At 38.4% G+C, this 72,089-nt stretch overlaps 1 protein-coding gene across 5 annotated transcripts; it reads left to right on the top strand.

Annotated features, from left to right (window-relative positions):
* Positions 1-31,304: 31,304 nt before the first annotated feature.
* Positions 31,305-64,334, top strand: SLC35B3 (solute carrier family 35 member B3). 5 transcript variants are annotated; one of them, XM_075142665.1, is made up of 10 exons: positions 31,305-33,079; positions 44,293-44,571; positions 45,869-45,990; positions 47,909-48,063; positions 49,642-49,749; positions 54,511-54,608; positions 57,423-57,515; positions 57,922-58,033; positions 62,430-62,499; positions 63,598-64,334. In XM_075142665.1, the coding sequence occupies exons 2-10, from the start codon at positions 44,371-44,373 to the stop codon at positions 63,746-63,748; spliced, it is 1,110 nt and encodes a 369-aa protein (XP_074998766.1). In that variant the 5' UTR covers positions 31,305-33,079; positions 44,293-44,370; the 3' UTR covers positions 63,749-64,334. The 5 variants fall into 5 exon arrangements, with proteins under 5 accessions (XP_074998766.1, XP_074998765.1, XP_074998764.1 ...); XM_075142664.1 differs by having other exon boundaries at positions 31,305-33,187; XM_075142663.1 differs by lacking the exon at positions 31,305-33,079 and adding an exon at positions 33,270-34,167.
* The last annotated feature ends 7,755 nt before the right edge of the window (positions 64,335-72,089 follow it).

Raw genomic sequence — 72,089 nt, 5'->3', positions numbered from 1 at the left:
TTGTACAGATATATTAAACTATATGTAATTTTATACTAACTTAATGCTGTAGGCCTATACTGCAAGCAGTAAAAGATTACTGCCACAGTATTTGCAATAATAAAATGATCTGGCTATTCAACATAAGGTATCAGAGGAGTGAAAAAAAATTCTTTACGATTTCAAACTTTTTACTCCTCTCTTTTGATTTAATTTAAACATTTAACTGCTATCTTTGCATTTCACAGCTCACTGTCATCAACTCTCATCTGATTTATCAAAATTGCTTTTAGTTCATCCTCCAAGGGCGAGATTCTGTCTTTCTCTCTGACACTAAATAACAACATATTCAATAATTTTTGCATTGAAATAAAATGGACTTTATGTGGGACATGGTGCCTCTTTCAGGAACAGACTTCTGCTGCAGTAGAAACTACCACTATGACCTTGTAGTGAGTAATAGCTTCCATCAGGTATTCCTGGCAAAGCATGCAAAGGTAGCAGGATCTAGCCCTTAAGTAGACAAGCAGCATGCAATATTGCATAGGGACTCACAATATTGATTGATATTAGCTGACTACTTGTAAAAGACAATGTGAAAAACAGAGACTTAGTATCACATATTTAAGAATTTGTATTATTAATTCAATGACAGGTATCCTCTCACATAATCACATGCTGGAGCAGCACTCACGGACCCTACATAGAATATCCTTCTATGTTCGCATTTCTTTTTCTCAGAAGAGTTCGTAGTTTGTTTGTCTGTTTGTTTTTTAATTTCATACTAAACAAAAGGCTTTTAAATAAAAAGCCCTTTTACGCAACTTTCACAGTATAAGGGTACTTTCCCAGAAATTTTGAATAGGACTCTATCTTTGAAAAGAAACTCACATTAGAATCCAACGACAAACAATTCTTCCGATGGTTTTCTTTTTCTTTTTTTTTTTTCTTCTCCTTGGTTCAGTCTTAGCCCTGCTTATAAATTGTTCTTGACTAGATTCTTTTTTTCAAGAATCTGTATACTATTCAAAGATGTTGGGCTCATATTTTCAGAATTTCAGTGTGTGGATTTCTCATGAACCATTCACAAAAGTAATAAGAACTCAGGCCAGGTCATAGAGACCTTACTCCTGCTGCTGAGTTTTTAGTTATTCAAGTGTGTGGATTTGCTTAAGTCAATCAATGAAAAAAAGATTAAATGGAGTGCAAGCACACTTGATGGACAATTTTATTTAGTAGACACAAAAATGACTGCATTTTTCTTAGTGTATACCTTGCCAAGATTACCACAGACTGAATCCTGCTCCTGTTTGATACTCTTAGGCCATGAGAGAGCTCAGAGCCCACACTGAAAGTGTTCAAGTGACTCTAGGTTTTGATATGCAACTACTGGCTTATAAACATGAAGGAAAAGCAAACTGGTCCAAATCCAGTACAAGATATAAGCAGCTAGCACAAAACCCAGAAAGAACAAAGGCGCTCCAGTATAAAATTAAGTTGAAATACCTTCCCTCTCAAGCAGTGAATTAGCTAAACCCAGTAAAGTCATCCTGTTTGGCTTTGAAGTTCTCCAGGCAACTGTAGTTCTCCTTCTGCAGATGGACAGGTCAGTCTGAGCAAGCCAACATTCATGCTATACCTGAGCCCAGCTGAGATGCACGAATTAGGCAGTTATGAACTTCAGGTATTTCCACAAAGAAAGGATAGGATGCATCTTTTCTAATCTTAAACATTCACAATGCAGATGTCTGCTCATGAACAGGCCAATGGCAGTTCTAGGTTCGATCTATCTCATAGTTAAGATAAAGGTCAAGATGAATCATATCCTACAGATGCCCATTTCTTTACATTGACTAAGAGCAGAAACTACAGGGTCAGGTTCAGAGTTCTACACTATAGCCTAAAGACGAGATGAATTCCACCCTGAGCTCTTATACAATGGGTTTAGACTTTGGTCAATACTTTCTTTCATTCAATCTTCATGTGAATTAATAAAGAATATAGAAGCTATATGATGAGTTTGTTATACAGTTTGTTATACAGAATAATGGGAGATAATGGTGTCTCAAGGTCTCTGTTTCTCCAAGGAAGGAGGGAAGCAAACCAGAACTCATTGCAGAGATTTCCTCTGACTCAGTGGCTAACTACACTGGGCATCCGAATTGAGGCACACTATTACACACTCCTATCCTCCTCTGAGCCTGCAAGACTGCTACCTCCTACATGAAAGAGGAAGAGAGCCTCTCTATTCTCTGGCGCCAGCAAGCAGGACACAATTGATTCTGGCTTATATTAAATTGTTCTTTGATGATGTTCTACATTTTCAAAGTATCCTAGAGACTTCCAACTAAACCTTTTAACACCCTAATGAGGCAGGGGAATTGCTGTTCTGCCTCCTTGTAAATGAAGGAACTGAAAGACAGATATCACAGTCTATGCATTTAAAACCATTTGCTAAATTTGAGTAATTCAGTATCTGGATTCTCATTTTGGGACTCCCAAAGCATAACTTTGAAAGGTAATCAGTACCCACTGCTCTGAGCTCAGTAAGAGCTGAGATCATTCACCTCCTGTGAAAATCACACTGAAGACCTTTCAATGCAGGTACGCAAAAAGTAGAGCACACAAAATAGTGGGCCCTTTTGCAACATGTTTTCCTGAATTACTGGCTTATAAAAAAAAATCTGCTAGCCAGTCTAACGTTAATTAACAGCACAGAAAGAGAAGCAAATACTATGTTTGAGCATGTAAATCATATCTGCATGTTGCATAACATACTTATGCATGTTAGTTTCTGATTCCATTATTAATCACAGTTTCTTATTTTAAATAGCAAAGCAAAACTCACACAACCGTAAATACTCTGGTTTACTTGATTTTTTTTTTTCTTCTGTATTTATTCCATTCTCAGCAGTGGTTAGCATATAACAAACATTCTATGAGGAAAAAAGTTTGTTTTGTGCTTGTGACACTTTTAATAGCCATTTAAACCCAGATGAAGTAGAGTGTAGACAGTTTTATATACACCTAGGTGTTGAAACTTCTTTCTAACCAGCAAAACTGCTTTTGCAAAGTTTAGAAAGAAATTAAGTCCAAACTATATAATATTTTATTTCCACAAATGTTAGCCGCAGCTGAAGAATGTTTCCTCCACTTTCAGAACCTGGGCAAGTATTATTTTAATCTAGTGTGGTACCGAGTATTTATGGCTAAATGTGCTGCAAAGGCACAAACAATATGGTGAAGGGAGGTGATGGTTACAGAGGCTTCATGAATCATGGAGTCTCATTGGGTCAAAATTTATTCTACAGCTCCCCACTTGGGAAAAAAGCAACTTGAAAAAGAGAGGAAAAATAACCCCCACTGTGAACATAGCTACTCTCTCCATCCTTTAATCCCTATGCAAATCCAGCCACTTTTAACTTCTCCAATAAATACTGACAACTTTGACCCTAAATCCTCCATTACCTAAATTTGCAAAAATGTCAGGTAAAAGAGTTGCAACTAGAGTTCTACAACCAACAAGGAGAAATACAAAATTAACTATATATTAACATGTGTATTTAACAACTACAATTACAGGCATTTAGAGCAAAATTCTCTCTTCCATTAACTAGAGATTTGCCACCAAGATTTGATGCAGGATACACAATGAAACTTGCCTTAGGTAATCACAGGAGGACCAAAAAAATCCAGTAGCTTTATCCAAGGTCATTTTTAACTAAGTTGTAGCAAAATTACTGTGAAAACTTCCACAGTAGATAATAAAAATTATTCCATATGGGCATACTCTCTGAGGAAAAGAAGAATTATATAATACCAAATAATAAAGTCCGATATAATACAGCATAAATAGAGGGACTTCTACATCCTATCACGCTCTCTACTTTCATAATATCCAGCTAATAAAATAAAAGATTAGTTCACCATTAAAAGTACACAACTTGTCTGCAAGTCTACTGTGGATGCTCTTCAATGAACAACCAAAAACATTGTAAAATACTATAAATGTAATAGAAGAGTAAAAATGTGAATTAAATATAGCATTAGAAGATGAGAAACATTTCATTTAGATGCTAAAAATATCCTGCAAAATCCAAATATAACATGCAAACAAGTACACCTCAACTCAATCAGTTTTCTCACAATCACTTACACAATCTTAACACTTTTTAGGAGAAGACTGCATAATTCTGTCAGAAATAAATGCTAGAAAGGAATATTTGTTAAATATGTACATCTCCAGGAAAAGAAAATAACTACAAAATAAGATTAATCATGAAATAACTGCAACTCTAATTCCAATGTGATATGAACCGAAAATGGAACGTACGTCAGTGAAGGGACTGAGACCATACCACAACGCAAGGTCACCATTCTGGGTATTCTCATAAACAAATACCATCATATGAACAGTCCAACAAGCTACCTATTGCACACAAGGTGTGCTGTTCTAGCCAGTACCTTTATTCAAGCAAAACTTCCCAAGACTTTCTTAAAGAAAGGAACATTGAATGAGCACTACATGTCGATACTGCTAATACACAAATATTCTAAATATTTTAAGTTGTTCTAGGAGACACTGAGTACATATTTCAGCATACAGTTGAACATATGCCATATTAACACTGTGAGAAGTCACTGTAGCTATGAACTAAATGTTACGCTATATATTATGTATTTACTTAGACAAATATATTTATTCTTGGTTAATCTTTTTCCCCCAAATTGTATTCCTGCATCAGAACACATCACACATCAAATTCTAAAAAAAAAAAATCCAAAACCCAAAAAGCATCCAAACCCAAAAAACTAATTGTGATCTCTACTAGACTCATGTAAATCCGAAGTTTTTATTGTTAGTTTGAGCCATTTTTAGTTAAGTCCCCCCAAACTGTTTTTATCCCCCTATGTATAACTAAAAAAAAATTAGCTGATCTTTCTAAGAAAATGCTCCATTAGGCTATGACTAAGCACGTAAAGTTTCAGAGCCCAGGAGGGAATTTTCTGCAAAATTACAAGCAGTTGAACATTTCCACTACAATTAATCGTGTGCCCTAGGAAATGTACATCTCAGACAATTAAATTTTCTCCTGCTTATGCTCAGTACAGCATTTTCAATTGGTCATAACCTTTCCTTGACTCCATTTTCTTAAAGTGGATGGTCCTCTTAAGAGTGTTTCTATGTCACTTCATAATGTTATGTCTATAAGTATGTTTAACATTTTTACAACTAGGTGCTTAAAGCTATACTTCTACAGTCATATTTAAGAACCTAAGAGTAATTTTATTCCCCTGAATGCCAGGCATTACAGCTCGAGTTGACTCCAGTAAACACACATAGGAGATCTAGTCAGTACAACTAAAAAATTAAATTTCTCTTAAAATAAGTTTGATAATTTTGGTATACTATGAATAATATCTAATGTTGAATGACAAAACCTCAGTCCAAATAGTACTTATTCATGGAATTTGGAATGTTTAGATGCAATGAATGCAATGGCAGAATTTCATCAGCCATCAATCTACTCTATCTGTTTTCAGTTCAGAGCCATTGATCCTACAAAACAGTAGATCAGTCAAATTATACATTTCAGTGTTGATCACCTCTTATCATTACCAGCAGTTTTAAATTAGCTGAGGTAAACTAATAAACAGAAGCCCGAAAACAAAATCAAAAACAAAAGACACCAAAAACCAAAAGATCACATAACACACTAATACATTCCAGTGTCATCCAAAACGTAAAGTCTTGCTGTCCTGAGGGCGCAATGTACAAGGGCTTCTGCAACTCATCTCAGACCAAACTCATCTCAGACCAAAGTGGCACTCTGACAGGTGAATAATCTCAGGAACACAATGAAACTTAACAAGTAAAGACCAGTTCAAAGCTGATTTTTTTTTTTTTAACAGTTACCTTGGTATTTAGGCATTAACATTACTTAAGCCGCGGATTAAAGCTAGAAAGCTTGCAAAATACTCCACCATCGCATGTTTCACTTCCCAGGTGCCAGAATCACTTTGCAGAGAGACTTGGAGTATTGGTGAAAAAGAGTAAGGGAACAATACTGTATCCCTCTGCCTATCTGCATGTCACATCCTCCCCCAACATGAGAAAAACTGACCTGTGAATCCATTCTCCCTCCACCCATCTACTTGCACAGAAGGGACTGTTAACAACCTCAGGCAGTTGATGGAAGCCCGAGAATCATACCTGGTGTTCTGTCTGCCAATCTCATAACAACTGCAGGAACGGGACGGAGGTTACCTGTGCCAAAACCCAGGCAAAGTAAACGAGATTCCAATATCTTAAAAATAATGTTTGTGAGCTGAGGGAAAATATAATCCTTGTCCCTTTCCAATTAATGAAACCCAGTATCTGCAATTATCTACAAGGAGGCTTCTATGCAGTGAAGAGGAATTACTTGTTTCTGGCAGCAAGATTTCCATGCTTAAAGCCCCTAACTGTATCAGTCATTCCTAAGTACTTCCCATTCTCCGCAATCTGGAAATCCTCTGGATGTGCGGACTAGTTGTGTAACAAAAACTGCATTAATGCACACTCTGGATGACTCAACCTGTCATATTCACTTTTTTTTTTCATTCACTGCACTTCTCAAAGACACTACTATTGAAAATGATATTATCTTAGCAGTGCATAAACAATGTAGATGTAAGGTCTTAACATGCAAAGCAATCAAGTTAACAAGCCAATATTAAGCGACTTTTTTTGCTTTTTTTCTTTTTTTTTTTCTGGTAGTAAATGCAGAACACAATAAGCTCAATGTAATTTACAAGGTGTTAATAAACCCTAAGGTAAATAAATATTTTTATGATTCTGAAGGAGTCCTGTGGTGGCTAAGCAGTCTTAGAATCGTAGCTAGTTGCAATGCAGGAATAAAAACAAAAGCAAAAAAGTTTTTTAAGTGCAGTCACAGAAGTGGCTGATACAGTGAAATGGTTCCCTCTTCTGGCCAAAGCTGGAGGAGACTAAACTGTGATTTTATTTTTTTTTAATTGAAATCGGATAATCTGTAGAATTAAAAATAAAAACATTAGTCAAATTTTACTTTACAACAAATTCATCTCAACATTTTTACAATATATTTTCAGAAATTAGTCCAGAGATGAGCTAATTTTCAGAAAACTCTTTAGTGAAGGTCATATATCTGATCTGTGGAACCAGATTACCTTACTTAGATTACCTTACTGATAAGCAAATATTAGCATAGGTCTCAGAAACATGCGTCCAACTCGCTGTTCTCATAATGAATATGCATTCTTCAAAAGAAGCTGTAAAAAACAGCTAAAGCTAAACTGAAAGATTATTTAATAGCATATTTAAAAAAAAAAAAAGTCATTCCCTTGTTGAACCTGACTAACCTTGTAATTGCCACTAATGCTCCAATCCAAACACCTGCTGGTATCTATGGCAATGCAAGCTCAATAATGATAAATTTCAAAAAAAAAAAAAAAAAAAGAAAAAAAGGGCCCCAAACCAGAATATCTCCTTTCTACATATTGCACCTGAGAACCTAACTACACCACTAACAGTGCCAATGCTCATTCAAGAGCATATATTATCTTTTTACCACAAGGTAAATACAAAAATAATTTAATATATGAATTTGTATCGAGAAGTCAGGAAATACCAAGCTGAACTGAAAGAGCGACTCCTCGGGCAATCAGTAAAAAATATTTAAATTAATAATATAATTTTAGAGTTGAATACATAATTGTCTGGTTTTTCGTCTGAGGCTATTTTGGACCTCATCCAAGGAAATAAGATCAGCAAAATAAACAATGTGGAAACCAGAGAAGATGCAAGAACTATTGATAGTAGTTTGTTATAAAATACCAAAGAAAGAAACTAACTCATCTTAAGAATCACCACGATATCTTACAACAGTGTTAAAGCTGCTTAAGAGATCATTACCAGTAACAGTAAACCACAGGAATACAATGCACAACAACATTTACACACATCTAGCAAAAGAGTGGACAAAGAAACAACAAAACCAGCTGAAAAGCTGCAACAAATCCTTCCTAGTTAACTCCCATCAAATGATGGGAAAATAGAAATAACAGGACTTCCACAGGACCCGAAGTTTTATACTGATTCTAACACTCTGATAGATAATGAAGAATTTCATTGATGATGCTAACAGTCAGGTTCTTCTGTTGAAATGCATGCAGAAGTAAGGACAGACATAAAACAGTGTATTTGATGCTTCACATTAGTTTGTTATAAGCAGATTAAATTCAGCCATTTGCCTAGTTTGAACACCATCTACTTGTCTCTGGGCACCGTTTCTCCCATGTTCATCCCTCTTTTTGAATTGCACCCTGGAGAAATTCCCGGAATCCAATTTTTTTTGCAATCCCAATTACTGTAATACATTCCTGACAAAAGCCAACATTAAGTTTTGGAGCTGAGACAATGTGCTTTCCAAACTGATACTTTTCTGGACATTATATTGCCTCTCTTAGGAGACTTGCAGCTGCTCATTCGCTGAAAATCCTATCAGCCCTAACTGCTACTATAAAAAACAATAGAGATATTTCACTGTGCAGCACACATCACTCAAGCCAAAGAGTTACCTGGTTAATGATGACAAATTGGGCAAGGACATGATAAAATATTTATTCTGTTCTCTTGTGCTTTTGACTTATACTCTGTTAGATTTTGGTATGAACTCACAGCACTGAAGTTCTTCATAACAGGATCCTTTCCCCCTCTCCCAAGTTGATGTGGCCTAATAATTCTGAATTCCTTTAATACCTCTCCTTTTTCCTTCATTTGCCTCACTTCATTTATTATTCAGACACTGAGTCTACTACCTCTGGTTCAAATCCTGCTTTTTTTTGTTCAGAGAAAATCAGAGCAAGTCAATCAAAGCTTAGTGTTAAAACAGTAACAACAACAGAGTTAAAAGCAAACAGAGCATACCATTTTGGCTCTGCAGCAGCCCACAGAGAATTTGGAACCAAGAACATGGATGGAGAAAAGGAAGATTTTGAACAAGGTGCAATCTTGTGAGCACACAGCTGGAAAAAATTAAGTTGCCACTGAAATACTTCCATAAAGAACTATGGCAAAAAAGAGCCAGTCCTGCTTAGAATGAAGACTTACATCTATAGTAGCAAATAGAGTATGGCCAAGGCACAGGATTGAGTACTAACATATGATCATCCATAATATCTAGCTGCTGCATGTTATCCACTATGGCTTCATGCCATGCCAAGTAGCACTCTCCCAGACAAAGCCCAGGCTTGGTCTGAGGGCCAACACAGGACGGGGGTTGTTACCAATACACAGTGTGGGTAAGGGCAGCCTATTCTGTGAGAAGGCAGGCAAGGAAGGGATAAGAATGAGTTTAGCTTTACGGACACAAGTTATTAATTTGCTTTTGTAACTCTCCCTTCTCTGCATCACTTTGCATGGTCACCTTTTACATGCAACTCGGAAGTGTAAAACACATATTTATTGGCTAACACACGCAAAAGACAGCTAGGACAGATGAGCTACTACACTAAGCACTAAAATGGTCACCATCCTTAACAATATACCTCAATAATAATGAGTATTTTCCAGCTAAGCAAGCATCGGCCAGGTGGGAAAAGGCTGGTCTCTGTTGCTCCTTGGAATGACTGCTCCTGGATGATTTGTTGAGTTCCCATCTGCCAACTCCATTTTTTTCTTTCTATTTTTCCATGTTAGTGGTTCTCCTCTCGAATCCCTGAGAACTTTTAACCAATCCCCGTTCAGCCATCTTACCTCTCTCTGCAGTTTTACCTTTCCTGTCTTGTGCAGCTCTAGTTTAGGCACTTTCTCACAACTCAATTTTTCTCTAGAGTCTGAGCCGAAGTTACACTGCCTTATCAATGCTGCACCTTGGAGGAAGGTAACCCCTAAGAAGAGGGTTACGCCTTCAGGTCAAGAGAGTGGGCCTTTTTCCAATTTATTGGCAAAAACAAACATAGCCAATGAGCTCTGAGCATTGTTATTTGAAATACGGGACCAGTACACCTTAGTATAGAGTGGAGGCCACAGGCATCACCTCTTACAACATCATAGAGGGACAAGTCCAAACTCATTTGTATAAGAACAAACTTCCTTGCCTTGAATTTCTCCCCTCTAGTGCATGCTGTGTCTCTCTATACAATAAATAAAAAAAAATTAATAAATAAAATAAATTTTTTAAAAAAAAGTTTCCTACCACAGCAGGATGTTGCCACTATCCAAGTATCTTGTTTTTCAAAGTAAGTTTTCAGGAAAAGAAACAATTTCATGCGCAGACTGATCTTAAAAGAGCTGCATTTTCTGACATAAAAGTGTTTAGTTGCAGTTTTCTAACCAGTTCTGCCACAGCACTCACACGGGTGCTGTGAATGCTAATTTATTAAATAATTTGCTCATATAAACATTAAAAGATCCTTAGTTAGAACTGTTTCTGGAATATTAAACTACTGTCACTCTTAATATGAACAGTACCTTATACATCACTTTTTTTTACCTGGAAAAAGAATCAAATCAGGAGGGGAAAAAAAAAGCACACTCCACTTGGCTTCCCATAACAATTTTGTCCTGGAAGTTCAAGGCAATCAGTAATTTGATAAAAATAAAATCATTTTTCACTGAAAAAGTTATGAAATATTCAGAAACATTAGAAAGAAAACATATTTTGCAGGTGAAATTTATGTTATGGGCCAAAATGGGACTTAAATGATACTTAGTTTTATGTATCTCTTGCATTGAATTCACTGTATTTCAATGCATGATCTAACATTAAAAAGTTTTCCTTAAACATATGCTATTTATACAGCAGCAAGATTTTCGTATAATGGCAAGCTTTTCAAAATACGACTTTTTGTAATAAATCTATAAATAAAACTGCTTTACTTTTTGTGTAAGCTTGACTTCATCACTTGTTATTGTTATATAAAAGAATGACAGAGATAAAGTTTTTAAGAGCAGAGAATCAGAATGTTTTGAATATGAAAACAAGTTTCTGTAAATCTCCTTTGTCTCAGATTATTTGCTTACTGAATCTTAACTTCCCCAACAATTCTCACATTAGTAATGCTAATGTTACTAGATAACATACAATCTTTCCCCACACACCAAGTCCATCTGAATAAAGAGGAATTAAGAGAACATTTCTGCCAACTTCAATGATGATAAGCAGTACTTCAAAGTAAGGCACTTACTTGACAAAAATAAAGGCAAGAAATTGATAATTAGCAAAAGTATGAGCAAACAGAATCCTAAATTTCTAAATGTATGAAGAACATTATATAAATTACTATCAGGGCTTTTATACCCTTCTGTACCTAGTTTCTAGGATTTTATTAGTGCAGAAAAAATAGTCAACTAGAATGTATTAATGTTGATATTGCCATTTTCCCAAATAAACACAGAATTTTATTACCATAACTCATATAAGAACAACAAATCCAAAAGATAAAATTTCACACTTGAGCAATCTCAAATTTTCACATGCTACCCTCAAGCAATATTTCAAGGTTTTTTGTTTTTTTTTTAAAAAACAAGTAACAATTTTTAGCATGTAAGGATTTTAGCATTGTTTTTGAGGCAGATCTCATAAGCAGGAGGCTCAAAACTCGTGTCACATGAGTAGCAAATTTCTGGGAAAGACAAAAACTTTGTATTTAGATCCTCCTCTAAAAACTAAAAAAGCAGCTTCTTAAGAAAAGGCTCTATCAATCAATATTTACTTTGAAATAAGTTACTAATAATTCTGTTAAACAGCCATGACACTACTTGTCCCTTCTATGTTCCATACGCCAGTTTCTCATGGTTTTCAAGAAAAAATTAAACCATACCTTAAAAAAAAAAAAAAAAGAAAAAAAAAAAGACCTACAGATAACATTAAGAGGTTTGCCTCTGACTTTTAAACGACAGGAGTTCACCTTTCTGTGAAGTTCATGGATGTTATAGTTTTGTATAATTCAACTCCTAATTCCTGATGATATCAACGTAAACTATAATTTGATTCCACTAGTTTAATTTCTTTAGACACACATGTAAATTAAATATTATGCATATTATCATATTGCCTTTCAGTTTTGCTTTCTAAACATGCAATATAAAGTATTCTTAATTAGTAGCAACCATGGAAAAACATAACAAAAACAAAAAACCTCGGGGTTGGGTAAGATACAGAGATCAACTACCACACAGCTTATGTTTTTTTATAAGCACCAACTTATAAGGTTGTGTCTTGAACAAAGACCAGAAAAAGCAGTTCAGATGCACACATTAAAATTTACAAAAATTAAAAGAGGTAAACATAAGCAAAGTGAAGGTCTGTTGAGATGTCAGCTATAGGCTCACAGATGATTCATTACAATTTGCCCAGCTTTAATTCTATGCTTTTAGATGGTGGCTTAATAAAAGCCAACAGCAAATGACAGACTCACCTTGAGTGTCATTCAGTTTTGCGGTCAACTGGCATTCATGCCAGATGCACCATTACATGGAAGGAAGGTGCAATGTTTAAGCTGCAACAGCGTCGCATGCTGTTCCCTCATGCACAATACTCTGCAATCACTGACAGATGTATTTTTACAGACAGCTTCTCAGACAGGCCTGCATTTACAAGGGATGATGCCAAGCACTTTTCTTTTGTATTTCTGAGGGTCTTTATGCTGAGAGGTAACTCTTGACATTTTGGCATATTGTTGTGAAAAGCATGGATATATTTTCCCACAGTTTTATATAAGACATATGGAAACCAGAACGCACCTGTCACAAGTTGCCAACTGTAATATGTAGCTTGTAAGAAAACATAACCTCTGGGAATATCCAAATGATATTAATATAGTATGGCTAAACAGACAGAGGCCATAGTCAGGCCTGGCATATAAGGGCACAGCTGCCATTGACTTTGGATGGTGTAACGTTCCCTTACACTATAGCTGTACATGGTCCAAAATGACTATCAATTTAAAAAAACCTTCATGTTTGAGTTAATCACAGGCATAACAGTAAAGACATATATATAAAAACATATATAATATATAAAAAATATATATATAAATATAAAACCTTCATTTCTTTCAGGGTTATTATGAAAGCATTTGAAGTAGAGTGAAGCAGAAATCACCTTTAAGCCATTGAATAGCTTTCTCCTGAATACCTTCACTCAGAACATATATGCTATTTCAGAGCCTAAATGATGGGTTCAATCACCCACAACAGTTCTTACTATGCTGTAATTTCTCTAAAAGTAAATAAAAATAAAAATGTCATATATAGAGACACATCTGGAAATAGAAATAGTAAATTTTCTGCAAATATAATTGGTTAGAAAATGCTTCTTCAGCCACAAGTTGAATAGTAGATAGCAACTGCCGAAAATACTAGAAGATATACAAACTTCTGAAGTTATAATGGATAATATTTTTAATCTGAGTAGGGATGACAATGGAAAAAGTTCCGCATAAAACTGGAGAAATATTTCCAGAAATAAAATCATCTATGAAATTTAAATAATTGGTCTTCTAGAAATCACCACGAAACAGTAGTATATCGATCAGTACTTTCTCAACGTACCCACAGGTACGTTGTTACACTTGCATTCTTATTCAACTTATGAGCACCTGCAACATACAGAGAGCTCAACTAAATGACTTTTCTAACATACCTGATAAAAGAGGCTTAAATTTTGTTCAGACCATCAGTTTGTTCATAGTAATGGCTTGCCTGCAATGAACTAATAATGTTGAAAGAACTTACTTTTCAGTCATTCTAACAGCTATGATTCTGACCCAACAGCAAATCAAACACAAAGAGAGGCTAGAAGCATACGTAATCCCTCATCTACACTAACAGCCTCAAAATCACCAAATCTAAAACCTGTATAAATTCGACAATTTGAATTAGCAATATGCTAATGGAAGACAATCTGCAGCTGCACGATTCTCACACCTACCCCTGAAACACTCCTCTGTTCTGACTCCTCTCCTCTAGTCAAATCCTAGCACATTCTTAACAGCCAACTCACATAACTTCTTGCACAGGCAATACTTTACTATAGTTCGTTTCCATTCATTTTATCATTTGCACTGAAACAGTGCTGCAGTCAGGCAGCGTGTTTTAACTCCTGAACAAACTCGCAGTAAAAACCAAGTTCATACCCCTGAAAAGCTTGCAAACCCCAGTCTCACAATATTTAACATAATTACAAATATGTGGTATCAGACCTGATCTTGCATTCCAAAAAGTGCTGCAATGAACCAAAATTCCCACTAGACTGAGTGGAAGCAGCAACATATCTCATAACACCCAAAGTCTATCATATCCAATCAGTACACTCAAGTGATATTCAACTTAATTTGTGACTGAAGAAGCACAGTTACTGAGTGATGTGCATCTTGCAATGCTGCATGCTGCAGTCATTTTTATATCAAACCCGTGTAATCACTAGACAGCCCTGGGGAATGCTATTGACTAAAGAAACAACTAACTCAATACTCAAAATGAGAGGTCTCACTAGATACCCTAGGACCATGCTGGCATTTTTGTTATCACAAGAATCTCTGTCACTGAACACCCTGTTCCTGACAAAATGGATCAAATAATTTAAAAAAAAAAAAAAAAAAAAAAAGAAGCATTGTGGGTTAACAGCCAGATCATGCTGCAAAGCGGCTTAATTCTGTGATCTTCCTACAATAGTTGACTTCAGATGATTCAAAGCAATGTGGTATAAAAAAAATCATATTAAGTAGTTTATATTTTAAACCCCTGTGTTTGATCTTAACATAATGAATTATGGAACAGAATACACATTCCTGAAAATTGATATCCAATTTACAATAGGTGAAATTTCATTAAAGAAAAAAAAAGGGCAACCAACAGGTTTAGACTTCCTTGGGATATTGTGCTACAGACAGAAATACAGAAAAGAATGGCACTGGTTTTGTTTAGTTTTTAAAGGTTAGCTTTCTGTAGGTTTTGAGTCTTTTTGAATTTATGTACAAAGAAATTGTCCATGTCCAAAGAAGGGCAACGAAGCTGGTAAAGGGTCTAGAGCACAAGTCTTATGAGGAGCGGCTGAGGGAACTGGGGTTGTTTAGCCTGGAGAAAAGGAGGCTGAGGGGAGACCTCATCGCTCTCTACAACTACCTGAAAGGAGGCTGGAGCAAGGTGGGGGTCGGTCTCTTCTCCCAAGTAACAAGCGACAGAACAAGAGGAAACGGCCTCAAGTTGCGCCAGGAGAGGTTTAGATTGGGTATTAGGAAAAATTTCTTCACTGAAAGGGTTGTCAAGCATTGGAACAAGCTGCCCAGGGAAGTGGTCACCATAAATATCACCATTCCTGGAGATATTTAAAAGCCGTGTAAATGTGGTTTAGTGGTTGAACTTGGCAGTGCTAGGTTAACGGCTGGATTTGATGATCTTAAAGGTCTTTTCCAACCTAAGTTATTCTATGATGCTAAAACTAACAAAATTCATCATCCTCCCCCATTTTTGTCCTTTTTTTTTTTTGTGATGATTTATGGTACTGCCTACATTATTATACTTCACCATCTGGTTAACCTTATCAGCAAGACACTAGAAAACAAATCCTGTGCAGTACAATTTTATCTATACTTCAGCTATTCTGATTACTAGTTACCCAAAACTATGAAAAATTGTTATGGAGACTTGAAATGTGCTGCATAAACCACTTGTGACTGAATTCAACTAAGGGCTCCTGCACTTTTCAAGGAAAAAAATTATCCCCCCAAACGCCACTCATGATCATGGTTTTCATGAGTGAGAATATGCTACGTTAGATACTAGACAAATAGATAATACTGGTTGGTACCAAGGTATCGGAAGAGCAGAGCTCAGAGCACCCAGAAGCAGGTTAAAGTTTTTCATAAGCAAAAACCCCCAAATATTCCAGTCTTGGTAAATTATTTGGGATCTAAGAAAAACAAGCAGCAATGACATTTTGCATTTGAATCTTCAGGGCAAAATAGACATGTTTTTCCTGCAGAATAACAGTTACATTGAAAGTCTCACACAGTGGTTATCCATATATATATGAGAGAGAAAAACCTTGTACTTACAGTGTAAGAAATAAGCAAAAATAAATATCTCATACACTACACAACAGAGTCATGCTGATAACCATAAGTAATCTCTTAATAATTATTAGAGGGATGTATTTCTGTGTTAATTCTATGAAAATTGACCCTTCTTAGTTTTTGAGACATTAGAGTCTCCTAAATGGGCCACTTAAACTTTGAAACAAATATAGGCCATGCTAGAAAGTGAAGTGCAAGCCATCAGCCATACTGACTGTTCTTTTAATTCCTTAGGGAAAAAGATTTGTCAGAGCAGATTTTTTTCTTGCAGGCTTTCTCAAAGAAAGGACAGTGATCTGTTTTTTTCCAAAACAGCAGCCAGGAAATCATCTTATCTAATTATTCCTCCATTGTCTGCAAAGGCAGAAGCCTTTATGAAGTAAGGGCAAAAATCCTAATTGGAGTTAGTAAAAGAATACCTCTCCAAGAGTGATTCAAAAAACCTGCCCAGCATTTCTCTTCCAACTTTCTCTGGCAGAAATACCACAGGCTGCTTCTAGCTCTCATCATCAGAAAGAAATGAAGAAAATTAGAAGAGAAAGCATAAAGAGGTAAATTGTGACTACCTCACAAGGGTCATTCCATATTCAGCACGTAATATTCCAAGTAGATTGTCCATTCTTAACTTTTTGATGCAGCAGTTTTTGAAAACAGAATTCAGATTGATCACAGTTTTAGTCCCACGTACAATACAAGGTCATAAACAATAAAGAGGTCTGCTCCGTAAATGAATGCAAACTGTTCTACTTGTACATGACATTTCAATAGTTATGCAGAGCTGCTTTGGGTTGCTGTCACGGCCTTTATCCACCACTAACGTGATAAACAAGACAAATGAGCAAACCACAAGGAGGTAGGGAGAAATTACCACAGGAAGGAAGCATAGAATCAACAAAAACTGCCTTACACTCCATGCCAGGCCCTAGTACAGAGCATGGTTAGGTGTGTGGAAACCTTGGATTTCAGTGCTATTGAAAATATATGGTATACTGGATCCCACTGGCTAAAGAAAGGCTGCTATGAATTATAGCAGTCCCCAGAAATTCTCTAATTTATGCCAGAAGCTGTTGTAATCCCTCTCTTGACAGAGCCTTCTGTATTTCACCTCTCCGGAGAGTAGCATCAAATAATCTGCCTTACTGGGTCATGTACATTATAGGAATACACAACAGGACTTCAATGTAGTGGGCAGCCCACACTTATTTTTGAAAAGAACAAAGCCAGCATCTTCTGATAAACACCTCACTTGAAAAGAATTGAAACATTTTTGTTCAAAACAAAACAGTCAAACACCCCTGTATTTATTGTTACTCAAATGAGAGGCCAGTAACACAACATAGGCTTATCCTTAATATATAGATTTTAGAGAACAACTACAACTCTGTTACAGTTTATACTTCACCAATCTCAAAAATTACCTTAAACAACCACCACATCCTGCTAACACTGAACTTTGTGTTATGCATTCCGAAGGAATTCCATCACTCTTAACCACCATTACAATCTCTCTCTTCCTCATACCTACAGAATGCCAAGAGCTTTGAAATGCATTACTATGCAAATATCTTGGGTGCCTTTACTACACATTTATATTGCAGAGTAATCAATAAATTATTATTTCAATATTTATTGGAATCTCAGAATAAGAAAGAAGACAGATTACACAAATCCATTTTAGTTGATTAATGGGTACTCCAGCAAAAGGCATACACTGATGGAGTGGGTCAGTATGCAGACTATATTACTGAATATTTCAGCTCGGTTGTAAATATAGTATCTGTTTCTCTTAGGGACTGTCACACTGAGTGCAGTATAAAAGGCAATAAATTTCAACAGATTAATTAACTCTTTGGTTACTGGGGCTGTGTGTCACCTATCCTGGCACCTAATAAAAAATCCTTTAATGCCAAGACATAAAGAAGGGCCTCTTTGGAAATGAGTTATTAACAGCATTTTGTGAATAGATGGAGAAATTGTAGCCCAGCCATTTAAGTGTCATAAAGTGCAGCAAAGGCTGCTGGAGGCCTCTGAGGGACGCCAGGCAATACCATAACAATCAAATCTGAGATGGAAGAGGGATTGAGCTGTCCACTCAGAATTTTTATATTGTCAAAGAGCAGCGAGGAAATAATGTGATCAAGAAGTGAATTAACCTTGTGTGTGAAAGAAAGGGGATGATCTGATGGAAAAGGCAGTAAAGTAAAAATCACTCCATAATGCCTACATTGCAGGCTGGTCATGAGGGGCCCCTAATGTCTGCAGGCTGCCAGGGAACAGATCCAGCCCTCTAAGTACCATAAACCCATTACCTGCATTAGTCTGTAATTGGAATACATTTATTCATACTTTTTAAGTTCTTAGGGTCCTGGTGCTGGCTAACCACACAGCATTAATTTCTATAACTGTTCTCTGTTTCCATCCTTGTGATAGAACATGGACAGTCTTCTGGGGCAATTAATACTCAAAAAGGGATGGAAGACTTATATACCACGTTACATTTATACATGTGTCTATATCACACCATAGTATTTAATCTGGTTTCCTTGGTGTCAATTCCCTACGAAGCTATGCTGGCATTTCTAGTAAATAACAAGCTGCAGAAATTTACACTGTTGGAACTGACACAACCATATGGGAGGACTATCCCAAGGAGGAAATAATCCATACCAAGTCTAACAAGGTTGCTTTGACATAAATGTCTTTAGTAACATGCTAGCCAAGCAAGAGGCAGTGAAAGTCATACAGTATACTTCTGTCACATAGGAGTATGCAATTTTTTTTTTTCCTCCTTACACAAACCAAAAATTTTCCTTGGACCACTCTTTATGGAAGTGATGGGCACAGTCTAGGAGTAGCTTATGTCTACTGGACACAAGCCTCTTACATATACATCATTCACAATCAGATGTGACACCAGTGAAGCCTAGTACAAAAAAAATCATGCATGGACACGCACACTTAAAGTGAGCCCAGATAAATTACAAGCAGAGTGGGCTCACACTTGATGTTTTGAATGTTTAAAATTATTTTCTGTTATTAACTAAGGCTGCCTTCCTCATAAAAAATTTGTTCACTATTACCTCAAAGCAGAACATACAACAGTGCAATGAGAGCTAAAGACCATCTAAGCAATTGGTTGCAGCATCACTATATGAACTGAGCACAAGAAAAGCATCCTTTAAAGAAGGTCTAACAATATCCTGACTATTAGAAATAACTATTCTTATAAAACCAATATGCAAGTTTAACAAAGATTTTTAAAATGTACTATGGCTGTCCAAGTATTCTTACTTTAGTGAGGAAAATTTAGTTATCATCCATTCCAGCATACTTTAGTCCAATCAAAATCAGGTGTCCTTCTTGTTGCCAACAGAATTTGCCAAAAGCAGTATACTTCCTAGCCAGCCATTGCCCTGAGAGGAAGGGCACAGGACTTCTGGTATAAGTCATCGCTTTTAATAGTCATGTTCAGCCACCATCCTGAAGATACCACTTGCTCTTGGCTTACAATTCTCCCCAATCCAGCCCCTAGCACTTCTGACACTCAGAATCTGAACACAGTTTTAGTTTAACCAAGAAGGTTTATCAAGAACTACTATTGTATCTAATTTTCAGAGGGCCTAGAGTAAGTACTATTGCAGCTCTTGCAGTCCACCCTTTCCTCTAACAAACTGACACTAAGGAAAAAAAAAAAATCACAACTGACATTTCTGTAAATACCACTTCTTAGACAAGCTTTTGTGAAACAGTGTGTTTATATTTATGCAGAGGATTTACTAACAGTAGAAAGGGCTAGAAAATTAAACAATTAATTTCATAAACAGAAAGTATTTATTACTCATGGTGAATGTATTCTCTTCCTCAAATTCTACTCAACAGGTCAACAACAGCAGGAGTTGAACGAGTTTGGAAAGCTTTCGACATACTTATAGCAAAGAGATCACATTACGAATATAACTGTTGAGTTACCCTTCTCTGCTCCTTCAAGATTGTCCACACTCTCTTATATGTTCATGACAAACATACAGTAAAATACCTTGTGTCAGTCAGTATTATATCCACTTTTAGGTATCACCAGAAAATATACAGAAGCTGCCTCTAGGAGCATCTCTCCAGGGCACAGAAAAATGCATCCCTAATCTTTCTGTCCCTTTTGTTCAACCAGCCAAATATCCGAACCACCTAAGTGAACAAGCAATACTGGAGAATACATTCAAAGCTGAAATTAGGTTAGTCACTTCCCGACTCTGAAGAACAACAAATAATGTATCCAAATCCATTACCCAAGAAAACATGGAATCAAACTGTGCAGCACTGAGCAGATTTAAAAAGCACTTTGACCTACAAAAAAAAAAAAAAAGTATTTGCAGCAAAACAGCTGAATGAAAAAGTCTTTCTCCAGGTCTGCAGAGCAGCAGTGAATGTCACGCAAGGCTCAAGTACAGAAAAATTAAATCTAGCAGAAGTCCAGGCACAGACTGCCAAGCACTGTGTGCAGCAGGGATACAGAAACCATTTGTCCTGCTCCCAAACTTCCAGTTCAGTATCAGGTGAAAACACCTCATCATTACCTCATGGTAATAATCCAATTGCTTGAAATGAAAAATAGTTTTGCCAAAGAATATTAAATTCAGGCACTATTTGCTAAGCCTAATGGCGTTTGAACACATGGCCACAAAAAGATCAAGACCAAAGATCAATTTTTCAGACTCTCTTTCAGTTTGGTGGGAAACAGACACTTTGCTCCTCAACAAACATTACAAAAATTGACACCTATATGAAAAGGTCGTCTAGTAGTTCGGTTGCGTTTTTGTTCCTTAAAACTTATGACTTAATCCACTGGCTTCATCTTCCGTTTATGAAACAGGCACTTCAATCCACAAACTACTAGGAGGAAAATTTACTTAACCCATAGTACTGTTCACATTCACATTCATGATCAGAGAAGCCTTTCTAATCCTGATTAACTCTTGAATCTCATCCAACTAAAATCAAGTTGGATGAAACTTTTTCCATGACTATCCTACATGCCTAATGATTTCTGAAAAAATTTTCACAGAACAGAAACATACATATATGAGTAAATAAGTGACAAATGCACTGAGGCAGCAAAATTTTGAGAACAAAGACAAATCTGCCTGTCTTAAAAAAACATTTTAAATTGCAAAATGAAGTCAAACTTTTCTCAAAGCTGAAGCATTCTGGGACAATGGTGACTGGGCTGTGAAAGGAATTAATAAGCTCTAATAGTACAAGCACTACTGCCCACTGTGTTATAAATGCTTCATTCACTTCTTCAGTTTTCTCACCTATAAACAGGAGCTAGAATAAAAACAGTACGGTGTTGAAAGACCACTTGTGAGAGCTTACATCATCTTCAGAAATTATCAAACACTGTACTAGTTCAAAGTATTATAGATAAACGGCTGGACTAAAAGGCCACATTTCTATGCAGATGACTTTTCACTTCAGGAAACAAGCAAACAGAACTGTTTTCATCTTTCATAATGGAAAATGTTATCAATGGACAGTATAAGTCATGAAACATCACTGTTCATTGCTTAAGGTCATGTCTACCACCACACTCAATCACTTTAAACTGAACTCCTACTCAGTTCAGTTTTGTAGTCATGGAATTAAACATCTACACGGGCACTTCAGCATGTAAAACACTAAACATCATGAGACTGAAGAATCCCAGGGAAAATTAAACAAAGGAACTTTGTTTCAATCTAAAAAAAAAAAAAAACCCAAAATATCTGTTGGTTTTGGAAAAGTCACTGAAATATGTTCAGAAACCTCAGCCAAAAGCAATGATTCTGGTTAGTGAGCCCTGGAACAATTGCACTGGTGAGTGAACTATCAAAGAGTTCCTAATAGGGAAGTTCAAAACTAGCAGAGCTCTAGCTACTTCCCATAAGGAATGGCCTTTAGCAGAGCTGAAGCATGATATCTTACAAGCAAAGGACCATGAAATTAATATTTTCATATTACCAGGTGCTCTTCTAACACAACTGTAGTGTAGCATGTTTTCAGAATGGCCAGTTGCGATTAATGCTCACACAAACAAATAGAATAATACTGACCATGCTTACCAGTCAAGGCATTTGCCACAGCCAATACCATAAGAAGAACAGTTAGTCATTGTAGTAAATCTACAAAATATATTTTTCCCTTTAATTTCTTTTTCTCTCCTGCAGTAAATATGAAAAAAAGAATTGATTAATCTTCAAAATTAAATGCATTGGGTATATGAGAACTAAAGGCCACTAGTTTCTAACTAAACAAAAATTGCTCAACACTACCTTGAATCCTTTACAGTGAACCCTGCTGGTTCTTGCTCGTGGAAGGATTTTCTGCCACCAGCTTTTGTGCCCCAAGTAACTTTCATCTTTCTCACACACCATCAATAATGCTACTGTTCCAGGTATCACTGGAGCAATATAACTATCACTGGAACCATATAACTAAGGGAGCCCAACTACACTGCAACATAGCCATGTTGCAATGTCATTTGGGTCTATAAAGAACATGCTGAAGGCCTTGGCAGAATTGGCTGGATTACCCCAAATAATAATGTTGTGTAGGTTCAGAAAAAGAGAAAACAAACAAACAAAAACCACCACAAAAAACACACCACCTGCAATATAACCAAGCAATTGGAATACAACTGTAATAAACTGAGAATAATGAGCATGTTATAATGCTACTTAACTTATTTGTAAATATCAGTTTAAACTGCTTAGCACAGGAAAAAAGCTTGCAAGATGGACCATGGGGAAATAAAAGACTTCAGATTATTGGCCTAAGTTCAGCAGCAGAGTTAGCAATTTATGGACTTGATTATACCTTCAAAATGAACAATAACCCAGTAACTACTGCAGTAGAAAGGTACTAAATTTTTATGATATGGGGTAATCAGGTTGGCTACCAAAGACATAGTAGACATGCTGCAAAGAAGAAACAATTCACATTAAAATAGCCGAGTAACAAATTCCCTTCCTGAAAAGGATATTTTTCTTTATATGATGTCTTTAGCAGACTGTAGGCTGTTTCTTTAAATGAATGCATATGACACACTTAATTTTCAGGCACACTTGGTTACAGAAACAGGCACTGCACTGTACATCATGTTTAGAAATAAATAGAGCTGTCATACCTAGATTCATATCGACATTTACATCAGACTCTTAATCTGTATAGATTTGACATATAGGAAAAAGTCAGTCACCCCACATATAAATGATGCTTACATATTCATAATCAAAATGTTCTTAGTTGTTTACTCGGCAAAGCAAAACTAGTTTCTTTGCATCTCTACTATGGCAGTAAATAGTCTGATATTTCAGCATATTTGGAGACAGTATGCTAGTTTATTCCAATTACTATTTCCAGCAAAAAATTAAGGGGCAAAAATTGTGATGATTTTTCAAAAAAAAATAATGTATTCATTTTTGTAGAAGGTTGAAAAGAATTGTATTCTTTGCTTCATGGTGTAATGGGTACTCACAGACTATGGAATTAGCAATTTCATGCAAAATCAGTAAACTTTTCCCTTCTATTTAGTGCATGAGTTGTTAATAAAAATGAAATAAAAAATGAAGTACCTATGATGACTCAATAAGCACTCAAAGGAATGTAATGCTTTTTTAATTACTTAATGCCTACAGGAGTAACTCAGTTGCTATAAAAATGATGCAAATGAAATGATAAAATAGAACATTTAGAATTTAATATAAATAATATCCAAATGATTTTATGACTCTGCTATGGTTTTTCCAATTTCTTGCTATCTTCTAGAACGTAAAACAGTTTTTATACTGTCTTCTCCTGAATGTTTATGTAATAAGTTGAGCCCAAAGTTGGGCACCATCCCTGTGTAGGGATGTTGGATGCATCCATAGGGATTTCCAATGAAGGCTATGAAGTCACATGACATTTTTTAGGACATTGAAGATAACTTTCTAGATATCAATTTATCTTTGTCAGCTTTATTAATTATACCACAAAATATTTTTCTGTTCAAGCATTTTAGATAGACTCTGGATACATTGTATTTTACCCTATTTCAAAAAGCCAATACACAATGTTTTAGGAGGAGAAAAGAAAGTTTACCAATACATTTAATCCTAATAAAAAGAAATCAACCTAACACCAATAATGCTGATAAAGCTCAACCTTCAAAGAGACAACTGTGCTCTTTGCCTGAAGGTATACATACAAATTTTATCCTTCCAGTTATTTACCAAAATGTGTGGAAAGATTGATTTCTCTTTGGTTGGTTTTTAAAATCACATATTTACAAGCTAAGAGCTGTAATGTTTGTCAGCACACTGAAGGATCTAACCACACTTCTTAACTGGGTATTTCTTGAAGCAATAAAATTCCCAGCATAACCCAAAGCCCAGGGGCTCAGATAACTGTGAGTCAAGGCCAGGTTTTAAGAAGCAGACTGTGTAAAGTCTATACAGGTTTACTAAGTTGTGAAACACTATGTAAACTAAAGCTACACAGGAAAGGAAAACGGAAAACACAAACTAAGTGAAACTGCTGAAGTGGTAATGGTAACTCAAGAGCTCAAGTGAAAAATACCAACATGACACAGTACAAAACCCTAACAAAAAAACTGAAGAGTTAGAAGAGTCGCTTGACAGACTAAGGATCATCCTGTTCCAAGGAACAATGGAGACGAACACTTCCATACCTTCTGGAAAGCATTAAATGTGGTGAGATATTAATGCTTCACCTCATGGCATGTTAGCCCTAGCTATCCACCACGCGTATTAGCAGTTGATAATTGCTGTATACTGGAAAGTTATATATGATATGCTTGCACTCTCTCCACGCATAGTAAAAGATGCTCAAATAAGAAGTGACCCCACAGAAGGTGTATTATACCAAATGGACTGTACATCATACCAATCAGTATTTATTTCTATTTTTCCCTAAGTTATTCCACATTATAAATTCTCCTGGTTAGAGAGGTTTATTTATTGCAAGCCCTGTCTTGCTTGAAGAATCTAAATGCAATAGTAGTAATAATAAGAAAGATCCAAGCATGATTAGGAGACTTTCTTACTAATGGGAAAAAGAAGATACTTATTATGCAAACGTGCACAATTTAAAAAAAAATTGCTATAAAAGGACAATACTATGTAAACAAAACACTTAAGAGGTCTTTTCTGACATACATTTTCAATACATTGAAATATCTACATAATAAACATTTTATACTTCTAAAGGTGCTACAATTAAGCTTGTAAAATGGGGGGAGGGGCAGGATTTTTTTTTTTTTTTAATCAAAACCTGTCTCTCCAGTCCCAACTTTCTTAAGGCAGTAATCTCCAATAGTATTGCTGATTATTTGTTCTAATGCACAGGGTTTCACCTAGTCAGAAAACACAAGCAGCTGTTTGCTATTAGATGGGAAAGAGATGGTTCTTCAGGAGTCTATAGCAGTCAGTAGCTGCACAATGATCATGTGCATATCTGAAAGCGTGCAGCACCCTGCTGCCTTACAAGAGTATAGCCAACTGGCTTGACCAGACCATTAGCACAAGAAATCAGAGGTCCTGTTCACTGTAGTGGAAAGTAGGCCATGCCAGTAAGTGTGCACTGAATGTAACACTGAAAAGCATCAGCTAACTCTGCTTACTGTCTCTGTACATCATAGTTAACATCAAAATCACACAGACAAAATCAAAAGCCGATACAGCATACATCAAGAAAGTACAACTTTCTTGAGGGAAATAATGATATTTTTCTTAGGGGGAAGGGGGAGAGGACAAATGTCTGCTCTGCAGTTGCCCCTACTCCTCTTCTGTACAGCTCTGAAACTTGAACAAATCACATTTCTAAAGGTGTTTTAGTAGCTTTCATTGTCTCCATGCCATTTTAGTATAAGAGCAGGTAAGATCTTGAATATTAGGGCCTCAGAGTAAGACAAATAGAAGCAAAGCAATGTTCTTGCTGGCCCAGCACCACTAGTCCAGACCTCCGATTACACAATAATCATCAGCCTATACAAATTTTTCCTATGGCCTGTTAACATTTGGCAAACGATGGCGAGATTGTGTAGAAGGAAGGATATGCTCAATACACCACTCTTACCTCATCAGTTCCACACTGTAGGAAACCAGAGATGAGACACCTCCTATAACAGAAAACAGTACTGATGACACCACATGCTACAAACCAAACCAGAATGCAACTTTATAGCAAAGAAGATGCCAGAGGGTGAAGCTGGCAGTTACAGAAGTCTCTGGCTTTGACAGCTTTGATCACCTGCCTGTTGCAGAAGTTGAACAACATTTCTCAGCAACAGGACCAGAAGAAGCTGAACCTGGCACATGTCAGTTCAAAAGAGACGCCATCCAATGACAGGTAGAGGATAACTTTGACAATGACTCTGTGGCTACTCTAGTAAGTTTTCTGTAGTCTCCAAAATATGTTTTCATGTATGGAAGATATAACTCTATGTTGATTTGAGGCAGGGAGAAATAGGCTTAATCATAAACATTTTCAGTGGAAACTCTTTGCCATAGTGTCCCATATGGATCCATTCGCAGATAACTGCAGGGTAGAAATTAGGATAGCTTAATAGAACTTTTCGTAAAAATGGTTTGGCACACGGATGACAAGTTCTCAACCCTTGTGAAACAAGAGAAAGAGTTAACACAAAAGGGAGATCTGCATTTCCTTGTTACCTCAGTCCCCGAAGTCCATATAAGCCTGGACACATCATTGTATCTTGTAGCATACCAGTTCTGACGCCCATAAAGCACTGACAAAACCACTTCACAGGAGTGCTGTTTTATAATTCATGTTTGCAAGATACTCATAAGACACTACAAAATATCATAAACACACCCATGAGTACAAAACAAGTGATGCGAGACTTCATTTCAAAATCTTCCCATGCGTAACATGTTAGTTTCTTCAGATTACATTATGTTACGGAGTTTTTCACAATCTTTCTTGCCTTCAGAAAATTTGAGAATACATATAAAATCCATTATTTATCGTACCAGGTCTTTAATAATAAATACAGTACATTGCTTTTAACTGCAATTGTGGTTAATTCCCAGCTGACTTTATTTTTCTAGCACATCAGCCAAGTATATAGTATTCTTTGACTCAAGTTATTAATTAATATTATTAACTATCTCAACAGAAGAAACCACTGAAATATAAAAATTACTTCAACCCTCTTTTAAGAGGAATTAAGATGTAATGATGAATGAACTTCAGAAACTCAGGAATTTTTATTCAAATTTATTTCAAGACAATATAAAATATTTTGATGCTTATCTAAAACTATCATTCTCCAGCCAAGCCTGTTCAAACCTATTCTCTCCCTAAAGCACCAATCAGAAGCATAAAATAGACCTCATATTCTATTTTCCTTCTTCTGAGAGATATCAATTCTTCCTTTCCAGTACCCACTTGACACCAACAAAACCATTTGTTTAGTTTTCCAAGAAGATACGTTGCTTGTCAAACACCTACCTTCCAAGTTCATGTATCTCAAAATACTGTATAATGTACCACTTACCCATTCCATGACCTTTACAGTACTCTTCAGTCCCAGATATATCCAAGTTGAGAATCTGTTAAAGCTCCCTACAGCAGCTCCTTAGCTGAACATTACAGAGGCCAAGAATTTAAATGGCTTCAAAGCAAGATAGACAAAGTGATCGAGGAGATGTTTATTAGTGGCCATGAAACAATCTAGACAATCTCCACACAACTTACTAGCACAAGCCAGGGGGCTATGCTAAGAGGATAACTGCTTAAAGTATCCCCACTTCTACGCTCCTCCTGAGATTCCATCAGAGAAAGTGATGGACCTTTGATCTGACCCAGTATTTGTTCTTTGGTTAGCTCTCAAGCCCAGATATCCCTCAACATTTCATCAAAGCACACATCACATATCTTCGGGACATATAAAAAGCCACACCCTTACTCAGCAAACCTTCCAAATCTTACACTTCAAGAAAGAACATCGATCACATTTTCACTTCTTGAATTCAGGAAGCAGGGCCTGAATTCAAACTTTGCACAGCCATGATACACCCTATTTACATTCTAGAAGGCCCTAAACAATTACAAAAATCATGTGATAGGACAGTGAGAAATTTTTATATAGAAAACACTCTATCAATCAATTTGCCTCACCAGTACTTACTCTGTCATTGTCTCCAGTGTAACAAAAGACCTGCAGGCACAAGTGAGACAGCTTTCACTCGCATGCTCTGGAGCGTCATCAGTGTAACACTGTCAATTTTGGGTCATAACACCTGTTCAGAACTGCTTATGAATAAAAAGAAGTTATTCTAAAGAAGGCTGCTTGTGACCTAAACCGACTGGTAAAGTTACTTTAACCCCCTCAGATCACAAAGTACAAAATAGTTTGAATAAATCCTGGCTTAAGCACAATTTTTCCGATATCAACCAGTTACGACTGCAAAATTCCCTGTGATATTATTCCAAACAAGTGGTAGAATATAGATCTGCACACCTACTCTCTCTGAAAAAATTACTTACTGTTTGCATTTCCAAGTACTAGCATGTATATGCACCAGTGACAAGACAGAAATAATGAAGTTGTGTCTAGACAGTTATCAACACTTGACAGATCATCTGTCTGATCATATGTTCCATGGTTTAAGTACAATTTAAAAATTTAAAAATCAGTATAACAGTACTTTGTAATGTCAGAGGCAGAACCTTAATTTAACTTTACAATTCTAGATACAATAGCTTTCCCTTGAATATGAAGTGATGTATCACACATTTCAAAGTGGGTATTCTATAATCATAGAGCTTTTTGTTACTGTTAAAACTGCAATTTAGATTCTGAGGCAGTAAAATGCAGTAGTACAAGGAATACATTAGAAAAGGTTTTAAAAATTAGGCTAAGAAAAATCATTGCAGCTGGAATTTAAGTACAGAAAATTAAAGGAAAGGATTCAGAAAACATTTATTAGAGAAGCCTAAATAACATATATATTTTAAGGTAAAATATGAGCTTTTTTAATTGCATTGATATTGTGATACTTAACTAGCCATCCCCAGTTTGGGTGGGCACTTATTCCTAATTTAAAAAATATTCCTAGCAAAAAGCCAATCAAGTCTTTCTTCTACATGTGCCTTATTTATTTTGCTCTCATTCCACAGCATCTCACAAGTAACAGCTATAAAAACCTGTACAGAGCCGGCAGGAAAATCTTACTGTGAAACATACAGTATTAAATTATCAGTAACACCATTATATTTGTCAACAGGAGAAGAGAACTATTGCTCTTCCCCATGCTACAGAGATGAAAAGCCTCTCTTCTTTTTGTCAATCAAGTTTCTAGGTTCACCTAACTCCCACAAACTCAGCGGATGACAAGTTATGACAGCCAAAATACACTTCCATCTAATCAAAATACTTACTTTTGCATAATACTTGGTCGTCTTGAACGCAAATCCTAAAGCACAATTCATAGAAAAATAGGTGGCTTTGCATGTAATTCCCCACCACTTTCAGTAAAGACAGTAAACCAGTAAAGTATGTTGGTTTTAGCTGTATCAAGACTCACAAACTGCATCCTCATTTGCATATATCATGTTTTAGTCAACACAGCAGATTCTAAAATTCTTTATACAAAGCTAAAAACCACACAGCTCTGAGGTGGGTTCAAGCTTTTGAAAGTGGTATTAATTTGCCTTTCATGCTGAAATATAACAAAAAAACCCTCATTGTTTTGCTTCATTAACTCCATTTTATTTATCAGCCAGGTGGAAATGTTTGTGGATACTTGTGTCACTAATGGTATAGCTATTTACATGTTTCATGGGGAAACATACCTGTATTGGATAATTTTTGCACACATAGGAAATATTTTTTACTCCTTTAAATTCTTAATAGGAACACATGCGATGCCACAATTACCGTCCATAATCCAGTAGCAAAAAGCAAGATGTGCATCTGTTAAAAATATTCCATATTTGTGTTCCCTTCCACAAACAAGAAACACATAACACCTTTGTTTTGGTTAATTCCCAACCTACTACATAGGGCATGGGTACAGGCGTACCATTTTACAGTTGAAAAATTAGAAATGCTCATATTCAAAGAGCTGAAAAATAACCTAGGCTAGACAACAATAATATGAAACAGGCATTTCTAAATTAGATTGTAGTGAACAAAAGCTATTGTCAATAAAACAGATACACAGATATTGTGTATCTGCACTTATGTATTCCAGAAGAAAGACATTGGATGAAGTTGGTGCACAGAGTAAGCTTCCCTCTTGGTACCTTGAGTGGTCAAGAAGGAGAAGTAGAGACAGGCAGCACGAGAACTTTGAGATCTTTAATACTTCCACTGCCTCTGCTTGTGATGTACAATATCTATTTCCTGAATAAACAGAGAAGTTAAGTCCCTAGAGTCTGAATCCAGTACCTTTCATAAGCCCTAACTTCATTTTTAAACACGATAAAAGAAAATGCAATTTGCTTTCCAGCTTTACCAGTAATCCATACGTGTTCATATTGCAGACTGCAAAAACATCTGTGAGATCAATAATAAGCATCCTACTCGTGGTTCGTTCTTCTGCTTTATTTAAAAAGAACATTCCCCAGCATACACCCCGCTCTACACTTTCTCCAGTTTGAATGATGGAATATGGATAATAGAAATACGCATTGCAAATGGCAAAATGCACGTTCTTTACAAATAGGCAGGAGACCAACTGAGTCAAAATCAAGCAGTCTTAATTTCTACATTTCTGAATTAAAAAAAAATGTTACAGTAAGACAGCAACAAGACTGCAAAGTCTCAAACATTAGGGAATATCAGAATCACATTTGCCAGTGTGTCTCTCCTCAACGCTCTTCGTAGTCAAGAGCCCAATGCCCCCAGGTTCCTTGCTCCAGTTACAGGTTACTTAGTCAATCCCATTTAGCGGTACAGTTCGATTTTCCCTCCTATCTGCCTGCTTCCACTGAATCTTTCAGGCACACTCTAGTCCAAATCTTGCCTCCTATGTATTTTAACTTGCCTTCAAACTTCACAAAGTTGGAAGCTTTGCACTCCTCTTGATACCTATTTCCCACCTAGCAGTAGCTGGAAAAAAATAATACTGTGGACAAGTAATCACTCCACTTATATCCATAATAGTAAAGTTCATTACAGATGACATATCTAGAGAATTTACTTATAGGAAGCTAGAAAATCCCAGCTGACCATGTGCAAGCTTGAATTTATTTACTTGAGTTATTGGGGTAGTTACTTCTATCATGGAGACAGCGAAAAGGACCACCCCTATTGTTGCAAAAAAGCACAATTGTTTGCTAAATGTGACATCCCTCAACCCAGACAGAGGAAACCCTAACCAAGAAGCACTGGAACCTCTCAAGAAGATGGCTGCAGTATTTTTCTCAACAATCACCAATCCCCTTTTTCAGAAACAGCTATTTTGCTGAAAGATTGGGGGGAAGGGGGGGGGGTGTCAAATTTTTTTTTTTTTTTTTTAAAAAGTCAACCTCAAGCACATACTTTCTTTTTGGCATTTGTCACTTAATAAATATCCTTTAAAATATGATTTTAAATGCTGGTGCATTTGTTGCTGCTATTCATAATACATACTGATTCACTACACTAGCATTGGAAAAGATAAAGGAAAACTTTTAAAACACTGCAAACATAAAAGCTTGAATTTCCCAAACACTCCAGGACAACAGATATACACTTATGTATAGTCTTAAACACTTCTGCACATTGTTACTAGAAACACAGCACTTCAATTTTATAGCCTGATATGATTAATAACTAGATTTTATGTATTCTCCAGTCACATCTAATTCATATATTCTCCCAAGAACGCCTTTAGCTACCATTCTCCTAAGCTTTGTACCTGATTCTTTTGGCCATTATGTTCTCTAAGCATTTGGCTGTTATTGCTTTCATTTACCTTTTCACTTGTCATTATTAAATATTTTTATTATTTTCTTCCCGCAGTCTCACGTGGAAAGATCACAAGAAGGCCTCCCTGTAGAGTACAATGCATTTTTGCGATTTTTATGAAGGCAGCAGCTTCACGTGGGTGATCTACTACTCACATTAGAATCGCACAGCATTAGCCAAACCTTGGAACAAAACTTCTTGTCAAGGATTCCAAACTATTTCGATTTCACCGCGGCGTGAAACACAGTCGCCTTCTCCTGGGGCTTTTCCAGAGCATTAAGGCTGTCCCGCTCGCTGCAGACCTGAAGCGGCGCCTGACCAAACCACGGCCACCTGGGCTGGGCAGACGCACCTGCACACCTGCCCGCGGGGCGGCCGTTGGAGGGCGGCGGTTGGCCCCGCCCCCCGCACCTGTCCCGCTGCGCTCGCGCTCTCACTGAGGCGCCCGCCCCCGCGCTCGCCAGCCAGCCGCTACCCGCTCCTTCCTCCGCAGGCGGAGCAGGCCAGGCGCCCCTCAGCGGCGCAGCCCGAGCGGAGGGACCCTCGCTCCTGCCGCCCGCGACTCCCTCCCCACACTGGGAGACCGGCGCCCCGATGAGCATTCCGGCGGGGCAGAGGGCGTAGCAGAGGAGTTATCCCCTGCAGCCCTCCCGCCTACGAGGGACCGGCGAGGAAGCCCCTGGGGAACCGCAGCCGGGTGCGGGCAGCCCAGCCCCGCCCCACGTCCGCAGCGCCTCTCTCGCCACGGTGGGCGGTTCCTAATGAAGAGACCCCGCCCCCAGCGGGGGTGAGGCGGGAGCTGGAGGGCGTCACCGCCCGCCTCAGGCCGAGTAGCGGAACGCCGAGCGAGCGGCGCTCTCTCGATGCGCTCGATGCTCGCGCCGACCCCTGGCATCCCCACCCCTACTTCCGGCGGCGCGCGAGGCTGGAGGGAGCGAGGCGGGCGAGCGGGACGGGCGCAGCAGCGGTTGACGGAGGAGGGCGGTTGGCCGCTGCCGCCGTGCCCCTCCTCCCCTCCCCCGCCCCTCCTCCCCCGCCGAACAGGTACGGGGGCGGGGCCGCTCCTCCCGCGCGCACCGGGGGCGAGTGGGGAGGAGGCGGGGTCGCTTCCTGGGGAGCGTCTCCCGGCAACAGGGAGCCATGGGCGCGACGGTGAGGAGTGCGGGGGGCCGGGGCCGGGTGGGGGCAGGGGCAGGAGCAGGAGCAGGAGCAGGCTGGTTCTGACTGGCGGGAGTGTTTTGGCTGGCCCAAGGAGGCGGCGTCCCGCGGCGCTGGGCCTTCGGGGCCCGTAAGCAGCGAGACGTCCCTCCCCCGGGGGGAAAGGCGAGGAATGGCGGCCCGTCACGGCTCGAGAGCCTCTGTCCCAGCCCTGCCCGGGACAGCTGGCAGGTGCTCGGGCAGAGCCACGTCTGTCCTGGCTTCGGGGTGTGGCGTGGGCTGGGCGCAGGCAAATGGGCAGGAAGGAAGCTTCAAGGATCATGCCGGTCCCTGTCCCCCATCTCTCTTTTGCCTCCGGGGCAGGAGCAGGTACCACCAAGCAAAGGATCCGCTCGGGTTTCTGACAGATGTACGTTTGCGTCCCTGTAACCCGGAGCATCCCTATTACGGTGCCAGCTGCTGTCCTGCCACCAAGCATTTGTGGAATTGGCTCCAAAAGAAATGGATCTTGGCCAGGGCCAGCGTGGAACTTGCCTCGCATGGCTCATGCGAGCGGTTTTTCTGAGAGTGCTGAGATGCCAGTGTCTGCCAAACCGATGTTTTTAATGGACGTTCTTCAGAGTTAAATAAAAAAGCACCAGCTCCTTCATAATGTTTTTTCTGTGCTTGGTACAAGTCATTAACTTTTTGGAGGCCAAAGAAATTTTGCTTTTCTAGTTACTTGTTCATTTGCTTCTTTCCTGTGTAATAATCACTCTATTTTAATTGTGTGCTAGACTAAAATCTTGCTCTGCATGGGACTTTTTTTCAAAGGGGAAGGAACAAAAAGTCTTTGATCTAAAGGATGTGGTGTTTACATTTTTACACACAGGAGAAAAAAAGGAGGGGAATATGCTATTTTACACACATCAGGACAGTTCTTAAGCCGCTTGACTCTACATAAAACAGATTTTTGCTGCATGTTTGTTCAAAAGGTAAATCAGTTGCTTGGGGGATTTTGATGAGAGGAGGATGAATACTGTTTTTGATACATAAAAAAATAACAGTTTGAGAAGTCACAGTGGACTTCACAAGAGTTCTGTCACTGTTGGTAATGAAATTACTTGGTGGAGAGTGTTTCAAATGGATACATACATTTACAGTTTCTTCAGTTAAATAATGTTCCTTGAAGTGTTTCTTGAACATGGTAATTTCTTTGTTTCCTTTAGAACATAATAGAGAAAAAACAATTACTATGCATCATCTTCTTATGGATGGCCTTGGGCGTGACTAGAGCTATCAGTGTTGTTTCTTACTTCTTTCGTGGTAGACTCAGTAATCTGCAAGAAATTAAATGGACAGATTGTAAAAACTGATGGTGTTCCTGAGGAAATATTTTGAACATAAATAGTTGAAAATAGGAAAAATTGTGTTAATTATGGTGTGGGTTAATGCCGGTAGGCAGCTAAGCGCTACACAGCCACTTGCTCACTTTCCCCTCACCTCCAGAGGGATGGGGGAAGAGGAAAGGAAGAGTAAAAGCAAGAAAACTCACAGGTTGAAATAAAAATTGTTTAAGTGGAGGAAAAGTGGAAAAAGACAGAAAACAAAACAGGTGATGTAAAGGCAATCACTCCTCCCACAGGTAGACCGATGCCCAGCTAATTCCTGAGCAAAAGATGGCTAACCTCCCTAAACCCTCTCCTCTCGCTTTTTATTGCTGAGCATGATGTTTTATAGCATGGAATATCTCTGGTTAGCTCAGGTCATCTATCTGGTTGTGCCCCCTCCCAACCTCTTGCACACACCCCAGTCTATTCACTGGGGGGGGCAGAGGGAGAAATGGAAAAGGCTTTGATGCTGTGCAAGCTCTGCTCAGCAACAGCTAAAACATTACTGTGTTATCAGCATTATTTTGGTCACAGATCTAAAACACAGCACCATACAAGCTGCTATGAAGAAAATTAACTCCATCCCAGCCAGACCCAATACATAAATACACTTGTTATGTTTCTTCTTCCCTCTACTTCTACTTCCTCTGATCCTAACGCAGGTACTACACAAATAATATCTAAATTAGTGGCCAGAGTAGAAAATGTAGGTACAAGACTATGCATTATACAATTCACTCAATTTTTGGACTCTTGAAGCACACATGACAGTACATGGCTGTGTCTTCTGATGGGCATACATCATTCTCTGTGTTTAAGCTTAGGTGAGAAATGAGGCTCAGATTACTTCTGCAGCTCTTGTTCCTGCTGAGAAACTGTGACATTAACAAATGCTGTGTGCCTGTCTAGAGGAGGTATACACTGGACAGGAAAGATCTGAACAGGCACCAGTGAAAATACAAGTTCAGCTAAGATGTCAGCAATGGATAGATTTCTAAATACATTGTCTTTACTTCATGGTGGTTTGCTCCTTGGGCTTGAACTTGGGAGTCCTAACCTTGCATGCAATTCTTCTAGGGAGAGTAGTAATTCATATCCTGGTTTAGTGACAAAGTAAGGATCACCAAGTATCTTCTACAGGCACCTTTACTCTGCTTTCCATAGTGGTGGAATGCTATAAACACAGGACTAAAGGGGACTGCTCAGTCCTCACGCCCAATCTTAACAGCTCTACATAATTGTTTTTATAAACTTCACCTTAAAAACAGTTCAATTGTTCCTTCTTTCATTTTTAGGCTGCTCTAGAATACCGATAGTCTAGGGATGAAAAGGTAGTTTCTAGTAAAGTTTGTTCATGATCACTTCATGCCCGTTAGCTCCCATGGTACTATCCTTAAAATTAGAATTATTTTTCCTCCTTAGTGGTAATTCCTGTGATACTTTTATTGAAAGCAAGTCTATTTTCTTTTCATCAGGGTTTTGCGAGGCTAGACAAGTTACACTTTTATCTTATTTCGGTTCATAAGATGGGCAATCTGTTCCTCCATCCTGATAACCTTTTTTGCAGTTGTTCTTTGAATCTGTCTTTGAGGGTGATCAGAACTCTGTATGATATTGTATGTGAAGGTTCACTAGTGCCTCATTGCATGACATTGATACTTTTCTGTTTTTACTGAAAAGAGTCTACTTAAACTTCTTTTTCCTTTTTTTATGGCCACCTCATTTTGGGATTAGCTAACAATCCACAAGGGTAAACTTTCTACCTCTCGCTTTTGGTTTTCAGCTGAAGAGCTCTGAATTTAAAGACAAATAATTATTATAATCCCTAAACTCCTGTTATAGTCCCCAAGCTATTCTTTCAGAACTTTAATAGGAATCTTATTCCAACCTGATAGTAGGCTGTATCAAAAAAGGAAACATAACCACATTGCAAGTTTTACACTAATCCTTAATTTTTCAGCTAAACTTGTTGTTTCTTATGTTGTACAATCAATTACCAATGTCCATGCAGATTACATTGGCTACATTTATTGCATGATCTAGCTTTTATATACTAGCACATTTTCCATTTAAAAACAGTGGGAAAAGCATTTTTCATACGTGTGTGATGAGAAGAAGTATTTTTGAGCTGGGGAAAACAAACCACTAAATAGCTGAGACAAACAATTTAGTTACTGACTGCTCGCAGAACTAGATGCTGACCTACACTTAAAAATCTTGGGACAACTGACTGACCAGTGTGTTTATCTTGAGGCTGAAAAAAAAAGAAAAAAAAAAGCAAGCCTCAAATATCATACTCTCTGCTGAGCTAGAGAAAAGAATTATTTGCCTATCAATCTGTCCTGGTTCCAGCTGGGACAGGGTTAACTTTCTTCCCAGTAGCCTGGGGGGTGTGCTGTGTTTTGGGTTCGGTGTGAAAGGAGCGTTGATGGCCCATTGATGCTTTGGCTGTTGCTGGGTGATGCTTGCACCGGGAGGGGGGAGCACAGCCGGGGTGGTGGACCCAGCTGGCCAATGGGGTATTCTATACCATGTGACATCATGCTCAGTATAAAAACCAGGTGTGTGTGGGGGGGCTCGCCCCCCGTTCGTGACACGCGGTCGGCGGTCGGTGAGCGGTTCTGTTGTGCATTGCCTGCTTTGTGTATTCTGTTATTGTTGTTGTTCTCACTGTTATTATTACTGTTCTACTTAGTTTTATTTCAATTATTAAACTGTTTTTATCTCAACCCGGGAGCTTTCCTACTTGTGCCCTCCCAATTCTCTCCCCCATCCCACCGGGGGGGGGGGGTGATCGAGCGGCTGCGTGGAGTTTATTTTTGCTGGCTGGGGTTAAACCACGACAGTCCTTTTTGGCGCCCAACGTGGGGCACGAAGGGTTGAGATAACGACAGATTATTTAGAACATATTAAGGAATTTATATCTGGTGACATATTCGTTTGTTCTGCACCATGCTCTTGTTTTTACTGTACCTGTTAAAAATTGGAGTTGGGTTTTGTAGTCTGTTGTGCTCTGCCGTGATTAATGATGTTTTGCCTGGGAGATTTGTTACTAAAACGCTGGCATTGGGGGTTATTTGGTATTTGGGATTCGTAATGAAGCCGTTTCTGCATTTCGGGTACCACCTCATGGAGGCCATTAGCAATTATACCTTTTCCTCCGAGAGATTTTTTATGGAGGAAATAGAGAATGGCACCCTCACTACCTTCATCTCCTTTGTTAAAATAACTTGCCAGTACCTTGAACATCCCTGGGTAGTTAAGATATATCTCTTGGTACTCCTTGGGAATATTGTTGCGGTTTTATCCAAGGTTAGTAAGCAATTTAAGAATGTCATCCAGAGATCTGCCCCAAGGTTGGATAGCTATGAGTGGCAGGGCGAGTGGGATAGCATGGGCAAATGCCTAGGGCGATGGGCACCCCCAGTGTTCTGGAACTTTACCCCTGAACAAGTGAAGAACCCTGAAAAATTAGTAGAATATTTGGAAGAAGTATGCTGTCACCCTGGCCATTCCAGGGAGACGCAAATCACTACAATGTGCTGGGGCCTGGCCCACGCCTACCGAGCCCTATTTAACACCACTCAGAACCCCCAAGGGGAAGGAAACGTCCCTGCAGCTGATGACAAAGCAACAGGCCCTGCAGCTACCCCACCCCCCACGGCAAGCACAGCGGCTCCCTCACCCCCCAGGGCAAGCACAGCAGCTACTCCGCCCCCTGCGACAGAGAACCAACCCACACCGGTATCAGTCGCCCCTATACAAAAAAGAAAATGCACAAGAAAATCAGCTCGTCTAGTAAGGGATGAAGATGAACCAGGGCCATCACGAGAACAGGAGGAGGAGGAGGCAGAACCCGTAAATGAGATGGTGACCACCCGATCCCTATCCCTGGGTGAGCTGCGAGATATGCGAAAAGACTTCAGCCGTCGTCCAGGGGAGCACATTGTCACCTGGCTGCTCCGATGCTGGGATAACGGGGCCAGTAGCCTGGAATTAGAGGGTAGGGAAGCCAAGCAGCTGGGATCCCTTTCTAGGGAAGGGGGCATTGACAAAGCAATTGGACAAGGGGCACAAGTCCTCAGCCTCTGGAGGCGACTCCTGTCAGGTGTGAAGGAAAGGTATCCCTTCAAGGAAGATGTTATATGCCACCCAGGCAAGTGGACCACCATGGAGAGAGGTATCCAGTACCTGAGGGAATTAGCCGTGCTGGAAGTGATTTATGATGACCTGAACAACGAGCAGTTATCCAAAGACCCAGATGAGGTCAAATGCACCCGACCCATGTGGCGGAAGTTTGTACGGAGCGCACCAGCGTCACATGCAAACTCATTGGCAGTAATGACCTGGAGAGATGGAGAGGAACAAACAGTGGATGAACTGGCTGGCCAACTCCGGCAATATGAAGAAAGTCTCTCTTCCTCCCTACGGGCCTGTGTCTCTGCTGTGGAGAAACTGTCTCAGGAGGTCCAGCAAATCAAAGAGGATATGTCCTGCTTCCCCCCTGCACGGGCCAGTGTCTCAGCCATTAGGAGCAAACGTCCCTCTGCTCAAGAGAGGAGACATCGTGGGTACACACCCCGGGGCACCCTGTGGTTTTACCTGCGTGACCACGGAGAGGACATGAGGAAGTGGGATGGAAAACCTACCTCAGTCCTACAGGCACGGGTACATGAGTTGCAAGGGAAAACAACCACAAAAGGGGGTTCTTCCAGGAAAACCGCTGCTCCGGTCTCCAGTGAGTTCCCCAGACAGAGTAGAAGGGCTGATTCCACTTCCGACCTTAACAAAGGGACTTCTGACTCATACTTACAAGAAGTAGATAGCGAATATGATGACCAGGACTAGAGGGGCCCTGCCTCCAGCCAGGTGGAGGAAAGGGACAACCGGGTTTACTGGACTGTGTGGATTCGATGGCCTGGCACATCAGATCCACAAGAATATAAGGCTCTCGTAGACACCGGTGCGCAGTGTACCCTGATGCCATCAGGCTATAAAGGGGCAGAACCCATTTGTATTTCTGGAGTGACAGGGGGATCCCAAGAGTTAACTGTGTTGGAGGCCGAAGTGAGCCTAACCGGGAATGAGTGGCAGAAGCACCCCATTGTGACTGGCCCAGAAGCTCCGTGCATCCTTGGCATAGACTACCTCAGGAGAGGGTATTTCAAGGACCCAAAAGGGTACCGGTGGGCTTTTGGTATAGCTGCCCTGGAGACGGAGGAAATTAAACAGCTGTCCACCTTGCCCGGTCTTTCAGAGGATCCTTCTGTTGTGGGGTTGTTAAAGGTCCAAGAACAACAGGTGCCGATCGCTACCACAACAGTGCACCGGCGGCAATACCGCACCAACCGAGACTCCTTGATCCCCATCCATGAGCTGATTCGTCGACTGGAGAGCCAAGGAGTGATCAGCAAGACTCGCTCACCCTTTAACAGTCCCATATGGCCAGTGCGAAAGTCCAATGGAGAGTGGAGGCTAACAGTAGACTATCGTGGCCTGAACGAAGTGACGCCACCACTGAGTGCTGCCGTGCCGGACATGCTGGAACTTCAATACGAACTGGAGTCAAAGGCAGCCAAGTGGTACGCCACCATTGATATCGCTAATGCATTCTTCTCCATCCCTTTGGCGGCAGAGTGCAGGCCACAGTTTGCTTTCACTTGGAGGGGTGTCCAGTACACCTGGAACCGACTGCCCCAGGGGTGGAAACACAGCCCTACCATTTGCCATGGACTGATCCACACCACACTGGAACAGGGTGAGGCTCCAGAACACCTGCAATACATTGATGACATCATCGTGTGGGGCAACACAGCAGAGGAAGTTTTCAAGAAAGGGGAGAGAATAGTCCAAATCCTTCTGAAGGCCGGCTTTGCAATAAAACGAAGTAAGGTCAAGGGACCTGCACAGGAGATCCAGTTTTTAGGAATAAAATGGCAAGATGGACGTCGTCAGATCGCAACAGATGTGATCAATAAAATAACAGCCATGTCTCCACCAACTAACAAAAAGGAAACGCAAGCTTTCTTAGGCGTTGTGGGCTTTTGGAGAATGCATATTCCAAATTACAGTCAGATCGTAAGCCCTCTCTATCACGTGACCAGGAAGAAGAACGACTTCAGATGGGGCCCTGAGCAACGACAAGCATTTGAGCAAATTAAACAGGAGATAGTTCAGGCAGTAGCCCTTGGGCCAGTCCGGGCAGGACAAGATGTGAAGAATGTGCTCTACACCGCAGCCGGGGAGAATGGCCCTACCTGGAGCCTCTGGCAGAAAGCACCAGGGGAGACTCGAGGTCGACCCTTAGGGTTCTGGAGTCGGGGATACAGAGGATCCGAGGCCCGCTACACTCCAACTGAGAAGGAGATATTGGCAGCATATGAAGGGGTTCAAGCTGCTTCGGAAGTGGTTGGCACTGAAGCACAGCTCCTCCTGGCACCCCGACTGCCGGTGCTGGGCTGGATGTTCAAAGGGAGCGTCCCCTCTACACATCATGCAACTGATGCTACGTGGAGTAAGTGGGTCGCGCTGATCACACAATGGGCCCGAATAGGAAACCCCAGTCGCCCAGGAATCTTGGAGGTGATCACGAACTGGCCAGAAGGCAAAGATTTTGGAATATCCCCAGAGGAGGAGGTGATGCGTGCTGAAGAGGCCCCACCATATAACAAACTACCAGAAAACGAGAAGCAATATGCCCTGTTCACTGATGGGTCCTGTCGCCTTGTGGGAAAACATCGGAGATGGAAGGCTGCTGTATGGAGTCCTATACGCCAAGTTGCAGAAACTGCTGAAGGAGAAGGTGAATCGAGTCAGTTTGCAGAGGTGAAAGCCATCCAGCTGGCCTTGGGCATTGCCGAACGAGAAAAATGGCCAGTACTTTATCTCTATACTGACTCATGGATGGTGGCAAATGCCCTGTGGGGGTGGTTGCAGCAGTGGAAGCAGAACAACTGGCAGCGCAGAGGTAAACCCATCTGGGCTGCCGCATTGTGGCAAGATATTGCTGCCCGGGTAGAGAACCTGACTGTAAAAGTACGACACGTAGATGCTCACGTACCCAAGAGTCGGGCCAGTGAAGAGCACCAAAACAACCAGCAGGTGGATCAGGCTGCCAAGATCGAAGTAGCTCCGGTAGATCTGGACTGGCAACATAAAGGTGAATTATTTATAGCTCGGTGGGCCCATGACACTTCAGGCCACCAAGGGAGAGATGCAACATATAGATGGGCTCGTGATCGAGGGGTGGACTTAACCATGGACACTATTGCACAGGTTATCCACGAATGTGAAACATGCGCTGCAATCAAGCAAGCCAAACGAGTAAAGCCTCTTTGGTATGGAGGACGATGGTTGAAGTATAAATATGGGGAGGCTTGGCAGATTGATTATATCACGCTCCCACAAACCCGACAGGGCAAGCGCTATGTGCTCACCATGGTGGAAGTAACCACAGGATGGCTGGAAACATATCCTGTGCCCCATGCCACCACCCGGAACACCATCCTGGGCCTTGAAAAGCAAGTCCTGTGGCGACATGGCACCCCAGAAAGAATTGAGTCAGACAACGGGACTCACTTCCGAAACGCCCTCATAGACACCTGGGCCAAAGAGCACGGCATTGAGTGGGTCTATCACATCCCCTACCATGCACCAGCCTCCGGGAAAATCGAACGATACAACGGGCTGCTAAAGACAACACTGAGGGCAATGGGTGGTGGGACATTCAAGCATTGGGATACACATTTAGCAAAGGCCACCTGGTTAGTGAACACTAGGGGATCTGTCACTCGAGCTGGCCCTGCCCAATCCAAACCCTTACGTGCTGTAGAGGGGGATAAAGTCCCTGTCGTGCATATGAGAAATATGCTGGGGAAGACAGTCTGGGTTGCTCCTGCCTCTGGCAAGGGAAAACCCATCCGTGGGATTGCTTTTGCTCAGGGACCTGGGTGCACTTGGTGGGTGATGAGAAAGGATGGGGAAGTCCGGTGTGTACCTCAGGGGGATTTAATTTTGGGTGAAAATAGCCAATGAACTGAATTGTACGATGTTAGTTATTACATAGTACTGTATGTCATCACTTTTATGGTCACCATATGCCATATTAACAGTATTACAGTAAGAATCACCCAGATTAATTTAGGATGAACGCCGATGAAACTGAGCAAGGTGCAACAATGATAGAACCGGACGAGCGCCCAGAACTGGCCTCCGCATGCAAGAGCCCGACACCACACACCATCTCTCCTGCCCTGCAAGACTGTTACGACAGGTGGAACCCGAAGTCATGGACTAAATGAACTCAACGGACGTTTTAGAGGGATGGCCCATGGACTAAGGGAATGATATCTCTGTGTGCGTATATATCAAAAGGCAGGGAAAAGGAGCGGTGACTAATTGGAATGTATGGGAAAATGTGAGACCTGGGCATGATGTAGATGGTACAGAAAAAGGGGTGGATATTGTCCTGGTTCCAGCTGGGACAGGGTTAACTTTCTTCCCAGTAGCCTGGGGGGTGTGCTGTGTTTTGGGTTCGGTGTGAAAGGAGCGTTGATGGCCCATTGATGCTTTGGCTGTTGCTGGGTGATGCTTGCACCGGGAGGGGGGAGCACAGCCGGGGTGGTGGACCCAGCTGGCCAATGGGGTATTCTATACCATGTGACATCATGCTCAGTATAAAAACCAGGTGTGTGGGGGGGCTCGCCCCCCGTTCGTGACACGCGGTCGGCGGTCGGTGAGCGGTTCTGTTGTGCATTGCCTGCTTTGTGTATTCTGTTATTGTTGTTGTTCTCACTGTTATTATTACTGTTCTACTTAGTTTTATTTCAATTATTAAACTGTTTTTATCTCAACCCGGGAGCTTTCCTACTTGTGCCCTCCCAATTCTCTCCCCCATCCCACCGGGGGGGGGGGGTGATCGAGCGGCTGCGTGGAGTTTATTTTTGCTGGCTGGGGTTAAACCACGACACAATCTATTAAGCTGCTAAATTCCTTCTCCAGGCTTCAGTTACCCAATTTTGTTTTCTAGTACATGTGGAAATGGCTGCATCTGATTAATATTAAAGGGTTTGCCATACCATAGACCTCATCAGATAACCAATCTAATTTCTGAGACTGGCTTCTTAGTCTTCTTGTTTCCATCTTCATGTTTTTTTCCTTAGAAGCGTGTGAGAAATAGTGAATAAATGTGAGAATGAGGGGATAACTTCTTTCAGTTCAACACTTGTAACCAATCATAGGCTCAAATCTGTAGTTTTTAGCAAGGCTTCCCATGTAGTGGACTAGTCTGGTACATTTCGCTGTGAAAATGAAGTAAAGTAGACAGAACCACAGTGCTTGAATACCAGTTCTTTCATTGTGATTTGGTCACGGGGATCACTTCTCTCCCAAGCAGTCACTCCTGTAAGTACTGGCATAAAAGGGTTAGTCTGAGCTATTTTGAAACTGAAGCTGATTTTCTGTTGCTGGCATTTTGGGGTTGGTTGGTTGGTTGGTTTGTAGAGTGTAGGAATACTACTTCCCACATGAAGCTTTCATAAAGTGTTATTGGCCTCTGATATTATCTGATGTTAACTTTGGACATCAGAAAAGGTAAATAAAATTTGTGAATAAAAACAATCCAACAAAACTCTTAAACCTTTATATTTTCCATATAAACGTCACATTTGTTTACTGATATTGTTGGAAGGCTGTGTGTTATGTCTTACCTGACTTTAGCCTTTCTTTCAGCTTTCAGACAGAGGACACACAGAAAGAGAAGAGCAGAAAGAAGATAACAATAGCACCGAATGCAGCGAACTAGGAATCATGGATCTGAAATTCACTTCATCAAGAAAATACATTTCCATCAGTGTACCTCCCAAATCTCAAACTATGTCTCCTCATATCAAATCAGTAGATGATGTTGTAGTTCTTGGCATGAATCTGAGCAAATTTAACAAACCTACTCAATTTTTCATCTGTGTTTCTGGAGTTTTTATGTTTTATCTAATCTACGGATATTTACAGGTAAATGCTATGAACTTGAGTCTTGGGTCAATTCCTCCTACTCCTTTACTTTTTCAATAGCATAATAATATAGTATGTATTTTAATATCTATAGATGTTCAAAATAGATATTGATTGCAAAGTCAAGCTTTCAGAATTCAAGAGCAGTAAGTAATTGTATAATGTAAGACTCCGTTATAGTTCATGTTCCTACAAGGTTTGGTTCAGTTGGACTTTCATAACTTGATCTTTTACTTCTGTGTGCAAGATATACCTTCCAATACTGTTTTGAATGTGTATTTTTTAAACGTGATTTCATAGTCTTCTGAAAACAAATTGTAGAACCATACAGACTGATGTGTAAATCTTCATTGGTGTTGAAACTTTTAGATCTCCTTGAGTTCTGTGAGTGCTATACAGTAATAGTAGTCTATTGTTCTCTCTGCTCTCTCTTCAGGACGGAGCTGAAACATGTACTATGGTTGATTGTTAAGCAGAAGCATAATGTTTATGCCCTTTTAGTTAAACATTCTTTTCTGCTAACCATTTCTCTTTTAACTTGAGCAGCTACATTGCTGTTGCTTTTTAAAATTTTTTTAAGTGAGTCTTCTCAATAAAGCAGTGATTTTAAAAGTTGGTAATTAAAAATCACCATTTCCAATGCAGTTTTCAAAAACAGCTGAGAAGTTTGTTAAAATAAAGTTACTTCCAAAGAGTTAGACAAAGTTATTGGTAGTTGAAAGCAGAATCTTAAAAAGGAAAATATTAGGTAGCCTTTTGTTTCTGTAACTGACACATCTACATAATTCTTTATGCAGTGCATGTATTTTTCCATAACAAATTGCTCTGGTTTTAAATGTTCCTACAGCCTGCAAATTTATAAGCTCACAAGTGCTATTTAATGTAGGCACTCCAAATATTAGGTGTACATTCCTAAGAGACGAAAATTGCCAGTAAATATGTCTGTTTAGAGAAAGTTTGTATTTAATTTATTGTGAGCTATTTATAAATTCTGTATAAAAACAGTCTATTAAAGTAAATGAACTGAAAAGCAGACAGGAAACCATCTATAATTTGAGATAAATGTTAATGGATCAAAGGTATTTCCCTGATGAATCGATCAATTAATTTCAGTGGATTTACACCAGCAGTAAATTTTCTCATTGCATTTCAATACTTAGCGAGTTACGTATGACAGGTAGATTCTAGTTAATAACCAGCAGCTGCAAAGGCTAGGTTTGCATGAAGAAAAAAAATTTTGTTTTGATTTAATATTTTGGTGTATGTATGTGACCTTGGTGGGTTTTTGTTTTTATAGGAATTGATATTTTCAGTGGAAGGTTTTAAACCTTTTGGTTGGTACCTCACTTTAGTGCAATTTGGATTTTATTCCATTTTTGGACTAATAGAATTGCAGTTGATTCAGGACAAAAGGAGAAGGTATGTGTTTTTAAAAGCATTTTACCCACTGTCCGTCACATTAGAAGCATTTGATATTTATGGTAAACAACTTCTGTTGTTTGAATGTGAACACTGTGAGACATCGGTAGCAGTTCCGTAGTTAAAATAATGTGAAATTACTGGATGATGTTAGAAAATGTTTTCTAAGAACCTGCTTAGAGTTCAGACCTGTAAGTAGTCTTGTTGACTCTACTGTCACTTTGTTCCACTTAGAGAGCATATTCTATCCTTAAGGTAGCTGATACAGACTGACTTACGTATGTGTTTCTTGGGATTATCACATCTAGAATAGGGCCAACTGCACTTCACAGCACTTGAAGCCATCTGTCACTGAATACCTTTTCCTCAAACCTTGGCACCTCCTCAGCAAGAGGTTCCTCTCACATGCTGTGCATCTTGGAGAGTGTCAGAGGTCTGCTCTCTGTTTGCCATGTGGCTGTGTAAGTTCGCATCAAAGGATGTGCTTAGGTTTTGCATTTTTCATTTAAGATAGTACTCATAACACCCTGCCACAAACTTATTCTGTGTTTTCACTGCAGTTGACCAAGGAGATTCTTTTTGTCTTGAATCCTATGGATATGGGATAGTTTGATCTGACTCAGTGTGGCCATTCTGTGGCTTCCTGCCCAACTACAACCTCTGCAAACTGTATATTGAGGCCCTCTGGAAGCTGGGCTGTCATGGTGTACATGAATTTTAAAATTGCTTTAAAGCATTATAGCCTAGTTGAGCATAACTAGTTTTCCTTACCTGTAGTCAACTTTGGCTGATTTTGCATATACTGATTTTAGGTAATAGAATTCTTTTATAGCCAAACAATGTAACTTTGATAAATTATTCTTTTTATTTTAAACACTGCCAGCTTATATTTCAAGTTATCTGACTTTTTGAGATGCATCAGATAATATTCTGATGTTTTGTAACTAGTATTTGGGTTTTGATTACCAAATAGTTGCTAATGCTTACACAGCATGATCCTGTAAGTAAGTTACATTGGAAATGTAGATCTTAAATATATTTTACATTTTATTTTCTATAACCTAGGCATCTTCTTGTAGACATTAAAAAAACTATTTCCTAATTTTTATGCAGAATTCGCTGTTTCTTAAATTTTAAATTTTTCTTGCATGCCTCAGATATACCTACATCACATAATGAGTTATGGATAAGACAGGATTACAGCAAAACATCTCGTTATGTTGCTTAATGTGGCTCTGAGTATGCACGAAAAATAGCTGAACATATGCACAGCAATAACTAAAAAATCACTTCACAAAGTGAGCACAGCGATTGCTAGAAATTACTGTTGGGTCATCTGTTGTCAGGTGATAATTTCATCAAATTGCAAACAATACATCTGAAAATGTTCAATGAGCCCTTCCGTTCATGATATCTGAATCGCTTCTCTCTTAGTTCTGTTGAGTTTTATAAAACAATGGTACTTTTTTCAAATTTCTTCATTCTAAAATTGTCAACGTTCATGTGAAAACTTCAAAGAAATTGACACAGTGACCATGACAGGACTAAGATTCAGGAGATCTTGGTATACCAACCTTCTGTGTTTCCTTTGACAAATAACCTGAAGCCTTTGTCTTGATTCTTCTGTAAATAATACACCTTCTCAGAAGGAGGTTAAAGAATTACTGCATAAATACTTCATGAGCCATGAAGTTTTTATTGTCTTGTATTTGAATGCTGTTTCTTAGCAGTAATTGAAAGAAATGAAATTTGAAATCAGTCATTTATGTGCATTTTTAAATTTCTATTATGGAATGAAATTCAGTAAGAAAGATGGTCAAGTTGTATTACAAACATATTCCTTTATCTAAATTTTCCAAGCTAAATCTCCTCTAGATGAGTTTTTTAATACCAAGATTCGTATGTTTATATTTTGTAGAATTCCTGGCAAAACCTACATGATAATAGCGTTTTTAACAGTGGGAACCATGGGTTTGTCAAATACCTCTTTAGGATATCTGAATTACCCTACTCAAGTCATCTTCAAGTGCTGTAAGCTGATTCCAGTTATGATAGGTGGGGTTTTTATACAAGGTAAGTGTTAGTCTCGCTATTAGATGATTTTTTCGTTATTTCTTTGGAGGGAGTCACGTATGGAATCCCGACCTTTGTTAAATTCCAGTGAGGCTCTTGGATAGAGAGGGACAGGTCGCATTTTTCCTGTAGGAGGAAAAACTTGAATTTCTGAAGCATCTTCTCAGAAAAATGTACAAATACAATTAGATGAACAGAAAATGTGGGGAAAAAAGAAGTTGTACAGGTCACTTGCAAAACTTCATTTTTATGCAGGCTTTCTTAATTTTTAAGTAATGTAACTTTGTTTTCTAAACCAAATCACTTCATAAATGAAACATTTTCAATACTGAAATGGAAAACTTGAAATGGAAAAAAAAGTAAAGTTCCAGCCATGATTTGTGAAGAAATCCCCTACTCTTCTTGTTTGAAAAGTTTGATTTCTAAATTCCTAATTAAAATTCATAAATTTTGATTAAACGTTTAATCAGAAATACACCTGACTTTACATGTCTGTGGCTACTCCTAAAGTCATATTCATATTCCAAGAACAGATAAAGGGATCTGGAGAACAATGGGTAAAGACTATAGTTATGTGAATAAACATACTTCAGTATTTCTGGATTTAGAAGACAAGTATATTATAAAAGTTTCTATTTGTTCAGTACACAAGGATTCATTAAGTCAGTAAAGCTCTGCATGGGCAAGTGTTATGGAACAGAATCTAGAATGATATATTTCTATTTCTGTAGTTAATTCTGGCCTTCTAGTTGCAATAGAAAGCTGAACTTTCAGAGAAGGTTGCAAGTTTAGATATCCACATGCACGCACAGTATTTACCTTTTATTAGGAGTCATTTTGTATCATTTTAATGCAAAGATACTGATATCCCCCTAAAGCTTTGTGAAATTTTATAGTGTGTGGTAGTAGTATTGTATTCTCAGAAGCTATGATTTTTTTTTAATTATTATTTTTAAAGATTTTCAGTTAAAATTTTCAGTTCAAAAAAGTTCTCTTGGAAGCTTATATTGAAAGTACAGCTTCTGGGAAAGGAATATGTTATTTCAAACAAGATATAGTAACTCCTGCCTTTTCATTTCCCTACTCTATTTCTTTCTCCACCCCCCTCCACACCCTGTCTCCCCCAAACCAAGAGACAATGCAGGGTTCTAAAAGTACCCAAATCATCTGTTAGTATTTGGGAATGACTTCCCTCTGATCAATAAAGGCAGCCAAAATGTCTTGCATGAGAGAAAAATCTTAAGAAAACGTCTAGCCTGTCCTGAAGTTGCTGAGATGGTGCTTTGTCAGGGAGGATGTGCTTTATGTTGTTGAGAATGTGCTTTATGTCGTTAGGAGTAAAACTAAAACTGACCACAAGAGTCAGACAGTATCTGTTAAGGTCCTCCTCCATGTTAGGAACTGCTGTTGTACAAGAAACTAATTCCAGTTGTGAAAGGCCAGAGCATTAAGTCTTCTGCTTAAGTAAAAGAATGACATTGGAACAGTTTTTCCTTTGCCTTCTAGTCTGCTAAACAGGATAAACATGAAATTCTGAGTGTTAGCAGTCCATTCATATTGTTTGTATTGCTTTTGTAGGAAAACGTTATAATATTGCAGATGTGTCTGCTGCCCTATGCATGAGTCTTGGATTAATATGGTTTACTTTAGCTGACAGCACAGTTGCACCAAACTTCAACTTGACAGGTAAACATATGTTATATTTTAGAGTTTAACAAAATGATTGTTTTTTTCCTACAATAAGTGCTCCATAGAAGTTCTGAGAGTTCTTGGTGGAGTGCCTTCAGGTATCATATGGACAATGCAGGTTTCATTGTAGCTTTGCACTAGCAGAACTGTATCTGTGGCAGAATAGGCCTTTATTCTAAGTGTTTAATTTTTAGGTTCTTAACATTTCTGGAAATTCCACCCTTTAGGTTGAAATGTCTTGTGCTTGTTCTCAAGAAATACTTACTTCCCAGTAGACATGTTAAAATAAATATGATAAAATTCAGTTTGACCATTTTAAAACTTCAAAAGATTAGTTGTCTTTTCTAGTTAGACCTTTAAGTCTTTTTCCATTTCAGAACCATTTACTTTATATTAATTGACAGTCTCACTCAGATTTACTGTAGTTCTTAGTTGCAGTGCCTACTTTCTAACTTTTCTATACTGTGTAAAATCAGAAGCAAAGAAAAGATTTTAACCTGCTTGGATTTAAAAACAGTTGGATTTCTTTCTCAGATGACAAGGGAGAACTGGTTATTCATAAAATCTGTGTTACTTACTTGGCCAGTGTTTGGATTAATACTGAACCTCAAAACCTTTTGAATATTTGACTTTCAGTGTATTCTTTTTTTGAAATTCTGAGATGAGTTATAACAACTGTTACAACAGACGTTTAGTGTGAAATCTTTATTTCTTAATAGTGGAGGCACTGTTTTAGAAGTTTTGTTCCTAAAAATAGTAATGAATTCTTGTTTTTAAGGAAGAGACTTCCTCACAAAATATTATTTCATCTAGTGTTAGCAATGATCAATTTGTGGTGTTGTCTAAACTGTATTTATCTTTTGCCTTGCTCATAAATTAATTCTCATGCCTTTTAATGTAATTCTAGTGCCACTAGAAGTAGTGGAAGAAATCACAAAAATCTGTGAATTTTATAACCTGTTCTGCATTTAATGTGTTTGTGTGGTGTAACTGGGTGGCTACTTGAAAAAAAAGAATATTTTGAGTACAGTATGATGTTGGTATGCATGTAATTATATTCTAGTGTTTCTCATGTATAGATACGTGTTACCATTACAGCTATTTTTGACTATCGCCTCTAAGTGCATTCACATGTTAATATATTCCTTTTGTAAAATTTGAATTATTTTAAATATATGCTATGACTTAATTCTGAAGAGATTTGGAAAGTTGATTCTTCAACTGAATGGGATAGGGTAAAGTGCAGCAAATGTAGCAAAGTCCTGATGCCCTCAAAGATCGGCAAAACACAAGATAAAAAACTTTAAATGTCTTCAGACAATAAACAGGGTTGTCTTTCATTATTAATTTATTCTGAACACTTCAAACAAGAATCTATATATTGAAGCTTAGAGCACTACCATTTGGAAGAGGTTAGTTCTGTGGAAATAGAATATAGAATTAGAATTCAAAGTCTGGATCTCCCCATAGGAAGGCGATTCAAAATTTTCCTGCTCGCCTTCTGAGAAGGCTCTTTCTGTATTTCTGTATTCCCTGTTGCCTGTTTTGTTTTGTTCCCATGTCACTTAATTTAACTAGAAGAAACTTTTCATAATGGGAAAGGTAGAGTTTTTCCTTTTCTTGGATGAATTATGGAGATAGATGGTCCCTTGCTTCGAGAAATGTACTGATTTTTGGTATTGCAGAAATACGTAGCTGCTGAAGTGTAAAATCAGTGATAAGAATTATTAAAAACTTTGCTCAGTCTGCAAAATGGCATATTCTTTTGAATAATTACACTTTTCTTGATGTAAATCACAGAATAAGAACTGAAAGCGGAGAGGCAGAATTTAATTTTGTATCTTCATAGAGTATCTTCAAAGAAATAACAAAGTATTTAAGGATATTAAAACTTTCAAAAACATTAACAGCAAATTAAATTTACTGTTTTCTAAAGTTGCAGTTTTATGTTACTGCCTACTTATTGCCCCCTAAATTCCTGAGTTCATTCCAGTGATTTATGCACATTTATATAGAACTGTTTCCATGCAAACTAGTATGATTCTAGCATGATTTCATAGAACTTCTACTAACTTGTTAAGAACAAGCTGTTTACATTTCACAGTTCTAAGAGAGCAAAACTATGCTGTGAAGTTAAACAGAAGACATTATCTTTGTTGTCTGATGCAAATACTAAAAATGGAGCATGAGCAGACATAAAATATTATCTGGATGAACAATTTTACAAGTCCTTTTTTTTTTCTCTCCCCCCCCCCCCCCCCCCCCCCCCCCCGCTATTGAAATCTATTCTCAGTATTGCTGGGCCAAAAAAGGAATCTACACAGATTTTGTTTACACATGAAAGAGGTCAGCCAACAAAACAGAAACTCTCTTCTGCCAGAACAGGTACATATTTGTAACTCAGGAAGAGGTATACTTTTCAAGATGGAGTTGGCGCTAAGAGCTCAAAGCATCTCCTAGCATTATCAAATTGGAGAGGTAGTGGTAGATATCCTAAATAGCTGTGAATAATAGATACAGAACTTCCAAAAGAGAAACCAGAAGAGAAGGATGTGCAGGAGACAGTGTTGAAACATCGGTGCCTTGGGAACTTCCACTGTTCTGGCATTACAGGTGTAAGTGGAAATTAACTATTTTCAGTGAAGACACAGTAAAAATACCAATTGCTTGAAAATTCCTCCACCCTAGATTGTTTGTACAGGTGCAGTTTAGTCTTTTGCAGACTGAGGTGTTTTGTCCTTAGCTTCACTGTTTTAAGATTATATTACTTGGTTAGCTACCTCTACTGTGTCTTCTAATCTTAGGTATGGCAGGGAATGTGGAATATTACAGAGGTCTTAATGGGCAGGTAAAGTCCAAACAACTCACTAGTCTAACACATTTGCATGGTGGGGATTGCAAATGTGAGAATGTATTGTTGAGGAACTTACGTAAATATCGAATAGCTTATAAATGTACAAGCAGCGTTAATATTTTAATGACTTCAAGCATCACATTAATAGTGTAAAATACAATGTAATGTAGTGTTTCAATCAAGTCTGTTGGTGCAAGACCTCCAGGTTTAATTTCTTTCAGAACTAATTTAGGACCTGTTCTTCCAATCATTTCTACTCATGCTTTACATACTACATAACGTTACTGGTCTCGTTCATGGTTTTGCTGCTGCTCGGCAGGTGCAGCACTATCACAATGAGTGGAACAATTCTTCTCTTCATACTCCAAACTGTGCATGTATGTAACATTAACATGTGTCTTGTCCCTACATTTCTCCTTTCCATGTGCACTTGCACTTCAGATTCCAGGTAACCTTTTCATCTCAATCCAGTACTGAACCCATGTATTTGTCCAGCGATGTGCCTGGGCCATTAAGCACTGCTGGAACCAGCGTGATAGAGAACGCAGATGAAGACATACTCGGTCACTTTACAGAAGTGATCTGCAGCAAGGCTATTGCTGAGCTGGAGGTGTTATACCTTTGGACCAGAGCTGAATCCATGGAGTTAATATGTCTATACTGTGGTCTTTAGCATAACCAATATTGTTCAGGTTATCATGTCATTTCCATTGACTCATGCCTTTTCCAATGCCTGATAACTTTGAATAATGACGAGTCCTTTTCTGTTGCTTCAGTTGCTTTCAGTTCCTGGGAAAGGAAATGGTTCCCAAACTAAAAACGCTGGTTTGGAAGTTCCCATATATCCAGAATTTGGCCAAGGAGATGCCACCTTAAACTTCATTGGTCTTAAAAATGTTAAATCTTTCATTCTGAAAATCCTAGGAGCTGGGATTTTTTTTGTCTGTCAGGAGCTTATACTCCATTTGGTCCATCAGAATGCCTATTTTGAGACCTCTGATAGCAAGAACATAATATTAAGAAAATATCACGCTGCTTGTTTCTAGTCTTCCACTCCTCGTTCTTCCCTGACATTTATGATGTTTTAAGGAACCAAGATCAGACAAAACAGTAAATATGATTTTGATGACTGATATCTTCTGTAATGTTGTATACTTAGGAAAAGTGGTATTTCAACCTGTGTGCATCATTAATTTCTAACTTTTGCAACATTAAATACAACAGTTGCTACAGTCATGAAAGAATCGAAGTTTGGAGGTTGGGAAATAAATTGTGACTGGCATGGATAAAGAGTTATTAACTTTTGTTATTGGAAAGCTGATTACATTATTGACTGTGTAGTGACTTCATTGTGAACAAATATGGTAACCTAAAACCATGGGTTTTGTACCTGAACTATAGTTTTTTAAAATTAATATTTCAACAATGAAAGATTTCCATTGTGAATCCTCTTGCATTTGTTTCATCATTAAATCTAACACTACTATTTGCCTTTGTCAGGAAGAATAATCTAGGATTAACTACTCAAAAGAGTATGTTCTCTGGTTATTTATCTTCATTAAAAATACCTCAATAAATGCAGTTGCCATTCTTTCACTCTTGTTACTCAAAAATTACAGCTAGCTTCTTTATAACAATGTCCAGATGTCAAGCTTAGAGACACATAGTGCTTGGGGCTTAACCAGTGGAGGGAGTGGGGGTGGACACGGCTTTATACTAATATATTGAAATAGTTTTGCTGACACTTAGAATATGATATAGAGGGGATTTTATTATTATTTTTCTATTCCTGAGACTTTTTTCTTTTTTTCAGGATAAGTACAGAGTGGTTTTCATCACTACTCTGCTTTGCTGATAAATATTCTGAACAGGTTTTTTTTTGTTTGTTTGTTTTCTTATATTAGGTGTGGTCCTAATATCCCTTGCCCTCTGCGCAGATGCAGTTATAGGAAATGTACAGGAAAAAGCTATGAAGTTGCACAATGGTTCTAATTCAGAAATGGTAAATACCAGATTTGCAATTTTAAAAGAGCACGTTCTATCATAGACAAGGCATACAATGACAAAACATGAAACTTAATATGCTTTTCTCTTGCATGTGTAAAGAAGGGCTCTTGGTCTAGTATTCTTGGGGTTTTCTGTTTGTTTGTTTGGGGACTTTTGGTGGGTTTTTGTTTGTTTTGTTTTTTAACCTTTCAGGGGTGCTGCTTTCTGTGTGCAACTTCAAATGTATATTCCAGCTACAAAAACACTTATTTCTAGCAACAATTTCTTTGTCTACCCTGCAGGCCTGAAATCAATGGAGTGTTTTCTGTATGATCATGCACTTAATCTCTGAAAAATATATACTGTTCTTCTGGTATGCATAAGCATGTGTTACATGGAACATACTGCTTTTCTTACTTTGCTAGACTTCTGATTCTACAGTGTGCTAGCATGTGAGAGGCAGCCTTTTTTTAAGCTTTTGAAATCAGTAAAACTCTGACTTTTGGAATGGGTGAGTATGTGTGTTCCTGATTCAGTGAAGTACATGATTTTGAAAAAGCCTTGCTCAGTATTTTTTATATACTTATTTGGAATGCGGATTATCTGACTTTTTTTTCTTTTTAGATAAAGCTTATGTTTGAATTTGGCATCTTTTTCTCTAAAATTGAGTAAATACAAGAAATTTTTTTATTATAACAGACATTATTTGAATATGCCACAAGTAAAAAATTATTGAAATTTAAGTTGCATATTTGGCATGTATTTGACAATTAACTAGAAAATCTAATTTCTCACTTATGAGAATAGCTTCATAAATGGAGAGAAAATTAGTTAGAAGGAAGCTTCATTTATGGATGAAAGTGATTTAGGTTGATTCAAGAAGTTTGGGCTGCAAGTTTCTGGAAAGTGGAAGAATATACCTGAAAAATGTCACTGTATTCTTGTTTTTTATTTCTGTACTTTTCTTAGTATTCACTGTTGACTGCTCCCAGAGGCAGAGATCTTAGCTAGATGGACCTTACCTGACCCAGCGCAGCCTTCTATAGCTGTAATCTCTGAAATCCGAAACAAAGTACAGTCTGTAACTGTTTTCTTGCCCACTTTGCATCTTGCCAACAGTCATCTGACAGTTGTTAAGTGCCTTACCTGTGATGCCTCTGTTGTCTCCAGAACTTTGCTTTTTATTCTGCGTTAATCTGACAATATTGGTCTTCATATTGTATACTCATACTACTTGTAGAGAATCAGCGTAGTGATTAAAGATATAAAGGTTTTGTTTGTTTGAGGCCTAGAGATTACACTCCAGGATTTTGTTTGGAGAATTCAGAGCAGAAGTACAAGCAGAATTTCAGAAATCATTTGTCTAGACCTGAGACTGTGGATGAAAATTTAAGAGGTCTTCTGAATGGGAGATCATGTTTAATGGACAGTGATCTGGAAATAAAATTGAACAGTAAAGGAACCTGTCATCCACAGGATCTCTGTTTCATTGCTGAATTTGGAACTTGCCCTGGATTAAGCAGTTATGAAAAGAGAAAAGATGTCTTGCGGCTGAAATAGTAACCACTGCTCTGGAAAGTTATACCTGATTTTTCCTTGTGTGTAATTCTAAGGAAGTGACTTATATCACACTGCCTAATAAGGAACTAGCAATGAGGTGCTCGGTCCTGGTTGTGAAAAGTGAGGTCTTTGGATGGTTTGAGAGAAAAGCTGGATGCAGAGGCAAATGAAGAACTAGAGACTAACTTTTGTGTGTATAAACACTGTAAAATAAGAGCTCTGAAGATCAGATCATTGTTTTTTAAGAGGTTGAAAGCAGTTTGGCTCTTGAAATGTATATTCATCCTCCTTTATTTTAGAGCAGTGATGTTTGTGTTGTATCATGGCATTGTTATTAATTGTTAGTAGATTTTTTTTTGCAAATAATTGAGATAGTGTAACAAGAAAACAATTGATGAAACCTGTGTCAAAATAAGTAGGCCTGTAATTGACACTAAGCTTTGAAAGTATAGTAAATCAGTATGTTCTAGCTGGTAATGTGAAGAATAGTTCTGTTCACTGTCTCCCTTTTTCACAAGAAAAGGCCAACTAAATGTTGTCCAAACAGCTAAATGCCTCCCACTGCATGGGAGGATGTATGGATGGGCAGCTTCTGTTGTTGCCTCTACATGGGAAAAGATAGGATGAAGATTCTTTTGTCACTTTTGTATGAAGCTATGAGTTAAATAAGAGCACAGACAAAATGAAGAGCTTACCTGTTCTGAGTACTGAACTAGGCCAGAGCTGGTTGTATATGAAAATCTTGATCCTGTCACCATAACGCAGATGCACCATGTACATGAACTGAAGTGACACAGATGAAACTTATGTGACTCTTCTTCTGGCAGTTCATAGTGATTATGTGCTACCCTTTGCACATTTAATGTAATACGGATCTTTACTGTGCAGGATAAGTCGCAGAAAACGAAATATGTTTAACATAGTATTCAAACTGTTTAACTATATACTTGTGTGAAGTTTTATTTAGGCTGTGAAATCCTGAATTGGAAAGATTTACCACAGTCAACGTTGACCTCAGGATATTATTAACTGACTAGCTTTACAAAAATTTTTTTATGTAGTTGTGGGTAGGAAGAATGTCTCTAACATTTGCTATTCACTTTTCACTGTACATCAGCTATTTCAGAAATCCTAGTTAAAATATCTTCAAACACTGCAAATTCAACTCTGAGAAGTTGAACATATTAGTAGGGACAGACATTTGAAAGCATTTAATTTTGTCCTTTTGTATAGTATCACCTGGTAATTATTTTCTCTTAAACTATTCTAGGTTTTGTATTCCTATTCAATAGGTTTTGTGTATATTTTATTTGGATTAACATGCACTAGTGGATTAAGCCCTGCAGTAACATTTTGCTCAAAGGTAGGTATAAAGATTTCCTTTTTTCTATGAACAACCTCATTGGAAAACATTGCTCTGTATGGTTTAGAAAATCTCACCACTTCTCTGAAGTTATATTTTCATCACGTAAACTGGTTGACTTGTATAATTCATACATTAAGCAAGTTGTTACAGTCTTTGATGTATAAGATAGGGTAATGTTTTAAAAAATAAAACAAAATCAAGGACCAGACTTATGAGCTTATAATTTCATTATCATTTTTCCATTATTTAACTAAAATTAAATAAGGATGTTTGCATGAATGCATTGTTGAACAGCTTATTATTGCTCAAGCAATTGATTAAAGTCTGTAGTTTTATGTCATTTTGCAATACCTCAGGGTTTATTTTACATTTTCCTGACAGGCTTTTTTTGTTGTTGTTGCAGCATCCAGTTCAGACTTACGGTTATGCATTCCTTTTCTCCCTGACTGGGTATTTTGGCATATCCTTTGTTCTAGCGTTGATTAAAATCTTTGGTGCCCTTCTGGCTGTAACAGGTATGAACAAATGATATTTTTCCTGCTTTTGGTATAAAAACATGAAGTAATCTTATTCTATTATTTAGGACAGAGCTTTTGAGAATTGTTCTCACTCTGGCTTTTTTCCTGTTCTTTGTGCTTACTGATCGTGGTTTGTGTAGCATGGATCTTCTCTAGTAATATGTGTTTGAGAGCTTCCTGGTCCTTTCTCTGCCACAGTTTCAACTTTGAAGAGCCTGTTAAGTGATCTTGTGCATATAGACTGTGCTATGTGTTAATGCAGAAACAACACACTTCTGAACAGAGGAATTGCAATGGAAATGTGTAGCAAGGTATAAGGGAAAGACAGGTAGTATTTGAAACCTGGAAGGAAAAGAAAGGATGTTCCAGTAAGGCATAGTAGGCAGTGTCATAGTCTGTAAGCACAGAATTTCTGGAGATTTCCAACAAATGGTATTGCTAGAAAAACTGTGAAGAACTTCCCTGAAGCTTCTGAATGTCCATATACTCTCAGTGGAATGCTGCTGTAGCAATGTTAAATGTACAGTCCAGATTCAGTTCAGAATAAACTCAAGTGGAACAAATCCTGACTTTTGTGATGGTCTCCTCAGTTCTTTTTATTAAACTGAAAGGAATAAAGGGTGTGTATTGGTTCTGGAAGTCAGGATTTGAATTAAACAGACTTCTGGTGAGTTGTGTAACAGCTGCTGGGTTATCTCTAAATTGGAACTTGCGTATTCATGGGACAGGTACAAGCCTATTGTTAATGACAGAAGCAGACTCCATCTAGTCTTTCAGATCTTTTTCTAGACTTCCGATGTAATTGTCCCCCCAAAAATGGAAGCAGTCGTGTTTTCTGTTAAATGCTTAGTACAGCATGTGACTGTATCAGCCATGTCAGAAGAAACAAATATAAAGAACTTTGATCAGTAATACGTTGAAAAGATTTGGGCCACTCGCTGGTGTGTCTGCTAGCTGCACGTGAATGTGGAAAGATGTAAGTCCCTAAAGTATGTCAAAAGTTACTGGAATCCTCTCCAGGCTAAGAAAGTCACCAAATGCAGTCTTGTTTGCTCCTGTGATAGTTCATGCGCATATAAAAAGTTTCTGTGATGTGGTGTTCTCACCTAATAATACAATAATTTCCTATCAATAAATGCAAGTCAAACCTATCTACACTGACATGCTCCAGGTATGTGATGGGTGAGGAAAAGGAGGACATGAAGCAAGAGGCAGTCACAACTATCATAGATTTTCAGCCTTCATAGATACTCACACTTGACTCTTATCCCATATGCAACTGGACATATTCTTCACGTTGAGTAATCAGTCATCTGGAAAAATCATATGGAGAGATTGAAATCCTACTAGCTGAGATTGTCTGGCTCTCTGTGAATGAGGAAGCCACTGAGCACAATGAGTCTCAGCACTGCGCTGGCAAGTAATGTCATCTGGTTATGCTTGCTCTTTACTAATGCATTGGCTGATGTGTGCCTTAGAAACAATGAAAAGTATTAAAACTAAACATATTCTGTGTGGAAGGACAACTGTTTGGCTTCAGAGAAGGAAGTGTGTTCAGACCTTATTGATATTTTGTATGCCTGAGATCCTTGATGGAAGAAGCGGTATAGAAAATGATTAAATCAAAGGAATCGCTAGCAAGACAGATGCAACAGAAATTGCAGCTCAGAAATTATTGGTACTTGTTTATTGTGACTTGCATCTGTATTTGTGTGGCCGTGGCATATTTTAGTATGCGGCGTTACCGGAGTGTGGCAAAACTAGCTACAGCCAAATGGCATAACTGTATTACAAGTGAATGCTTTTAGCCTGTATCATTATGAGTTTGTAAAACCGTCAAGTGACTGAAGTGTTTACATATCATAATGTCCTCAACTGTTGGAATAAGGGGAAATGACCCTGCTGTTCATTTTAACAGCAGTTAATTGTAATGTTAACATTTTTTATGCATCTAACAACACTAAAGAAAAAGTCTGACACTGATCATTTTTCAGCGTCTTCCTGTACACCTGTTTTCAAGCTGTCCCTAAAATTATTACTCTTTACTATATGCAACTGCTATAGAACATAAAATTGTTTGTCTGTAGAAGATTGTTTCTTCCAAACTTAAAATGTAACTTGAGTGTATTTTTCAAAAATCAGTCATTGCCTATCTCGCTTCTCCTATCATTTATATAGTCATTACAGTAGTCTGTCAAGAACAGTTACACCAGGCTCGTTCCTTCCTCAGGTTACCTTTTCTTAAAACCACAAACGTTAGTCACAAGGGCTTGGCGGGGGAAGGTGTGGCAAGATGCCATGGAGCTACTTTCCTCTCTTCCCTCTACCCCTGAAAGCTGGTTTCTGTCAGGTGATGCTCTACTTCATTCACAGTAGTGTAGAGGAAAATAAAGACAGTTGTTTTCTGACATGAGGATTGCATGCTCTGCTCTCCTATTAATTGTTGCTTCTGCAGCACATCTGTTACACATTTGTTTTTAACAAAGTTCAGTACGTCTCCTGACTGGAAATTGGCCCAGATCAGAGGGTTGGTTCATGTATTAAAATAGCTCTTTAAAAAAAAAAAAGTCTTACTGTGCTAAAATATGTTTAAAAATGCTGTGGAATAGCAAACCCTTCCTGGGTTTTCTTATACCTGACCTTGACAATCCTAACACTTGAGCCCTTTCCATCTTGCCTGTAGCAATGTGAAAATGTTTATTGTGCCTTGAAGAACACCACATTCATTACTGTCCCTCCCACCCCCCATCCACCCTCCCCCTTCTTGGGGGGGAGTGGGGTGAAAGAGTTTAATGAAAATTGTATTTCTATTAGCAGAATGAGAAATTATCAGACTTAATTGGGAAAAAGAAGAAAAGGCACTTAATTTAGAAGGAAATGGTTACATAAATATTTTAATTAATAACTGATTCGAAAGAACAGAAATAATCGCAATTAGAAAAACTGAAGTAATTTAACCATTTTTTAAATTATTCATCTGTAAACTGTTTTCTAATTAAAACTCAATTTTCTTTTTCATTCTCCTTTAATTTTTCATGTATGAGAAAATCATTTTATTTGATGTGCATAAATTTCTTAAAATGTAAAGAAAATTGTTACTAAAAAGTTGAGATGGGGGCAGATAAAGCAATGGGGAAGGCTGTTTCTTCCACTACAAAACATGCTTTTAAGTAAATATTTGTTTGTGGGGGAGGGTTGGGGAAAATGAAAATTGCTTTACTGGCCATAACAGCGTGAAAATACATCAGTAGTCATTGGCTCCTTTTGTCAGTATGTTACAGTAAGACTAATGTGGATGTAGTTATACAAGTAAGGCTTTCCAGGATGATACAGTAAAAAGTACTTCATGGTAAGCAAAATACTTTCTGTTAATAAAAACCATAGTTTTCTTCTGGTGCAGACAATTGTACTGGGGTCTTTCTGAAGTGAGAAGCTTGCACTATCGTATATCACCTTCTCTTAATCTCCATAGCTAAACTTGTACACCTGGCTGCATTGTTACTTTTTTTTAAAACATTTTCTATAACTTTTACTCATCTATTGATTTTGTTTCAGTGATAAACTATATAGGTTTCCCAGTACGCAACTTGCTAGCAACACTGTATTCTTGTTCATAGCAGATAGCATTGAAATTGTTCAAATAATTGTTGGAGCTATAGTTAATTTGAGAGTAACCCAAATAGATGGTTTAATTCCATTTTAGTAACAGGATCGTGTTCTCAGCTTTTCTTACTACCTTGATTCTTTCTAGTGATAAGATCACATGTAGAAGAAGGTCTCTAAATGGTTTTGATGAAAACTTCATAATGCATAATCATTGAAGTCAGATATCCTTGGTCTCTTAGGTTTCTAACCAAAATTGTATTTCTCTGCACTGTTAGGTAAATTTTCAGTGACTTCAGAAGAATGAGAAGATGCTGATCCCATTCCACTTAAAAATAAAGCCCAAACCACCACTGAACTGTAGTAACATGAGATGGAAATGGCAAGAGATTTGATGTATCCAAATAGTGATACCACTTTTTTCTGCTTTAACAGATTAGTTTATACCATCAGTTACTTGCAAGGATTGTTTGTTGCTTTCAGATATTGTGGATTGATTAGCATGAAGTTATTAAATAGCAAGTCTTGTTCTGGAAGTTTCTCTGCTGCGGATACTGTGACTGGAGCCGATACTACTGATGCAATGTACTTGTTCCAAGCAGCATATGGTTCTAGAGCTATTTTGCACTGGACTGGTGTCTCTGCAGTCTGTGTTTGCACCAAGGATGATCATCATTTTAGCCAAACACTTAATTATGTAATGAGGTTATTTACTAATATTGAAGACTATATTATGTGCTTTTGCTGTAACTGAATTCTTAAAGAAGTAAATGTTTGTTTTCCTCTGCAGTAACAACAGGAAGAAAAGCAATGACCATTGTGCTTTCTTTTTTGTTCTTTGCAAAGCCATTCACGTTCCAGTAAGTATTTATAGTTTTAAATGGGTTTTTATATATTTTATAAAAAATAACATTCTTGATCATGGAAATAAAACAACAGTAATTAATCATACAGGCTTTAATGCTTTTCATTTTGTATCTTCTACAACTGTTGGCCATCTGCTGTAAATATTGACTGGCTTGTTGATGTTGATCATGCTGGAGAAAATAGTTTCCATTTTTCTAAAGGCCTGGAAGACAAGTTATTCCATGTGTTGGCATTTTTTTTGGTTTTTTTTAAGAAAAATCTTATATCTAGTGCTTATGACACTTGATAAATTAATTGGGTACTTTCTCTGTGGAGGAAGATTTGGCATTTTCTCCATTATAGTATTGTTTCCCCTTTTATGAGCTCAGATTTGAGTTCTTAGCTAGCCCTTTTAAATAACTGCAAGCTTCTATCATCTTGTTAAATGAAATTGCAAGATTTTTGAGCTTGGGTTTCTTCCCTTTTTTTAATTTCAAGGAAGAGCTTACATTGAAAAATGCAGCTAAGTTGCTACATTGATCCTAATTGCTTCTGGTTTGAAACAAAATAGTATTCAATTTTATTGCTATGTATAAATTTATTTGAGATTTAAGAACAAAGCTTACAGCCAAACGCCCAAATGGAATTTACTCCAGTTAAAAATCTTGAGGCTTAAAATAATGGAGAGTTGAAACAAAAATGTGCTTACGTTGGGAAGTATGGATCTAAGGCACTAAGTGAGAACACGTTTTGGACCAGTAATAGAGAGTATAGCTCTCATAACCATGGGAAAGAAAAACATACTAAAACCCCTCAGGACTACTTCATTCATGTGAGAAAGACAGCTACTGTTTAGTTATTATTTAACTATAAATGCACCTTAATAAGCTCTCCAGCCAGGATGGGAAAAGGAAGGCTGGAAGGATAGTAATAATACGGATTCAAGCAAATTCTTTCTCGGAGTCCACTAATTTGTGGGGTTTTTTTTCCTTAAACCCTTCTCTCCTTAATGTAGGGACTTTATTTTTATTTAATCCCCAAATACTGGTATGTAATCGCTACAGATAAAGTGCTAACAGTAACTTTTTTCCCCTCCTCTCCCTCCCCTTTAGGTACGTGTGGTCAGGCTTACTGGTTGTCCTTGGTATATTTCTTAATGTTTACAGTAAGAATATGGATAAAATCAAACTGCCTTCACTGCATGGCCTTTGGAAAAAAAGCGTGGAAGAAAGAAAAACAAGGACGTTGTCACAAACCGTATAGACAGTGGTTTATACCTTGTCTTGACTATGACTTATTATTATTACTTTATTTGAACAGTCTTCAACTGATTCACTTTCCAAAGGGAACATTATTAAAACCAAAGGAGCTGAAGGCATATTGTCTGCTTGCAGATTGCTAGAAATGCACATTTTTGTGAGCCCTTTCTTTAGAGCACTTGAATTCATCATAAAAGGTGTTGTAGGCTATTGTCAGATGGCATTATTAGATAATGAAGGACAGCAGCTCCTGACAGACTGCTGAGAAGCTGCACTCCAAGTGGGACACAGTAGAAGACTAATTTGGGCATTTTAATAATATTGGCCATGTGGCTGATCTGAGATTAGTGGTTCTTTGTCTTTGTTAATTGTCTAGGCGGGGTAATTTAAATGTAATACTGTATTAACATTTAATGGAATCTAATCAGCAACTGGTTGACCAAATTGCGATTTTAAAGGTGGAAGGTTTAGAATATGGTATGTTGTCACTCTTTTTCATTTTAAATAAAAATATTGGGGTTTTTTTAAGTTATTGATTAGATCATCACAGAACGTGGTATTTATTGTAATAATTGAAATTTTTATGGAAATCTTATGGTGTTACTCTTTTTGATTATTGCTTGCAAGTAACAAAAATGAGATTGAGTTTGTGCAGTCAATACCCATACTTTTACAAGGGGGGAATGGGCTTTTAGGCCTGAACAGGGTGAGAAAACAGAATGAAAAAGTCATGATTGAAACAGTGGCACAAGGAGCTGTTATTTGCTTATTCTGTGGTGAAATACAAAATTTTTAGTGGCCTGTGGCCCTCCATATCATAGTGGTGTAAAGAGACACGGAAGTCCTCTAAATTAGTATCATTGAATCAAAACTCCTCCTTTTCAGTATTGGAGTAAAGATTAACAGCATCTGCTAATGTATTTGGAGTATGTATTGTGTAAGTCTTTGTGTGGTCCTGTGATGAACTTAAGAGGATTAGGGTACAGATTACAATTTTCTTTATTTAATGACAGCAGGAGACAATGTACTAACAGTCTGTCTTTTTCATCATGAATTTAGGAAGACTAAGTCCATTTATCTCTCTTACTTTCATATTCAACTCGCTTTTGAATCACTTGCTGTCTCTTTCATTTTATATATTTAACAAGAGCACTTTAAAAATACTAATCACCTTACAGTTTATTGTTCTCATGTGGTCATGACTTTGTTGTTGTTGCTGTGTCCCTTAGACGCATCTTGGTGTGTGTTCTTTCAACTTAGACAAAAGTAAATTGGATAATAGAATTGTATAGTCAGGAAGAACGTACAAAGAATTGAAATATCTCACAGGATTGCCTTCTGCCAAAAATAATAGTTTATGAAATTATTCAAAATGTGCAAAATGGTTTTTCAGACATTTCGGAAGAATTGCTGTTCCAAGGAGCTTGTAATCAAAGCACAGACACAAAATGTGCCTTAAATTTTGCTTACCGAGTTGGGAGCTAGCATATGCCATATTAAGTATGTTATAAAATAGAACATGGAATACCATGGCCACCTTAGCACGATGGGACAAATAAGTGGAGTGGAGAGCTGCGCTAACGTAACTGCGCTGTTTCCAGCACTCAAGCTACTCCGATGTGTCAGGAAAGCTTTTCAACCCATATACACCCAGTGTTGCCAAGTTAGGAGAATTTATTGTGTGTGACAATTTCTTTTTTTAAATTCCCAGTTGCTGCATGATTGATTGTGTCCTGGATAAGGTAGAGAGGTGTGAATTTGACGAACAGATATGCTTTGAAAGAGGAGGATGGCCTGCCATGGCTATCTATTTTCATGTTGCAGCCAAAGTTTTATGATAGGATATGAAAAAGGGTTACAATTTCAAATTTGATGCAGGACTGCATTTGACTAAGTCAAGGGGATTGATACACATTTCTTTCTCCATAATATTTATCAGCTCTTATATTCCGTTGAATTCTTTTCACGAAACGAAGTTGAGGTTAAGTTACCTATCAAGCTTAAAAGAGGGACAGTTTTTGAACCATTGAAAAGAAAGTCATTATGGAACATATACTGCTCTGTTCACTAGCTTGGTGGAACTTGGTAATTAGCATTTGAGCATCGTTTTGACAATTTTTCAGTCTCAGTTTTGCCATCTGTAAACTCTGTCTGTTGCTAAACTTTATTGAACTTCAGGAAACCAAAATTATGTGAAAGCTACCATACATACAGAAAGTCATAGTAAATATAATTTGTTTGGCATCTGTTTTATATAAATAGATGAGAAATCACTCCCAAAGTTTCTGACTAGAATTCAAATGTAGTGTGTAGGTTGCCAAACTGTTTATGTAACCCAGTTTTGTCTCTATTTTCTCTCTTTGGAGAGCATAATGTTCACAATCATTTACCTTTTAATTTATTCTTTATTGTATACAAGACTGAGCTAATGGAGCATACGTTAGGGGAAGTTTTGATTTATTTTTTTATTAATTTTATTTTTCTTAACTATAGAAATGTATGTTTTGTTTTACAGGTGTACTTCTGTAAAATGATTTTTATAGACAAATGAATATTGTAAGTTTAGTGTTAATAGCATAAATTTAAGAGATTTTTATTTTCATAGGTGTGAGTCTAGTACTTGCTAATCAACAATATGTAAGCATGTTAATGAAAATGCACACACAAGTGAGAGTAGTTCATAATTTGCCACCTGTCATGGTCTGTGCAGTTTCATGCTTTCATTGAGACGCTAAGAAAACCTTCATTTCAGTGAATTGCTGTTTGTGGGTTTTTTGATAGCTTTATAGCGCATGCAAGTAAGAGAACCTTAATCTCCAAGTGTTCTTATTGCAAAAATTTCTTCTAGGTTCTTCTGTACTGTATATGTATGTTGGTTTTGTGTTGTCTATGAAATATGAGTAAGGGCTTGTCCACAAAGTAACTGTAAATTCTTTATTTTTCATGTAAGAGCACTTCTATTGGGAGTGTTGGTTAACCTTTCCTAATGTTGCTACGTAGGCCGATCATAACAACTTTTGCATTTTGTACTCATTGGCTCCTGGACTCTTTACAGTAGGCATTACGAAACTACAGAAAAAACCATTCATTCTGTTACCATAAAATTTATTATCTAAATATAATGTGAATTAGTTGCTTCTTGTTACTATGCTACACAACTTTCTCCTCTCTACAGAAAAACTGTGATATAAGAATTAGTTATAATGGGATTGAAGTTCACACTAAAATTTAAGACTGCTCAAGGTCTCCACTGATGTCAGCAATCTACCTCTGTGATACCGTCACCTTTGGAGGACTGAGAGAGCTCTGTTTTCCTAAATTAGTATGCATTTGAAGTTGCTTTCACATTACATATTTGCATTTATTTGGCACACTTGAATACTGAAGTAATTGACTGTGCAGTGGATTTCTTCAGTATTTCAGTACGTCGCTATCATCAAACTGCTAATTATTCAGATACCTATATGTGAATACAAGTGTGGAAGAACTAATGCTCTGAACCTCCTCCCCGCCTCCAACCCTACAGTGTTTCCTGATACTGCATTAAACTGTTTTTCTTAATCTTGTTTTACAACTCATGTGCTTTGAACTTACCAAACACTTTAAGCTAAAACTTAGGCATACGTCATTCCTACTTGTCCTCCTTACTTTCTTACTTGTCTTTCTTACTTTTGGATGCTAACTCCCTTTTTGACATGCTCTGTTGATGCACTGTGGATTGTTTCAGGTTTCTATTCCTGCATTTAAGGGCTCACATCACACTATTACAGATTGGTCACATTCCGTGTTTTCTGCTTTATATCAGTTATGACTGTCTGGATGATTCTTTTAAATCCTTTTTTCTCCACAAAAATATCTTTCCGTTTATACTTTCTGTTATCTTTGGAAAGGTCTTGATGAGTACATGTATGAGTTAACTCCTTGACCTCATTCCATCTTCCAAGAAAATCTCACTTCTCCCTTGCTTGCCTTTGAGAACTAAAGGAAGAGGAAATAAATTATTGCAAGTGCTCTTTTTTCTTTAATAAGTGCCTTCCTTACTTAACCTGGTTTGTCTTAATTGTTTCTTTTCTTTCTGCCTCCCGTGCTCCCAGGCACAAACAAGCCCTTCTCTTACGTTTGACTACTGCTTGTTCAGTCAGGAAACTTTTTGGGTTGTTTACGATTCTGGAAAGTTGTATAGAATTGCATTTATACTCTGGAGGGCAGGAAATAATAAGTAAACCTCACAAGTTAGGGAAGTAATTAAATGGATTCATACTTTTTTTTCTAGAGGGATTTTATATATGGTTTAGGTAATAGCTCAGAATTTGTTAGTGGAAGTTTTTTTTTTTCTTTTACATTTTACCTGTTTAAAAATCTTTATATTAATTTTAATATTTAATATAAAACTCCTGACTATTCAGGCAGTTTATAGACGTTAATTTTAATCTTGCCTATGAGGCAGAAAAATCCTATCTCCATTTCACTGATGAAGCAGAGATGGTAACTTGCCCAAAGTTGCCTTAGTAAGTCTGTGGTGAGCAGGGAATAGATGTTAATACCCGCAGTTATTCTATGCCCCAAGTCCAACAGAGCCCTTCTGTACCTGAAATAAAACAGTACCATCCTAAGCTCAATTTTCTTTTACCCGGGTATTAGAGATTTTGAATTGTTTCTGTTCTGTGTTCTGTACTAGTATAATTTAAAGTGAAATTAAGACAGCCGTAAAATAGGTTTCCTGCATTTTGTTTGATTGTGTACATTGTTACTGTCTTGTTGATTTGTTCTGTTTTCTGTGAACACTGCTGTGGAAACAAGCCAGAGAGAGTAGCAGTCGCAGGAGCATAATATCCTTCACTTTCAGGTGACTGGTCCGAATTTAGTTCACCTTGCTACTGGTCAAAAGCTGCTGCCGTTGGAAAACTGTGAGGAATTGTCATAATGTGAGGAATTGAGCATAATGATGTCATGTCGGATCTGTATCTTTTTGTCATTCACTGGTAGAGAAGCAAGGACAGTAACGCAATAAAGAACATTCATGCACAAATACTCAGCTTAGAATATAATGCTGACTTAACGCTTCTTTTCTATACCTGGATCAATTTCTGCTTTTTTGCAGTTTTTTCTTGAGGTGTGATAGTAATTTATTGCTTCTCTACAGTTTTGGATATTTAAATGTTTTTTCTTTGTTAGATTTCTCAGTTTTATGCTTCCTCTTCTCTTGGTCTTTTAAGTGTAAAGTTTTACCTTGTAATTTTCATTACACCTGGTGTACTGTGTCCAGTTCTGGACTCCCCAGGAGAAGAGAGATCCAGGGATACAGGAGAGAGTCCAGCAAAGGGACACAAAGATGATGAGGGGACTGGAGCATCTCTCCTATGAAGAAAGGCTGAGAGAGCCAGGACTGTTCGGCCTGGAGAAGAGAAGGCTCAGGGGAGATTTGTTAATGTGTATAAATACTTGAAGGGAGGGCACAAAGAGGATGGAGCCAGGCCCTTTTCAGTGGTGCCCAGCGACAGGACCAGAGGCAGCGGGCACAAGCTGAAATGCAGGAGGTTCCCTCTGAACATCAGGAAACACCACTTTACTGTGAGGGTGACCAAGCACTGGCACAGGTTACCCAGAGAGGTGGTGGAGTCTCCATCCTTGGGAGATACTCAAAAGCTGTCTGGACATGGTCCTGGACAACCAGCTGTAGGTGGCCCTGCTTGAGTAGGGGAGGTTGGACCAGATGACTTCCAGAGGTCCCTTCCAACCTCAGTCATTCTGTGATTGTAAATCTTGTGATCTTTGTCTGTCCAGATTCTAGTACTTCCACTTTTTCTTCTGATTCCAAAGTATTAATAAACATATTTAAAACAAGTATCTCTCTTTGGGTTGGCTACAGTAACTCCGCTGAAGCTGAAGAAGCCATCCTGACAACATCCAATAGTGTGATTCTAGCTGAATAGCAAGTAGCTTCAGAGCACAGTCCCCTTGAGAGAGAGACCTTCATTTGGTAACTGCTGCTCAATGCAAAATGAGAGTATGTGAATCTCTGAGAGCAAATGCAAGAAACTGGTAGATGAAATTGATGCTGTCAACACAGAACTATTTGAACGTATTCATGAAGGAGTTCAAAGCTGCTTTTGATTTTCTGCATTTGGCTCTTACCATGCTATTGGGTGTTAGTACAGCATCTGATCTTCAGGTGGCTGTTAGAAGTGTTGCTGCATGGCTTGCTGCCTGTTGTCAGCATTTTGCAGGAATATGGTCAGCTGTGGTAGATGCCGTCCTACTAGTTCAAAACCCAGGTATAAATACAGTTCTGTAATATCAGGCATTTATGTGAGCATATCTATGCAAAAATCTCTATCCTATAGCAGTCCTAGTTTCATATAAAACTGAGGCAAACTGTCAGGTTGAACACTTGAACCCCAACAGCACTGAGACACACACACGCGCGCGCACAATAAATGCCGCTGTTAACCATTGCACAATCTCTCTGTCACATGGTGATCTGCTGTTTTACCCGTAACTGCAGCAGTAAAGGGAAAATTGATCACATAAGTATGCCCTGGGCTTCTGTTAGTATAGTACATCTGAATACAGAATGTTGTAAGTTTGGCTTCTGCTGCAAACTGTCTCCTGGAATAGACTTGGTGACATGATGTTCTGGGTGAAATACCCACTCAGGCATGGGAGAGGGCTGCAGGACAGCAGGCTTTGGATATGCACTGAGTCTGGTTGATTCTATTGTGCCAGCATGTCTGCTTTGCTCTCTGTTAAGACATCAAGTCTACCTGTCCTCAGCTTACTGAATTTTCTAGGTAGCACTGGCAGTAAATTGGATTTACCAAGCCAAGTTGTACACGTGGTTTAAGAAGAGTGCTTGTGCTTACTTCTTGTGGAGTCTGCGTCTTGAGGAAATGTAGAATTCCCAGAAGTCTCTAGCATTCATAAGAAAATGGAAGGTAATTTTTTAGATCATGGTGGAATAGGCTGAGCTCTCCCTGTTCTCCCGAGGAAGGACAAACACAGCGCTATTATATGAGAAAGGTTATCGTTTCAATTATAGTCTGTGAAGCAGTTGGTGAGTGGTTCAGTAGGCCCCAAATCCCCAAATCATCTTTGTCAATTTAGACACATTCACAGGATCCATTTACTGGTACCATTTGTAGAAGAACGAATCTTTCCTGACAAGCTACAGTTCCTATTTCTTCCCTTTTGCCTCATTCTAAGTTCCTGAGCTCCTTTCTGTTTCCACAGCACTACAGTAACTATTGGCAGTCAGTGCTAACATAAATATGTATATAATAAAACTTCTGAAGAGAATAGTCTTTTTCACACTATTGTCCACAACTGGGGAACAGGAATGAGGCGGCAGTGCATCTCGGTGAGGAAGCATTGTGAAAGCTCTGCAGCCCAGTCTCGCGTATAACGTGATACTGTTGGCTGCATACAACAGGCGAGGCTTCCTCATTGCGTGCTTCTCCGTGACTTGAAAAACTGCAAGCCCTCGTGGTAGTTCTGTTACGTGAGAGCTATCGCAGTGTTTTGCAGGACTATGCATTATAGGTAAAGAACCCTCAGCACAAAAAATTAAGGGCACTACAGGCAACGCTTAGGAAGTGGATTATATTATAGGGTAGCTATAGAAAGTAGAGGCACTAAAATTTGCAGATAGGTGAGTTATTCGAACCCATCTCAGCCTTAATTTGAATGACCAGGTCCAGCTAAATAGTTGTCCCTCTTGAGCGAGTGATAACAATAGTAATTGGAAGTGCCCTGTCTCGACTTTCAGAATGACCTGTAGTTTAAAAGTTAAAAGTACCCCTTCGGAAAAGAGTTGAGCGGGAGATGTGGCTCTGACTGCTGTGCTGAGGAGAGAAAGGCCACATCATCTAACGATGAACAGTGCTGTTTAAAGGTAGAAATAGCTTCTCTGCTCACTGTCTTTAAATGTAGCCTGCTATATTAATACTCTCATGCCTAATCCAGTAGATCTGTTTATGCTTACAAACAGGTAAAAATATACCTATTTATTTTGAACTTGATGGGCGTTTCAGTTTGAGATAGGCATTGCAGCCACAGGATTTGGACAATCATGGACATGTCCACAAAGAGGATTTGGGGCCCCTGAAAGGCTTTAATGCATGAAGCAGAGTTCATAGAGGCTTCAGGCAGCAACTAAGCAGAATTTAAGCTCTTTAGGTTTTAACATGCCTTTAATCTTTTGTTGCTCTAGCCTAAAGTTAGGATTATTTATTTTGTGTACTATCCAAATTTTGGTACTGGAAAATCATTTTAGTGAGAAATACACTAAAAATTGCCCTTAATAAGCAGTTCAAGTTAACAGCTGGTAGTATTCTATCCCTAGTTTA

Source organism: Calonectris borealis, chromosome 2, assembly GCF_964195595.1.
Source record: "Calonectris borealis chromosome 2, bCalBor7.hap1.2, whole genome shotgun sequence".
In the NCBI taxonomy this organism is placed as follows: Eukaryota; Metazoa; Chordata; class Aves; order Procellariiformes; family Procellariidae; genus Calonectris; species Calonectris borealis.
The sequence above is the reverse complement of the archived record's forward strand: the minus strand, read 5'-3'. Positions and strand labels throughout refer to the sequence as shown.

Bases quoted from the DNA above. Each gene is read 5' to 3' on its own strand.
- SLC35B3 (XM_075142663.1), top strand. The intron at 48,064-49,641 runs GTAAGTGTTAGT...TTGCTTTTGTAG, and splicing joins AGGTGGGGTTTTTATACAAG to GAAAACGTTATAATATTGCA. The intron at 57,516-57,921 runs GTAGGTATAAAG...TTGTTGTTGCAG, and splicing joins CAGTAACATTTTGCTCAAAG to CATCCAGTTCAGACTTACGG.